At 40.9% G+C, this 72089-nt stretch overlaps 4 protein-coding genes and 1 pseudogene across 8 annotated transcripts; 2 read left to right on the top strand and 3 right to left on the bottom strand.

The window, feature by feature from the left end:
* Nucleotides 1–4348: 4348 nt before the first annotated feature.
* On the top strand, nucleotides 4349–7065 carry LOC122013497 (exopolygalacturonase-like). The gene is made up of 6 exons (XM_042569774.1): nucleotides 4349–4486; nucleotides 4650–4949; nucleotides 5029–5318; nucleotides 5410–5656; nucleotides 5756–5980; nucleotides 6916–7065. The coding sequence occupies exons 1-6, from the start codon at nucleotides 4349–4351 to the stop codon at nucleotides 7063–7065; spliced, it is 1350 nt and encodes a 449-aa protein (XP_042425708.1).
* A 780-nt stretch (nucleotides 7066–7845) lies between these two features.
* Nucleotides 7846–10016, top strand: LOC122014676. Of its 4 annotated transcripts, none has more exons than XM_042571027.1 (9): nucleotides 7846–7998; nucleotides 8113–8233; nucleotides 8303–8389; nucleotides 8467–8594; nucleotides 8673–8769; nucleotides 8857–8934; nucleotides 9163–9388; nucleotides 9466–9689; nucleotides 9756–10016. In XM_042571027.1, the coding sequence occupies exons 1-9, from the start codon at nucleotides 7889–7891 to the stop codon at nucleotides 9795–9797; spliced, it is 1113 nt and encodes a 370-aa protein (XP_042426961.1). In that variant the 5' UTR covers nucleotides 7846–7888; the 3' UTR covers nucleotides 9798–10016. The 4 variants fall into 4 exon arrangements, with proteins under 4 accessions (XP_042426961.1, XP_042426960.1, XP_042426964.1 ...); XM_042571030.1 differs by having other exon boundaries at nucleotides 7876–8006; XM_042571028.1 differs by having other exon boundaries at nucleotides 7918–8048.
* Nucleotides 10017–10232: 216 nt separating this feature from the next.
* Nucleotides 10233–19463, bottom strand: LOC122014674. 2 transcript variants are annotated; one of them, XM_042571024.1, is made up of 3 exons: nucleotides 19293–19463; nucleotides 17335–18228; nucleotides 10233–12390 (listed from the first exon to the last, which is right to left on the bottom strand). In XM_042571024.1, the coding sequence occupies exons 2-3, from the start codon at nucleotides 18226–18228 to the stop codon at nucleotides 10588–10590; spliced, it is 2697 nt and encodes an 898-aa protein (XP_042426958.1). In that variant the 5' UTR covers nucleotides 19293–19463; the 3' UTR covers nucleotides 10233–10587. The 2 variants fall into 2 exon arrangements, with proteins under 2 accessions (XP_042426958.1, XP_042426959.1); XM_042571025.1 differs by having other exon boundaries at nucleotides 17335–18490.
* Nucleotides 19464–21360: 1897 nt separating this feature from the next.
* LOC122017188 (ethylene-responsive transcription factor ERF086-like) lies at nucleotides 21361–22537 on the bottom strand. The gene has a single exon (XM_042574730.1). It carries the CDS (start codon nucleotides 22425–22427, stop codon nucleotides 21531–21533), a length of 897 nt encoding a protein of 298 aa, XP_042430664.1. The 5' UTR covers nucleotides 22428–22537; the 3' UTR covers nucleotides 21361–21530.
* Nucleotides 22538–37240: 14703 nt separating this feature from the next.
* LOC122013498 lies at nucleotides 37241–48770 on the bottom strand (annotated as a pseudogene).
* Between the last annotated feature and the right edge of the window lie 23319 nt (nucleotides 48771–72089).

The following is a 72089-nucleotide window of genomic DNA, read 5'->3' on the forward strand; positions in this document are numbered from 1 at the left end:
TCCACCGGTGTACTCTTCCGCAGCTCTTTTATCCTTCGGACGCACCGAGCCCATCGGCTCCCTTCCTGTGCCGTCCTTCTCGCTAGCTGCGTCTTCCACTCGACTTCCTGCGCTCCTAAGCTCCTGCACACTTAGACACAGAGATCAAAACCAAACGGAACTCAACCTAACTTGGTTAATCACATCAAGACCACCACGGGATCCAACACCTTGAACCCTTCTAGGCACCTCGACCATGGCTATAAATACAACCCTAGTCCTAATGGTTCAGAACAACACTTGTAAATGATTTTAGTTTGTTCTACTATTTATTTGTGAGCCATCAACGCTGTAAGAAGCTTCTTCGCCTGAAGGAGACTGTTTACTGAGTTTTCAACTCCCTTGAATTAACAATTTCCTCATTTGTAACCAAGTAACCACTTCATGTCTCTACTCTTAGTTTACTTCTTTTTCAATCGTTTATTTTGTTTATGGAAGTGTTAGTTTAATTAAGTTGTAAAAGTTCAAGAAAGATTCCTTTTATTTTGCAGCGCTTTCACCACCCTCTAGTCGGTCACCAAGAGTCCTATAATTGGTATCAGAGTGGGTTCATTTCAGGAGGACTAACCGCCGAACTAAGCACATGAGATGATCGAACCAAGCATCTATCCACCGAAATTCGAGGGGAAATTCTCGAGTTGGAAGAGAAAGATGGAGGTATTTTTTAAAATAGATTTTAAATTATTAATAATTATGAAATATTGTTTTACAGCTTCGAAAGATAAAGAAGAATATCAGTGGATGAAGAAGAAACAAGCCAACTTCTTGGCAAAGGCATAGCAGTTTATGTTATGTTTTGTTCACATATACGTCTATGCTATGTTATCTACATGTTTATATTTATATTCATGTTATGTTTATGTTGATGATATGATTATGTTCACGTTAGGTTCATATTTAAGATCTCGCTTATGTTCATATTTATGTTAATGTTTATGTTTAAACTTAAGCTTATGTTTATGTTTATGTTTATGTTTATATTCATGTATGTTTATGCTTATGTCCTACATGTGGTAAGTTAGGAGTCATGACTAGTATGGTTCATTTCTGTGCACACGATTATATGTATCGATTACTTCATCATGGTTTGAATGTGCTGAGTGTTTAGACTCACAGACCTAACTATTTCAGGTGATGAGATGAATGAGATAGGAGACCCTGACAAGTGAGCAAGCTCGAGATGATGATAATACAACCCGAATTGAAGATCTTCCGGTTCATGTTTCTGCATTAGGTAGTTGATATTTCCATACTAGTGTTAGTGATTTCAGTTTCAAGTTATTGCATGGGTAGTTCTGTTTTGGTATAACTATTTTAGTAAGGAAGCTAGGAATATTATTTTAAATAATTTCTGAATATACAGATATTAGAGGTTTTCAAAATGTCCATATTCATAACAAGTAAAGTCAGGAGTTCATTACAGAACTTGATGTAGTTTCTGGCATAACTAACCTAATAGACCTCTATTGTGATAATAACGGGGGCTATTGCATAGGCTAAAAAAATTTAAGTCTCATCAGCGATCCAAACACATACTTTGGCGGTTCCATCTCATTCAAGAGATTATTTATAGAGGAGATGTAAAAATATGCAAAGCACCGATAGATGATAACATTGCGGATCCACTAGCGAAGGTTATGGCATAGAGGAAACATGATGGACGATCACATTACATCACTAGGTATTAGGTACTTCATTAATTGACTCTAGTGCTAGTAGAAGTTTGTCAACTTTAAGAGTCAATCATGAAATGATTGATATGAGACTACTGTATTATATTTACTTTGTATCTGCAAATTTGTCCTAAAGTGGTAGGTTATATTCTATAGTATATTAATTAGTTGAATTGATTATGAGAGACTATAAATATATAGAATGTTATTCTTAATTATTTCTAGTCAAATATTAATACACAAGGGCAATATTAATACATTAAGGCTAGCATATAAGTTAATTGATGATTTAATCTTACAAGTCATGGATATAAGATATCAAATTAACATATGAGTATATATTAGAGAATATATACCAAATTGACCTGTTATGAGAATGTTTCATGAATTGTTATATGAGCGTTATAAATATTTTTATGGTGACTATTAGTATAAACAATTCTTTGACCTCAAGTCATTATGGTTTCTTACCTAAGGAGTTGTGTACCTTAGTAATGATAAACGTCACCTGTAATAAGGTTAATTATGAAGTCATTTACTGGATATGCAATAAGTTATGCAGAGAGATATGAGTGATATAGATGAAATTTGTCTCTTCCATATAACAAAAGAGATATTTGTGAGTCCTTTGATTAAGTAGAACTATTAAAATGTATGACCATACTTAAATAAGTCAGTATAACATATTGAGCTTATTTGGTTAAGTAAGTCTATTAGAGATCAAGAAACACATAAATTGATGAGAGAATAATATGATCTATGCCTCGTAAATCAATCTAGATATCATGAATAAAAGAACTAAGTTATACAATAAAATAGTCATAGACAAGTTAGGTCGAATCTACGACATTCTCATCACTTGGGTAACTAATAGCTATGATGCCTAAGGCTGTAAATGAACCAAACGTTCGTGAACAAACTTAGTATTTGGCTTGATAAGAGATATGTTCATTCAATACACACAATATCAATTAAATAAATAAGCTTGAACAGCTTGTTAAATTAAACAAATAAGCTTAAACACATATGTGTTGAACTCGTTAATGTTCTTGAATATATTTGTGTTAGTGAACCATGTTCATTAATAAAACTCTTATCAACATGTTAAATAAATAAAATAACTTTTAAAATGAACAAACAAGTTTAAATTATCAAGCTCAATAATCAATCAAATAAGCAAAAGTTTTAAATGATCAAACAAGTTTGAAATTGAGAGTTCGATAATATCTAAAGGAACCAAACTCAAGCTAAGTTTGAATTGAGAGCTCGATAATATATAAACGAACCAAGATCAAACCAAGCTTGAACAATAATTTCAAAGACTTGGTTCATTTTAGGCTCAGGTTGGCTTGACTCGATTAATTTATTAATCAGCTTGAACACCCTAAAGCTTGGCTCGGTTTGACTTTTTTACAACTCTTTTAATGTCTTGCTAGATATCACTTATTACTTGTGTCTTTAAAATAAGATGTTAGAGTCACTGACAATGCTATAAGAACCTATTGGATCACACACAGTGAGTAAATCGAATTTGGAGTTTTGTTTTAGTATGACTAAAATAAAGTAGGCTTGAGTTTTAAGTTTGAAATTTATTTTATATCTTAAACTTATTAGATTAATGGATTAATCTAATTGAGTCTTAAACATATTAGATTAATGAGTTAATCTAATATGTCTTTGGTTTTTAAACAAGATCAAACCAAATAAAGTCCATGGTTTTAAATCCACGGTTGTATTTTCATTTGAATTTTGGATATGCATGAAATAAAAATAAAAAAAATATTGTATTAGATAGGACTTGGAGGTTGAATAGTTTTGATACCGTTCTTATCTAATAAGATTATGCATGTCAAGTCTCAATTTTAAATAGTAGCAAGTATTACGGTGTGAGTTATGTGATTCATCAATCGTGCTTGTGAGATAAATGACGATTATGCTCGTGTGGATATCATAAAAGCATGAACATATTGATCGCACTCAAATCGACTAGACGATCTCGACATATGTAAAAGTTTTATCCATCTAGAATTAACATATGTAATGAGAATTCATATGGATTTTTTTTTCCACTGTGTGATTTATTTTCTGCTGTGTTTACTTTTACTACGGAAGACATGGGAAAAAAAACTCATGTACTCGCGAAGTTTGTCGAACGTGCATTTAGATAAAAGGCCGACACTTATTATCCTTATTTGAGTGTCTAATATCTCACATTTTTTTTGTCTGTCTCCTTATCGGGCAAGGAGCCAATACCAAACAAAACATTCCTTCAAAAAGAGTTCTTTGTCTTATTTCTACGTATATAAGCAACATCATTCGAGGCAAAAAGTTCAGCAAATGAAACAAGCTGTTTCAAAAAAAAAAGGAATAAATCTATATTTACATTTTCCTTTATAAATGAGGCATAAAATGACCCACAGTTCAAGTTAGGTTCATACCGCTCTTTTAACTTCTAAATTTAGACTTTAAAACCAAAATAACTTTTACTTTTTTTATCGACAAAGGAATCCATATATAAGTAGAGGACATCATCCTAATTATTATTATTATTATTAAAATTTAAAAAAAAAATAATTTAGTTTATCTCCCTCGGGAGATAACTGGGAAGGGGGAAGGGTCTGAATGCAAACAGGGTGATGGCTTCTGCAATGGCATTGAAATCATTTTATGTTGCTTCGGTTCTTTTATGCTTGTGTAAATCCAGTTTCGAGCAAGCAATCTTTAACCCGTTGGATTATGAGGCAGAGGGAGATGGCAAAACCGATGATAGTCAGGTAAATGAATGAATGAATGAATGAATTAGTATCCATTTTGTTATTCAAATTACTTTTAGATGTTTCATTAGTTTTATTTTTCAAAATCAAAACAAATCAAATCAAATTAAATTGGCCAATTCTTGTCTGATAGAATTAATTAGTAAAAGAATTTTCCATACAGGCGTTAGTGGACGCATGGGACTCGGCATGCGAGCACCATGCGCCGGCGATCTTCCTCATCCCGGCGCACACCACCTTCTTGTCCGGCCCGGCATCCTTCGAAGGCCCCTGCCGCGTCACTCCCAGAGTCCACATCGTCGGCACGTTGAAGGCCGTCGAATCCATCAGCGCCTTCCACTACCCCGCCTGGATCGAGTTCAAGCACCTCGACGACCTCCACATCACCGGCGGCGGCACCCTCGATGGCCAGGGAGCTCGCTCTTGGCCCCACGCCTGCTCGAGCTGCAAAAAGCTCCCCATGGTACTCAAACTAACTCACTGATATATATATAATCCCAATCGTCGTCTCATTTTCTCAAATTTCATGTCTGCGTATGTAGTCGTTGAGGTTGCTGAAGGTGAGCACTATGACCCTGGCCAACTTGACGTTCCTCAACAGCAAGGGGTTTCATATCAGCGTCCAGCAGAGCTCCTTCATCAACATAACACACCTCAACATAACAGCCCCCGGCGACAGCCCCAACACCGACGGCATCCACATAAGCGGAACCACCGACATCAAGATCGCCGACCTCCACATTGGCACAGGCGACGACTGCATATCAATAGGGCAAGGCGCCACCAACGTCAACATAGCGAACGTCAGATGCGGCCCTGGCCATGGAATTAGGTGACTAATTAATATAATCCTTCCTGATCTGATGATCGATCGATCATCCACCGTACCATTGCTACAATATTAATCTTAATGTCGACCGCAGCATTGGAAGTCTTGGGAAGTATCAGGACGAGGCGAACGTTTTCGGTGTGCACGTGAGGAACTGCTCGCTTTCGGAAACCACCAACGGAGTCAGGATCAAGACTTGGCCTGGTTCCCCACCGAGCCAAGCGTCCAACTTCACATTCCAGGATATCGTCATGGACAACGTCTCCAACCCCATCTTCATCGATCAACAATACTGTCCAGATTCTAAATGCACTGGAGCAGTAAGACCTAAACCAAAATTAGTCGACAAAGTCTAATTTGTGCAAACTAACTAACTTGTCCTTCGATTGACGTTTTACCTTTCTGCGCGATATGTATATATGTTCTTGCAGCCATCTCAGGTGAAGATCCGTAACGTACAGTTCAAAAGAATAAGAGGGACTTCAAATGGACCTATGGCAGTGAAGCTACTTTGCAGCCCGAGCGTGCCTTGTGAGAACGTCTTTCTGGAGGAGATCAGCCTGACGATGGCAAACAATGCCAAGTCTAGTACGACCTTGTCGTCTTGCTCCAATGTAAAGGGTTCTGCAGCGGGGACTCAGAAGCCTGATCCCTGTGTCAAAAAGGTCAACCGTTGAAAATTAAGATCTTAATTAATTTATTGTGCTATTTCATGGATGCATTCCATTCAGTAAAGTCCATCAAGTTTGCAAGGAATGAATTGCATCGACAGCATTAAGTACTGCCAAATTAAAGACAAAAGTTTTAACTCAAATAGGCCATGCAAGCCTAGTCCTTTATTGAAGTAAACTAATTCATCAGCTGATTTGGTCTATTTGCTAGACTCTAAAACCACATTCAAGATTTATTATTCTTAATTTTTAAACGAGCGAAGAGGCCTTTAAACAAGACAACTCCATTTCACACACCTTGTTCCTTAGTGATTTAGCAAAAAGTGGCCGTATAAATTAACTTGAATCGACGTTGTTAACACTAGAGTAGCATAAAGATAAACTTCATGAATTAGTTGATGGTATAGACTAGTGAACTATGCAATTTGATTAACCAAGGATGTAAAAGTCAAAGTGAAACTACCTGGACCTCGCTAGGTACGTATAATCACAAGATAAAGTGTTTTTGCGAGCACACTAGAAACTTATCTCCTCATCCTTGTTATTCCCATTGTAAAGGCGTTGATTTTGTGATTTGGAAAGAAATAAAGATTTCAGAGTCTAAATGAAATGTATCAAGCTAATAAAATGAAGGGTTTGAGGAATGGCCTTTAATTTCAAATCCGTATGAAGAAGCTCCAGTTCTTCTTCTAGTTGTATTTTTGCATCTTCTTTGCAACTCATTTCCAGTGAATGAATATAATATTGATTCATTGCATTTGTCTGATTATTCTTAGGCTCATAGTAGTTTTATTTATCATGCAACTGCTGAAAAATATATTAATTAAAATTCTATGAAATTAAACTTGCTGCATTCTTTTAGCTCTATTAAATATTTTAACATCTAAAACAGTTTTTTTTCTAAAATGTTGGATTGTATCTGCATACAGGTACCTGCGAGGGGCTCCGAGAATGCTAGAGAGGCAGTCAAGGACTCAGGCAAGGCGCCTCCAGTTCCACACAGGCAAACCAAGCCTTATGCCCGTTCCCAAGGAAGGAAAATCAACAAGCATAGAGGAGGGAGAAATAGTAAGCCATAAAGGGTTTGATTTATGTCCCTTGTTTCTCTTCTATTTTTTTCATTTAAATGATATTATTATGCGTGAAGATCTCCTGCCAGTGCCAGTGCGTTATGGCATGTTTATTTCTGTTGTGTTATCATTGGAATCGATCAGATTGAGATAGTAAATAAATAGTCGAGACTAAACTTATTTTTTGATGACATTGGGTTTTCTATGGGACTTACATTTCCACTAAAAAGAGCCGCAAAGACTGCAATTTGCATAGTGAGTGTTATCACTATGCATTCCAATAGATAACGTTCTTTCTAAATCCTAAACGATGATTCCATTTTGTACAAAACCTTCAACTCTATCGTTATTGATGGCGGAGGTCGCCCCGGAGCTATCGTACAAAACCTTCAACTCTATCGTTACTGATGACGGAGGTCGCCCCGGAGCTATCGTACAGCGGACGCTAAGTTGTCACGTAGACAGATCTGTGGAGTGCAGGCGAAAAGAAGACCATGCAAACTTCGAGCAAGTTGTCAAGAGCAATTTAATATTGCCTTATTGGGAAGACAAAAATAACAAATAAAAATAGACATGTGTATCAATAAATCTAATTTCAGCAATAAAAATGTGAATCGAGAGAGTTTTTGATATTTTAAAATCTTGTGTTTATCATATGCCTCTAATTTCTTTTTATCCTTTAAATTTTCACAAGTGATGTTAATTTACCGCCTTTAATAGTGTTAAATTTCTAAGAGTATATAAAAAAAACGATCGTAGTAAAAAGGGTGGACCGGTCGCAGAGGGCTGCGGTTCAGATAGATTCGATTCCAGGCCTAGTTGAACCGTAACGATGGAGTCCAAACTACAACTCGTTCTCCATGCGGTGCCCCATCGACCGCCGGCTATTGCGGCGACGGGATTCCTTTCACTTCTCCTCGTGTTCTGCGCCTCCTCCGGCCGGTTAGGCGGTTACTCAGCTCCCCCACTGCCCTCTTTTTCCCGTCTCCTAAGTCGGTTCTTTTCCTTCACCTCCGCGGCTTTCACTTCCGCCCTAATCCGACACCGCTGCTGCAGGCTCGGCGCAACACAACGGCCAATGGAGGGCGGCGGCGATTGGAAGATCCTGAAGCAGGAGTTCACCTTCCCTGCGGGTGCCGCCCCTTTCAACAGCTGCCACGCTTCCACTATCGTTCAGGTGGAGAGAGATGGCCCTCTTTCTCTTCTATCTCTCTCTCTGTGCTTCAATTCAACCTTCGATCTACAGGTCGACAAGGACAGCTTCCTGGTGGCCTACTTTGGTGGATCGTACGAGGGTGCGCCCGATGTGAAGATCTGGCTGCAGAGATACAGTGTCAGTAGTGTTCCGTCTTCTAGTCGTTGAACTCTGCTTCGATTTAAGCGTTGCGCTTGACTCCGTTTCGATTGCAGGAAGGTTGCTGGGAGCCGCCGTTGATAGCGGACGAGCAACCCCAAGTGCCGATGTGGAATCCTGTCTTGTTTCAGCTGCCCTCCCGTGAACTATTGCTCTTCTACAAAATTGGGCAGGAAGTCCAAAAGTGAGACCTTTCTCTTCTCTGCTTGCCTTTTTTCTGAGCTCCTTCAGTTCTTACGCTCATTCATCGGATCACTCGCAGATGGAGCGGCTCCATGAAGCGGTCGGTCGACGGCGGACTAACTTGGTCGAAGCGAGAACAACTCCCACCGGGGATTATCGGCCCATCCAAGAACAAGGTGAATTCCAACACATATCGCCCACTTGTAATAATGATCCAGAGAGGAGTTAATGGCATAACCAAAAGAACCACAATCGCAATGCAGCCAATCTTGCTGGAAGATGGTCGCCTTCTCTGTGGATCATCGGTGGAGAGTTGGAATTCTTGGGGAGCATGGATGGAGGTAATTCTGATGCACCATTATTTTCGCTGTGCGACCTTTACTCATGCTTTACCGTTTTACCATAAACGTTTTTTATTATGATCTGAAAGAACTATTAGAAACAACTTTCATTTACTCGATTCCATATTTCATTAGCATTCTAACCATTTTAATATGCACGAGTTAACCTAAACAATCCGAGAAAGAAAGGATTTAAAACTGATTTGAGCTCATGGTATTGCAATGTAGGTCACAGAAGATGCTGGTAGATCATGGAAGAAGTATGGGCCTATCTATATCGAAGGAGAGACTCTCAGTGTGATTCAACCAGTGCCTTACGAGACTGCCAAAGGCACCCTCCGGCTGCTGCTGAGATCCTTTGAGGGTATTAACATGGTTTGCATGTCGGAGTCTGTCGATGGAGGGCTGACTTGGAGCCACGCTTATCCTACTGATCTGCCTAATCCGAATTCAGGCATGTTGCTTAGCCTCTTGATCACCAATCGTCGTGTCTTGGCTGACCTTACATGGGCTGAACAATGATCTTGATAGGCATTGACGGAGTGAAGCTGAGGGATGGAAGATTTGTTCTAGTATACAACACTGTATCAAGGGGTGTCCTCAAAGTCACCTCATCGACGGATGATGGTGATTCCTGGGATGAGATTCTGACACTGGAGGAAGATTTGGACATGGAGTTTTCCTATCCAGCAGTCATACAGGCAATGGACGGCTTAGTACATGTCACATACACCTACAACAGGACACAGATTAAGGTACCATTTAACTCTCTGAATTGCGCCTGATTGCTTTTGCTGATTAAAACGTGTTTCACTTTGCAGCATATTGTACTCGAACCTGGTGATGTTGTGGGGAGGCCATGAGGGGTCTTAAGTATTTACAGAGTTCCATTGTCAACTGCGAGTTTACTGATTTTACGCTTTGAAACAGGATTACTGGTTGTGTCTGCTATATCAGCCGATCGCACAATCTTCTGCATGTAAATGTAATTTGCTCCTTTTTCTTTTCGTGTTTCTTTTAGGTTCAGATTGTAATTTTGAAGGTTGGTAAATTCAATAATTGGAAGCAGTTGTTCAATAAAACTTAATGTTTTTTCAAGAAAAATCTTTCAGCATTCATCAGAAAACTTTCCCTATTTTATGCAGTCTGCAATAACGTAACGGCGGATGAATCCCTAGTGCAAATTGTTGAGCGTCCACAATTGATGTCTTGTCTAGTTATTCCACAATTATAAATGCTCCAGCAAGAATGCAATTTGTTTTCTCAAATTAACAAGCATGTTTCCGATCACAAAAATGTTCCGAAGTTCCACTAGAGATCATGAAATTAAATCATACACTTGGAGTCATTGAAGTTACTTGACAGTCTTGGATACTGCTTCTCCACTATATATTCCCAGTTACTACAGGGACAATGCAAGTCGACAGTGTTTTAGAGAACTCATGACGCATGTGTAATACCAACATCTGGATACTGCGACATTACAAATACAAGTTTCAGAAGTACATGTAGAAAAGGGCTCTTTTTGACAAATACCTGTTCGTTACAAAATTGGATGCTCCTGTTACAGGAGCAGGTGAAGAATCACGCTGCTTCATTGCCCTTTAAAGTCTTTGAATCTACGCCCAATTCGGTGAGACTGAAGACACTCAGCTATGGAACCCCAAACAGCTCCTCAGTTACAATGTCATCAGGCTGGGAACAGGGCTCACTTAATGTGCTTGTACTATCAGCGTTAAAATTAGCCGGAGCTGATAACATCATTTCAACGCTCTTTAGATGACGAGATCTGTTTGTCAAATTACCAGAGACTAGAGTCCTTGTATCCCTGCCTCTCGGCTTTGTCCCAATAAACCCACATGCAAGAGCTTCTAAAGCCTTGGTGGTTGGAGGTCGGCTCCTGGTGCTTTGCCTTCGAGAAGTAGTGGAAATTTGTTGATCAACAGCAGCTCCAGCAAAGTTTTCCATGGAACCAAAACTATCCTGCTGCTGTCTTGTCTCTGATGACTCTCTAACTCCCTCCATAGTTAACTCCTGCTCAGTGCCACCTATTTCTGACTTACTAGGCACGCCTGTCTCGTATTCTTGTGAAACATTTGGTAGTGCATTTAAATCGATCAAACTTCTTGACTGTAGCATTCCATCAAATGAAGCAGCACTACCACGACATTCTTCCCTAGAAGAGCAATTGTCCATCTCATCTGGACTGATGTTATTTGAAAAATTGGGATAGACTTCTCCGCAACAAGAATTGGGCACTGCCACCATATCATCATCTAGATCTTGTGAACTCATCTTTAGCTGAACTCCTTCCTCTATGGCATGGTTTTTTGAAATAGAGTACGATCGGCGACCAGCTCTTTCATACTTGCAAGCAATTAATCTCCTGCGTTTAGCCATAGGTGCTAAATAAGAATGTTGACCAGACTTAGCCCTGCGGCTGGATTCACTTTTTGAATTTTTTACTGGCAACTTTTCATTAATTTGTTCGACACATTTATCACTTGAGACATGTTCATTATGTGGCACTGTTGTGCTCGTAAAGGTAATCTCACTCTCAGAAGGATCAGAGTGAAGAGCCTGTCTGCTGATTCCCTTGCACTTTAGCTTAGCCATCTTGTTGTCAGATGAGTTTGGATCAGAATTTCCTTGACCATCCAATGAGCTATCATCTGAATCCTCTGAACTATCGCTTGCTATTTCTCCTATATTGGCTAAAGGGTCATAGTTATTGGCAGCGTCAACAGGCAGAGTCCTCAGTTCCCTCAGCTTGAAAGGTTCTTCGCCGAGGGTTAAACTTGTGTCCACAATAGTGAACTTCATATATTCAGAATTAGATGTTGGTACCTTAGGACAGAGATAGGAATGGTTTTTGTGATCAAGATGGCCATTACAGTCAGATTTGGTATTAATGGAACAGTCAATTTCATCCTGAGTTATGCTTGTACCTGTGCCTCCTTCAGTCTCCAATTCAAGTAGTCTGGGGTCTGAAGCCACCTTATTTAGGACATCAGCAACAGAATCAAAGTAGTGATTTCCTTTCACAAGCCTTTTTCTTGAGAATTTCTTGATGCCAGGGATAAGAAACACCAAGGAATGCTTTGCTGTAAGAATATCTTTGGGCTGTTCTGAGTGCCAACCCCTGGCTAGCAGACGAGGCCAAACTGCTTCCCAGAAAATATCATTTGACTTTGCCTTGCTTAACCTGAAATCACCTGTCAGAAACTTGATGATGTCTCCAGAAGAAAGAGAAGAACATGCTTTGCCAACAGGTATCTCAGGGCGAACAGATAATATCTGATTTGATCTAACTGAATCCAAAATGATGCCAGTGAGATCATGCTTTCCCGTACCAATTCCGATGGTTTCAACCAAAACTTGCATACCAACTGTTGTCTTCAAAGTGCAGACAAATTCCTTCAAGGAAATTCTGCCCTCGTTGAATATACTTATGGCCTGGAAAAAATGTGTTGCAATTTTCAGTGGAGAATATCTTCTGCTGAGTAGGAAACTATAATGAAAATAGAATATGACACTTAATCCTGAATAGTCGATCTTAATTCTGAGGTCTATTAATAAATTGGAAATGTTGAAAGGTAGCTCCAGAGTGAAGAAACAGAAACAATAGCACAGAAATTGGTATAGCAGTGACAGCCAAACTGAATACATTTACAAAATGTTAATCTGTTTTTTTTTTTAAATTTACAAATCTTATGTCACAAATTTGTAGTAATTTGTAGAGTTGTTTCTTCAGTTAAGAATGATTCTTGATCATTTCCCTGTAACAAATTTGTATAAGAGGAAATAAAGTTTAATAACACACCTATTACTCCGCTTGATAAAGCAATTTGCATATCCCACAAGTCAATAGATAACCTGTGTAGTTTTTTTTCAAGAAATAGAAGAAACCATTGTTCATTGATTGGACTAGCAAATCAAGTGGTAGTACCACGTATTCATTTTGGCAATATTAAAAATATATGGCATATAATAAATATGAGAAAACAAATATGATATAAATATTATAATATGGATAAGTTGTTCTTCATGAGGAATACATATTTGATGTGCCACATGATTTAGGACTCCGCTCATATTTCGCACTCAATGTATTAGCTTTCTAGCCATATTATTTTGATGAGAACCCCAGTTGTCGGGTGTGGCTGTTGGATGTGATGTCTAAATTATTTAGTTGTTTAGTTTTAGTACCTATGTTAGAGTCGGCATCAGACACGTGGCAGATGCACCACAATTACTATTGATTTATTCCTTTGGCATGGTTGTAGTTTGCTGTGCTCAATGAAGATTTAACAATCTCACATTGAGAATTTGAGACACTAAATTAGTATAAATTATTCAACAACACTAGATTGAATATTATGTTAATATTCAATGTTCAGGTCCCTAACTACATTTGAATTCCATTTTAGTTGAAGAGCAACTTTAGGACCATTGTTGATGGAGTGTTTATTGTGCTCTCTCTCAATCTGTAAAAGTGTATAATATCCTCTCTAGATACACAATAACCTCACTCGATTAAAAGTGAGCAAAAGAAAGATGGGCGAGGCATGAAGTCTCAGGTTAGATGAATGATCCTTGATCTCATGGTGAATGTTGAGTTGTAGAGAGACTAAGCAATTTAAGAGGACGACATCTCTCTTTCTCATGTGAGCCATCTAGGACTGAGCTGGATTAAAGGGAAGGCTAAATCGGATAAGTTTCTTAAAGGGATCTCAATTTGACCAAATTTTTATTTGATTCCATCCATATTCACTTTCAATTTAACAAGATTTCAATGGATTCAGATCAATTTTCAACTATTATCGAATGTATCTCCAGTTCTCTGTATCGATATCAACTTGTTTTGCCAATTGTAGACTCTAGCTCAATAAGGATAATGTAGTTTGACGAGGTTAGATATCTTGCAGATAACATTGTCACTAAGAGGGCAAGACTTTTCTAATTAACTCTAGAAAGTAGACATTGATCTTTTGGCTAGATAGAACTACTACAGCAGGCAAGACTTTTGAAGCCCACAATCAGAGGGAAAGAACAAGCAATTAAAGTCTGATGGTATATCTATAGATATGAGCAAGACATATCACTTTGATAATATGGAGTCCAGTATATGGGCAAAAAAGGTTATACTAAACATGCTTACATGTCACAAATATGAGGCGATATGAGTTATACAGATCTTGCACAAGCAATATGAAGCTTAATGTATGTGGCAAAAAGACTAATATGAGCGGTATAGATGTAAATGCAATACAAATTCAAAGTACCTAATATAACCAATGATCATGCCTATCATGCATGCACGATAAACATAAAATAGAATTGCTAGAAAAATTAATTTGGAAGTGAATCTTAATTGTCCCAAACTAATTATATGTGTAAGCATTAGCTGAATAATGATTTAGAGAAATTATGAATAAGCACATGAATTCTGACCATAAATAAATAAATAAGCAAATGAATTTAAATTCACGTTTCCAAGATTCAAATACTAGTTCCTTTGAAAGTGTAATTTTCATCATCAACAGCATCAACCTACATCAGTCCCGTCTATTTGTGATCAGCTACATTTGGATTGCCCTTCTACTGAATTCTGCAAGGCTATATTACTAGTAATATTCAGTCTTAAAATAATATGTAATTACATTTAAATTTTTTCTTTGGTCTCCTGCTATACCTTTGATTTTCAACGACTCAACCATAATTTTACATTGAGAAATTTTTAAAAAAAAAACTGTTTATCAATATTTAAGGAAGATGAAGAGCTCAGATCATTACGTTACAAAGAGCAAATAAACACGTATATTGGAAACAATTACATACTAAATAAAACTAGTATTATCTTTCATTTATAATATAAATATAGTTTCAACAGGTCAAATTTTAAGATATTTAACATTTCAGACCTTTTTATTGAAACTTGAGTAAGGTTAGAAAATATTATAACAGTGACAATCTAGTCATATGCATGCAGAATATGAAATCATAAAAGTTAATTGTTTTAACCTTATTGGGGCGATTATAGAGTGGCGAATGTATTTTAAGATATTTGAGAGTGGTGGTGGATCAAGTTATTTTCTTGCAAAATTGTAGGGACAACAAGGACAAACTAATGTCAACTGATATTGTGTATCAACACGAGTTGACGCCAATACAATATTGTTCAATGCTAGGATGAAAACCAGTATCAAAAGTGAGGTTTAAACCCTCGCTTGATGAACTTGTTGGAGAAACACTGAGTTGCAATGATAAAAAAGTTCTGAACTTGGTATATAGAGGGCCATCATCATGACATGGTTGCTTAATTCCATATGAATAATAAGTTGAAACTATAGGTTACTAGAAACTGCCAAAGGGATTTGTTAGATGATGTACATGAGTTTCCCAATAGTCCAAGATACCTCAGTCATTTATAAGATTGAAACTAAGACATGAAATACTCAGCAACGTATTCTCTCAATTATTGTTACTACAATTTAATAACCAATCTATGGTAAAAAGATGGATCTACATTGAAACTTAAATTTCATTACACATGAAGATACTCAAGTGATTCTTCAAGAGAAAAAAGATTGCATCTTCAAGTTATTGGCAAATGGATTTCAGTTTGATCAGGCCCTTGTGCAAATTCTTGAAAGGAAAAATTGTCAGCTTTAAATGAAACATTCTCCGTTGTCTAGATATATGATGTCCAAAGCTCAACTTGTGATTCAGACATGTTTTAAACTTGGCAACAGGAGGGCATAAGAGTTGGAATGAAATCTTATGATAGCTCATCAAAATCAACTAGCTGTGAAGAACTTTGGTATACTTTCTGCAAGAAGTCTTATACTAGAGAAATAGACTTTCATTTTCATGAAAAAGGACCTAGTGTTAGACTGAATTGAAAAATACACAAGTTGAGAAAGCAAAGATGACCCTCATGAATCCTCCAATCAAGACAGAGACCCAATGGGTAGGATAGTTAATTCTGGAGTGATGATGCATGGCTCATAAAACAATCCCTTGATGATTGGAAAACCTACAGTGGTTGTTGGTTAAAGTGATATCCATCATGACTCTCACTGAATGCCTAATATTATGACGAACCTTTTTTTCATTCACAATCTTACAAAAAAACTAAATTGCCTTGTGATTTGTCTCTACTAAGTGTGTTCTTCTTCAGGATCAAACTTCTAGGTGGAAGTTGGCTTGCTAGGTAAAGGCACAACCCCTACTGGCTACTACCTTGTGAAGTCTAACAGCTCCAAGAATATATGGTTGGTTCATGCTTGTTCTTCACCTAATTCCTTTAGATGTCCTCCATCCACAAATAAGATATTGTTTGAGCAATAGACTTGAGCGGTATTCTATGCTCCAGACTATGTTCCCTTGTTTTTTTAGGAATATTGATGTTATTGTTTTTCCATAGCTTAGTTTGTGTGGATCCCTTTAAGAGAAGGAGACTCCTAAGAATTAAGTATTGATTTTTTGGAATTTTTCATGAGCCATCTTGTGTGAAAACCCTTAAGATATTAGGTCTCCGAGAAAAAAACAAATGACATCTCCTTATTGTCACTCAATTATTCCTATAGAAGGCATTCTTCTAGTACCTTTGCTAATAAAAGTCTGATCTAGACACTATCTAATCACTTCCCTAGAATTGTGTAATGTAGTCTTCTTATAAAGCACTCGGATGTAATTCCATTATCCACCTTTTAGAAACAACATAAAAATACCTTGGATTCAAGAGGTCACAATTTTAGCTTTCTTAGCTACTCTTAGACAATCCTTTGCCTGACTGAATGCAACAATATATGAATATATTCCCTATTTTTTGTAGTTGAACCCTCATTGTTGGGGGAGAACTTAAAGTGACAAAAGGATTCAATGATCCCTTTTCAGGTTCACTTGAGTTGCCTTTGCATGTTCAGTTCTTCCCAAATATCACCAATTGAACCTTAGCCATCGACCATTGTTTCTCCTTCTTCTACTAAGGCCACATCACAAGAGGAATAAGCAAGAAATCAGCCGATCCTAGACAAACCCATTCCTTATAGGTTCTTTATACTCTACTACAAGGATTTCCCTTGTACTATAAGCACCACAGGCTCCCTTTCGAAAGAGATGATAAATAAGAAACAAAGGAAATGTTGTTCTTGCTTCATATAACATATTGCTTTACGCACAAGTATAAACTAGCAATGACACTTCAAGTCTGGTAGCAATGAGCACATAATTAGCAACGAGTACCAGGAATAATCAGTGATAAAAAAGAAAAAGACAAAATGTATATTTTTCTTACTTAATCAATGCACAAGTTTAAATTGGCAGTGGCATCCTAAAGTCTATTAGCAATTATCACAGAATTAGCAATGTGTATTTGGAATAGTCAAAGAGTACCTCCAACAAAGCATCATGAGCATCCTTTGGCACTTTAGGTAGAACACGTGACAGGAACTCTTGTTGCCTCCATCCAGTAAAAATCCGGTGGCCAAGAATGCACCTTCTACTTTTTAGCTTTCTACACGCTGACCATCTGCGATATGCATCAGATCTGTAGAACTTTCCATAATAGTAGGATAGTATGTCTCCCATCTCTTTGCAATCAATGAACTTCTTCACTTGGACAAGATTCTTTCCAAAGATATACAGGCTGAGGAGAAAACTTTGTGTTTCATTGTAACTCCAAGAGGAAGATATTGTACCAGGCAAGGGACTGTAAGAGATATTGACACTAGGTTGCAACAAAGGAACATCATTGTGTGCCTTATTATCTGACATAGTGCTTCCCTTGATTCTAGATCCATCAGGTTCTTCCATATGAATTCCAAAATCAGTATGTTCTTCTTTACATGCAAGGAGATTTACGCTGTGACAACTTGAATTCTCTGTTGGTACTACAGTTATTGTATAATCAACACACTCATCTTCAACTTTTCCAGTGCTTGAGTGCTTCACTGACCCACCTTCAATGGCACTAATGCTGGAACAAGAAACTCCTTCTTGTTCATCTTTGATAGCATCATCCATGTGGAGAACCCACATAATGGGGATGGCTAAGTCTACTCTGGCATGATAATCAATAGCACCAATGCTATTGATACTAGTAAGGCATGATTGTGACTCTATTGCTAGATTTGGAATGCCTACTTGGTACCCATCTCCTATGCGAGGGGATATCAATGGTTCATCATAAATACCATTTCTGACAAGGGAATCTGATGAAGGTAACTGATCAGAAAACATGTCAGCAATGTGCTCTTCTTCAACACAGTTCGTTTCGCAAGAATCCATCTGTCATCACATTGACTAGAAAAGGTCAAGCGCCTGTGCATTGCCTCAACTTTGCAGAGAAAGGCCCAAATAATAATTAAGTTGTTGATTTACCAACACAACTCAGATTTAAATAAAGATGTGAAATTTATCACAGACATTGTCCAGGGACACTAGATTTCAATAAAGATGTGAAATTTATATGGATGAATTATCCAGGGATAGAACTCATATGCCAACCAGATCTTGAAAAGCTAAATCCAATTTCACCAATTTAATTGATCTGAAATAAATTGATTAAAACATTAACTAGGAAATATCAGGAACTTGTGAATAGCATTCTCATGCATCAAAGAAAAGCCCGAATATGGATGTAAGTCAGAAAAGGGGGTGGATGTCAGATACATATAAGAATATCTATTCTACTCTAGCATTCTTCAAGAGACGCATATATTTGAAATAGCGGGAATTTGAAAACAAAAATCAACGCTGGGAAAGAAAATTACTTTTACTTGTTCTGAAAAAAAACTAATCATTTATAAATTTTTATCACCTGAAACCTAATAGAAGGATATGGTTCAACTCAGTAAAAATGGTAAAACAAGAAAGACTAATCCCACGGACCAATTTTGGGAATGGAGATATACGACCAAGAAACCAAGCCTAACAGGCAGCATGAAGAACATGCCGACGACTCCTGTCAGCAGTCAAAACAACACGCCGATACAATGAAACCCTGATACGATGATATCAGTCGAACAGCAAGCTAATCAATTAGCAATCGACAATAAGATCCTGCAATCATCAAGTATATCATTCTAGTTCCGAGGCGTTATGAACTAAACCATCGGCCACACACACTGCTCGATCCACATTCAAAGAAAGAACACTTTTTGACGAGGATTTCCATGATAATTCAACAAATCGTACAACTCCCTACGTTAGCAGAACATCCGGAATCATGTCGCGAACATAGTCAAGAAAAGCAGACACAAGAAAGCTTACTAACAAGAAAGCACATAAGGTAAAAAAAAAAAAAGAAAACGATAACGAGATTGAAAGCAAAGGTACAGGAAATGGTATACCGATCGCTAGACAGAGGTCGGTCACGACTTATCTTCGCCTTCAACAAACAAACCGATCCACGAGAGAGGAGCAGAGCGAGGGAGAGGGCGAGGAGGAGCGCGACGAGAAGGAGTCGAGGAGGCAAGAAAGAGACTTGGAAAATAATAATAGTGGGGGAGTTCGTTCTCCTCTTCAATAAGTTTGCTGAAATAAATAAGGCCTTTTTACAAAGCTCTTTTATCTTTCATTTAATAAATAAAAAAAATGACTGCGCCAGTGGGTCCCGTCTTTGCATTCAATCATAAGGCAGGTAGCAACCGGTTTTTTGGATGATTAATGTAATGGATAAATCAATAATTATAAAAAGAAAGGAAGTTGACCGGCCCGTAACAAATAAAAATATCTGAGATCAATTCTTAATAAGAGTATTTATTCAGTGTCATTAATTTTAGATTTCTCAAATTTATCTCGTGAAACATTTTTATGGGTCAAATCGATTAGTCATTTCGAAAAATAACTTTTTTCTAATTTTCAATTAATACTTCTCTTAAATTATTAAAAAAAAAGTTTTAAAATATATTTTATAGAGGCTTAATTTTCAAAATCAACACTAAAATGTTTGTAATAGATTTTATGAATGTGAATTTATAATAATAAAAAGTTTGTGATATACTTAAAAAACTATATCAATCACATAGTTTGTTATTTTTTTAAAATAATAGATTTGAAATATTCTTATTTTACTTCTTTTAAACTAAATATTGTAAATAGTTTTTATAGAGTCCTAATTTGCAAAATCAACATTAAATTTGACAATGTTTTACTTTGTATTATAGATTTTGTGTATCCGAATTTATAATAAAAATTTATAGGACCAGTAATTTACTCCTATAAAATATATCAATAATTTGTCTAATAACATCATGTAAGACTAAATTTCATTGAGACAAGATTATACAAGTCATCGTCTGTTTTTGGAAACCCAGCCATAGGCCCATAGATGAATTGGTGTTTGCTGTTTGGATACGAACAGCTGAGAACGCTATTTCATGCTCTTCAATTGTTTTTTTTTTTATTTTTTTAAACCCCACGGGTTAGTTATTCCTCAATCAAATCATCATTTTAGGTAATGATACGAAAATATGACATTGATTCGCAAGAAGCTCAACAAGCTTTTGAAATAGCTGAAGCTAATTTGAGTGGAGTTGAGGGTAAGAGATAAACAATTCAATAGCTATGTTATTTTCTATACTAGTTAAGTCATTAGATCAAAATAAAAAGAATAGACTGATGATATGAAACGCCTGAGATGAGTAATATTATCTTTCTCTAATATCATATTTTTATCAAATTATGTTTTCTCGGGTGGTACGATGGTTGAAACATAGAATATTATCATATGAAATTTTAGGGTCAAAACTTGACGCATCGGAATAGCCTTTTTTACCATATGTTTTTACCAAATTACACCACTTTTTAAACCAAATTCAATTCATTTATTACTAAATCAAATAAATAACCCATAGCTCTACCATAAATTAAACGAACTAATTCCATTAGCTTGTCCTGCGCAACTTAACAGAAAGCCCAACTTGCTAAATGTTCATCAAATTAATTAAAGCGAGACATTCTTTACTACTGCTACATGAGCGCCAAGAGATAATCCATTGGGCCAAACAAGGAAATTAGGATCCGTTACTATTAAAAGTTGACTTGCAGATCAGTTGCAGCTTGGTCGCCAAGAACATGATATACTTCCGGGAAAGTTGGATTCTCTTATGGTTCACTACTTCAGATATAAGATACAGACAATTCTTAGAAAGCAACAAAGGCAGTCTCTGTTCTTATGTCTGACATCTAAGATAAGGCACTCATTGGACTTTCTGCAAGCAGATGACAGTAATAAAATTAATCAGCATTAATGCATCACCAGGGCTCCATTCTCTTCTCCTTTTTAGAGGGGAAAAAAAAGGGGATCGAACTGCAAAAAACAGTGAAGTTTCATGCATAGCTTTCAAAATCAAGTCTTCAGTGTGGCTTCATTCATGTGAGGCTGCTTCAGTACCTTTTTACTTGGTAAGCATAAAATGCTCTGATAAAAAGATTTAACATATTTAAAGTACTTTGCATACTGTTAGCCAACCTGAATACAGACCAACAGCAAGGCATTTCAAGTCTTACTGAAAGCTCAATGACACATCTAGTTTAATATAAATCCCATGCAGAAGTGGACGCTACATTAGTAATCAAAGCATCAGTCAATGAAGAAACAGGTCGTAGGAATCAGAAATCTTTGGCAGGGAGCTGCTGATGTTATCCGTATTGATGCCATTGGAACCAGGGAAACTGAGTTCCCACACAGGTTCATCCATCCAAAACGCTTTGCTCATCTCTGAGATCATCTGATCATCTCCATTAGCGTTGCTGGTCGATGTTTGGTTCTGCAGTTGGGAAGCCACCGGAGCATTTGGCTCAGTCGAGTGTTTGCGGGAGTTGGAAGACCGGCGGCAGCTCTCCTGGACTATGCTGCTCAAGTACCCCGACCTGGTGTCGTCGCAAAAGAGGAAGTTATCAGAAATCTCTACGTCATTGCTCTTAAACTCCGCCGCAGTGCGACGGCTCGGGGCGGAGATGCTATGGCGATGGTTCTGGATTGAGAAGGCGCTGTGGTCGGGGGGTTGAACGACGGGCAGAGCACCACCGGTGAGGTGTCCGTGGCGCGGCGGCTGCGGGATGTTGAAGCTTTGGGAATGGAAATGAGGGAGGACAGAGTACTGGAATGCGGTGATGGGAGTCTCGGAGTAGATGAAGTTGGTCCTCGCTTGACTGCCCTTCATGGCGAGTGCTGCCCTGTCGTAGGCCAGAGCAGCTTCTTGGGCAGTATCGAACGTCCCCAGCCAATGCCTCTCCTTGGTCGTTGGGTCCCTTATCTCCGCAGCGTATCGCCCCCATGGCCGCCTCCTCACCCCGAGGAATCTCCCCGGCTCAGCCGGCTTCCTCCTTCCTCTCCTCTCGCCGGAGGATGGAGAAGACGATGAGGACGACGATGAGAAAGAATTCTTAGCCCGGGAGAAGTCCATCGTGGAAGAACTAGTGTTAACATTGCACCCTTGATCCTTCTCTGTTGCATTGTCGATGGACTTGGAGGAAGACATGGATAGAAAGAAAAAGGAAAAGAGGGAATTGGATATGGTGAGATTGTAGTAGTGGAATGGAGAGGTGAAGAGACAGAGGTTTTAAAGGAGAGATGCTGGAAGGGAGGACACTGTAGATGGACAGGGGATGTTATGGATATCTTCATGCCTCACCTTCAAAATATATATTAATGGAAGCCATGCATTTGGATCTTCTTGTCTTCAAATTGACTAAGATATGATTAACCAACTAATCCACTAGGAATTTCTATGGGCTACAGGTGTGTATATCCGTGTGTTGGGAATGAGAAAGATAACATAGGATCAACATGGGTCCTCTATTCTACAGTAGTCTACCACTTTTATTTTTCCAGGGCTTATAATCGCTGTCGTTTTTAGTGAGAACTAGCAGTTGATAATTACTCAGATTTGACATATGCAAGCATAAACTGTAGCCTCGTGGAGCCTAAACACTTTACGGATCTAAATTATGAGGCATGCAAAGGATCAGCCATGTGCTTCCGCATTTTAAGCGAGACATAAATGGATCAAGTTGCTTTTGTGGCTTTTTTGTCAGCTTCAAGGTTTACTACCGGAGGGAGCACTTAACGTTGCTCTCCGAATTAAACAAACAAACAAACAAAGACATTCTTTTTTTCTCTCTCTCTCCTGTGAGGCAAACCTCGGTCGGTAGTGACTGCCACATGAAACATGAAGGAGGAGGAGAAGCTGCAAGGGCGGGGGTCCCCATGGCCAACTGATGCCATCTTAATTTTATCTGAGTAACATATACATTTGGGCATCGTAGCGAGAGAGCATTCATGTCCCCCCAAAGAGTGAAAATGGAGTCAAAAAGGCGAAGTGCCAATGAATAGAATGCCAAATGAATCAACACAAATTAAGTATGTCATATAATATATACGACCATTGACTTCTCCACTGAGGAATTGTGAACTTTGATGCGTATGATGATGAGGAGATCCTTTTTCATCCTGTCCAAATTATGCATTATTGTTAGACGACGTATGCTGTTGTTAGAAGCAGCAGCAGCATTGTTCTGCCTCATCTTAAAAGGTGTGAGGATTAGATAACAGTGGACATCAAATAGTGAGTACAATACATATGTGTATTTTTTAAGGAAATTAAACAATAATCATGTAGAGAATTAATGGCACGGGAACCAAAAGAGAGAAAGAAAGAGGGCATTGCATATGGCTGTGTGGAGAGGTGAGTAGGAGTAGGTCGCCCGGGATTTGGGGGATGGCTTTATACTAGTTTGACTTGAGGTTTTGATGGAGGTGGCAGAAGGAACAGGGCGGTTTGTCTGGCCGTGGTAGGTCGTACGCGAACGTGAGGGCGTGGCACCGGGGCCGGTGGCTAGGAGTGCGCACGTACCCAAGTGCATGCTCCGCCGTGACGTGCGTGGAGTACTGGAGGGCATGAGGGCAGCACGAACTTGTCGGCGACAAGTTTTCATGGTGGATCTCGATATTGCTCGGTTACATCGATGTAAGGATCGCGATCTCGTGGTTTGCTTTGCGCGCCACCCGATCGGAAGCGAAACTCGCCGGTCTTCGTTACTTGAATCCGCACAAATTATCCGATGCCTTCGAGTGCCCTGCAGATTGTCCTCGTTATTCAATAGATTAGGATATTCTTAAATGAAGTGGTCTGTGAACAGAGTGTATGCAGTGAATATTGACCGGCATGCAATCATGCACAAACTAGTCGATCATGAGATGATCATCTGACGAACAACACTGACAGTGGGCATGCTCAATCCTTCCGCTCTTCTCCATGTATACGTACTCATGTAGGGATCGGATATTCCTACAACCCATTCCTATTGCAATGATCTCTCTGCGTGTTGAATTCTCAACGCCCAAGAAATTATTTAACCATGACGATCGATTTCCTGTGAACAGTTGGGCACATCGCTCCCAATCATCACAATCACTGCTCTACTGTGTCTGTCTTTCTCTTTCGGCGAGACATGTCTCCAAAATATATATATATATACACACGCATGGCAGTGTAGAACACCACTCGCTACTGACTTCTCACCATAACAAGTAACTAATGATATCAATTAGATATGTGGATAATGAATAAATGTCTTGATTAAAAGAATTTTGAAAATATTAGAAAACCAGTCAACAAGTGAAAGCACAATGGACCTATGGAAAGGCTGTGGCATTGAAGTATGGTTCTATAATTTATATATACCCATATTCTAACGAACAACTTAAAAAAGTTATCTAACTTGATCGACATTTTATGAATAATACGGTTTAAAGACGCTGTTGATTTCATCGTTGATTCCCTCCCTAGCTTGACTATATACAAGCCTAGCTAGCTCAAACAGTGCCTGTATCAGTCCACAACCCTCTGGGCACACTTGCTCCCGGGCTCCTTCACCTTGTTTAAGAAAATTCAAGCAACTGTAAAAAAGGGATTGACCCAGAGCACTTTTATTATTTTCACTTTCATTCGACTTGAAAAGAAATTTGCATCGCACCAAATCGATCATGTGTCATTGTGATATATGAATGTTAATTTATTGAATAAAATTTTGTAGATCAGGGATGAAGAAATATCAAAAACTCAAAGCAAGATAGGTTTGACTCTTCTTAAAGCAAAAGTTCACTATACAGAATTCCTAGCAGAGATCTTTGAGCAATTATTTCTTAGCTTAAAATCATTGCTTATAACAACAACTTCAATAAAAAGCCATTTACTCACAACTTTGATGAAGTTTCGGTAAGCAAATGGAACCAAATATCTGAAATTTCCTAAACACACAACTAGAACGCGACCTGATCATGCCTCAACATCATTATTATCTGTTGAGGATAGAATCATAGAACATCAATTATATTTCTTGAGGATAGAATCTTAGGACATGTAAACTTTATATTATATTATATACACACTAAAATAATTCGAAAGCATCAAAGGATCGCATTACTTACCTTTGAGTTATTGCAAATACATATATAAAACTGTCAAATGTCATGTGATAGTGCCAACCACTGATATCTAGCTATAGCCTTCAATTATTTGTATGCGACAATAAAGTCATAATACTGCAACTTCTCTTGTCCATATGTTAAACAAACGATCTTGCAATTTCTCTTGCATCTATGCCACTAAACCTAAATTACATACCATAGTCCCGTGATTAGATAATATAAATTTAATTACACTTTGATTCGATCTGTTACATTTAAAATATATAATGAAACCAAATTAGGCACTGATCCCTAATTCCTTGCGGTGTTTTTTTTTTTTTGAAATAATTATACTCATTGAAAACGTTGTATAAAATTGTATATTGAAATTTTTTACATAATTATATTTGTAATTTTCTCTACTCTTTGGCTATATATATGTCATGCTAACTATATACATTATATTAAAATTTTCTAATGTAATTATTCGGTGCCTTAACAGAGAGACGATCTTTAAGTGAACAAGATCCATGATAACGCATGCAACACAAAAGGTTCCAAGGTATAAACTCTTACCGGCCTTACCAGGCAGGTGATATGAGTACAAACATCACCACCCTAGATATTCGTAAAAGTTGGTAGACATTAAAATATATGATACGGTGTATAGCGAGGGGTCTAAGGTATAATATAGCGTCAATAGTTAAGATAATTTAATAATCAAAAGTCAAGAAGTGGTGATAATTAAGATCAGAAAGTATGTGTTTGAATGGATCATTTTTTCCCGGAACTTGGCTCCCTTCGCCTCAAGGTCACTACTCTTAATTCCCAACCAACCAGCCCCTAGAGTTAGTCAGATCTTCTGAGACATCTCCCTGTGTTTCGTGGTTGCTCCTATGAGTACACTCTCGGTCTACCCCAAGCTAAGCTAGTCGGACCACAAGGTTCAACCCCTCACTTCTCAAGAACAAGGCTCCCAGTCTACTCCCAATTGGCCCCCATGTCGGTCGAACCCCCAGGGCTCAGCCACTCACTTATCAAAGGCACAGCTCCCAGTCTACTCCCGGTCATTCCCATAGCTGGTCGGGCCCCCATGTTGGATCGAAAAGACGCTAGAGGGAGGTGAATAGCGTTCATCGTTTTTTTTTAAAAAAAAATGAGAATATGCAACAGAAAAGAAACACGAAAGTACAAACGCTAACACAAGTAATTTTTATTCGAAGAAGTTTTCGTTCTTCGAACTCCGGAGCAACCTTTCGGTGTCGTAGAAGCCTTTTCGGTGCAGCGCGCAAATATGAAAGTCGTAGCAGATGTTATTCTAAAGCTATTGGTCGAAGGCTTTTATACAGGCTTATTTCGGGGGCTAGGACTGTTGCTAACATGGTGGTCTCTCGTTGAAACTTGATCTGTCAAGTTTATCCACCTCTGGGTGTCTGGACCGTTGACATTGGTTCAATCAATCGTCGTGCTCCAACTCAGTTTTTGGATGACTTTTCTAGTCTGGGTGCTTGGACCAACTCCGGGTGCCCGGGTGCTTAGCTAGGCACCTACCCGGCAAAGCTAGTCCGGACGCCCAGACCAACTCCGGGTGCCTAAATCCCTTCCGGGTGCCGAAATCCCTTCCGGGTGCCTAGATCCCTTCCGGGCGCCCGGACACTCTTTTTCAGTCACTTATTTCTTGCAAAAAAGAGTTAGTCCAGGCATAAAAATTATCTTGCAAAATAGAGTTAGCACAATAAGAATATGATTAAATTATTATAGGTGTAGCGGAGGCCGGTTTGAGGTGGGTGAATTGCTGTAAACAAAAAAAATAAAATATACCCTCCTCGTACTTTCAACTCAATTAGTGCAATAGTGATAAAATAGTAAAGCAATAAAAACTAAATACAGAAAGACAGAGAAGATCGGGATTTAACCTGGTTACAACTAAGACGGTTGTTAATCCAGGGCGATGAAGAGCTCAGTAGAAAAATTCTCCTTCTCTGAAGGCGGAGAAGCCTTTTACATTTTGGAAGCTTAGAACTATTGCTAGGAATGGCTACACAATGATTGCTTGAGTTGTTGTTTCTTTCCTAGCTCCAGGGGCCTTTATATAGGTCCTGGAAATCTTATCCCGAGAGTCCAAGGCGCCTCCAACAAGGTTCAAGGCGCCTCCAGCTCAGTCAGCGGATAAAACTTTATTTGCAGCGCAAACGGTCAAACTGACCTAGCTCAAGGCGCCTTAAACAAGTCTTTCAAGGCGCCTTCAATGTTGAAGGCGCCTTGAATATGTTTAAGGCGCCCTCAATATGTTTAAGGCGCCTTCAATATATTTAAGGCACCTTCATGGTGTTAGGACCAAAAGTAGCTAGAGGGGGGGGTGAATAGCTCGTCGCGTTCGCTCGGTGCGCTTTGTGGCTTGGCGTTGCTTGTTTCTTCAAGGATATGCAGCGGAAAATACAGAAACAAATACAACCACGCTAACACTAGGATTTTACTTGGTATCCACCTCACAAGAGGTGACTAATCCAAGGATCCACACCAACGCACACACCCTCCACTAAATAAACTCTCCTTTATGATAACTACCAAAGGCGGAGAAGCCCTACAACACTCAATACAAGAAGAAAGGGAAAGAGTACAAGAAATAGAAGCTTACAAGCTTACAATGAGTGCAAACCCTAACCCTAGTTTCTTCTTCTTGCAATAGATCCGCCTCTTGACTTGGAAAGCCTCCAAGATCCTTCAAGAACTGGCGATCACGTGCTTGTAGAGAGCTGTGGAGAAGCTGGCGAGGAGCTGAGATGAGATCGTGAAGATATGCCGAAGACCACGCTCGCCTGCGGCTTTAAACACGACGCAACGGTCGGATCCCAATCGATTCAAATGTTCTGAATCGATCGGGGAGGCTTTGGATCGATCCACGGATCGATCCAGAGCGCCTCTGTGCTCTGGAAATAGCGTCTGGATCGATCCACGGATCGATCCAGCGCTTGTCGCGCGAAGCAGCATCGTCCCGATCGATCGGGACCTCTAGATCGATCCACGGATCGATCCAGAAGCTTTCTGTTCGCTGAAGAGTCCGGATCGATCCACCGATCGATCCGAGCTCTGATTCGATCGATCTCCTTGATTTTGCCCAAAACCAAGTCCCAAACCTCCCTAACCAACATCCGGTCAACCTTGACCTGTTGGTACATCATGCCTAGCATCTGGTCACTCCCTTGACCTGCCAGGACTCCCCACCAAGTGTCCGGTCAATCCCTTTGACCCACTTGGACTTTTTCTCGTCGTGCCAAGTATCCGGTCACTCCCTTGACCTACTTGGACTCCCACCAGATGTCTGGTCAACCTTGACCCATCTGGATTTCCTTATGCCAAGTATCCAGTCAATCCTTTGACCTACTTGGACTTCCCAACACCAGATGTCCGATCATCCTTGATCCATCTGGATTTCCCTTGCCTGGCTTCACTCACCAGGACTTTCACCTAGCTTCACTCACTAGGGTTTCCATCTGCCTAGCTTCACTCACTAGGACTTTCACCTGGCTTCACTCACCAGGATTTCCTTCTGCCTAGCTTCACTCACTAGGACTTTCACCTGGCTTCACTCACCAGGATTTCCTTCTGCCTAGCTTCACTCACCAGGACTTTCACCTGGCTTCACTCACCAGGATTTCCTTCTGCCTAGCTTCACTCACTAGGACTTTCACCTGGCTTCACTCACCAGGACTTTCCAGTCAAGTATCCGGTCACTCTTGACCTACTTGACTCTACTTCAATCACTATCTTATTGTCAAACATCTAAACCCAAACCAAGACTCAGCTTGGTTAACCAGGTCAACCTTGACCTAAGGGATGTTGCACCAACAATCTCCCCCTTTTTGATGTTTGACAATACCACAATAACACTTACAATACCACATGTAAGTTAGGCTAATCCCATAGCCTCATTCTTCATGCCACTAGGTAATGAAAGCATAAGTTAAGCTCTTCATTCTCCTCCTAAGAGGGCAAACTCCCTCTAGGTAATGAAAGCCTAACTTACTTCCTTTCACAAGCCCTTTCATTCTCCCCCTATTGGCACACATCAATCCCCTATTGATAAAACACATCAACCCATCTTTGGACACACATCAACCGATGCTCCAATTTTGGGCACACTTCAACAACTCCATTTGTTGAAAACTCTCCCCCTGAAAAGTTGCTCATCGTTGTTCACAACATCACTCGTTGTGATCAACACGATACTGAAGGTCCCATACCCTTCATTATTCTTACCCCTACATTCTCCCCCAATGTAGGCAAATGCCCATCCTTGAGCATTATCCAATGAAATCACTGAACAATGAGGATATACACTCCTCATTCAGGTTCAACCCATGCTCAACCTTGAGCATATTCTTTAAAGAAGGTTAACCACCTTCCAAGGTTCATGAAAAATAATTTTCATGCCTTTAAAGAGTCCCTCCCCCTAAAGACATGGTGGTAACTTCTGTCATTGCACCAACAATGACTTGGAATCCCTAAACCTTTAGGAAACCCAGATTTAGAAGTTTTGAGGTTCAAATGTTCAAAATTTGAAACAAACCTCAACCTAAACTTCAACTTAGCCTTCCTTTACCATTCCATCCTTGTTTTCAACACGAAAACACCCTTTTTATGTATACAAATGTATTTTAAGGGTTTGGAATGAGTACCTAGACTAAAAATAGGTTCAAAGTGCTGAAATCAGGCTTTCCCAGCCAAAATCAGCAACTTGGATCGATTGGAGTTGGGTTCCAATCGATTGAACCTGTCTGAATCGATCCACTGATCGATTCAAACTACCTGGATCGATCGGCTGATCGATCCAGCGAGCTTCTGGTCGCAGGAAATGCCTTCTGAATCGATCCACGGATCGATTCAGACTACCCTGGATCGATCGACTGATCGATCCAGCGAGCTACTGCTCGCGAGAACTGCCTTCTGAATCGATCCATGGATCGATTCAGGCACTCCAATCGATCCATGCATCGATCGGAGCTCTGATAGTTGCTGAAATTCCATTTCAGTCAACTTCAGAAACCCTTAGAAAATTCTACAAAAATCCAAAAATTATGAAATTTCGTGTAGACATTGTTTAGGGCATATATTATCAAGGAAAAATAGTTTTCTATGAAAATACATCATCTTTTCAAAGATTGACACAAACTTGAAAACTTGCAAAAACTTTAGTGTTTTCTTCAAGTTTGTGTCTAACTATTCAATGGTGATTACTATCAAAAGATAGCCTTCACCAAGGTTTTCCAAAATCATTTTGAAAACTTTTTAAAAACCAATATCCCACCATGTTCCTTGGGCATAATGCACATGACTTGTACATTAGCTTTCCCAATGATGGGAAAACACATATCTATGTGTTTTGATGAAACTAAAACTCAAAAGAATGCACTAAATCAACATCTTGAGTTTTGTTCATCATCCTAACATCTCACTTGTATCTAATGTGCACTAAAATACATACAAGTCATCTTATAGGTCTTTGTGAGATGTAGATTTTGGTTTTGCCCTAATCTAGGGATCATGCATATCTATCTAGGCATTTTGGAGATATTAGACACCCACCTAGGATGTCACTTGTTAATAAGTGTTGTTAAATGCCTTTTGTCCTTAATTACAAAGAATTAAACTTAATGCATGATAATGTTATGACATACATCAAAAAGAAATAATTTTCAAAAGAAAATATCCTATAATTACATGATGTATGAATGTCATGACATGGTATTTTTGGATTTTTCATAATAAAACATGAACGCAAAAATAGACATGATGTCATGACATATGATGGGCAAACAATCATGGCAAGATTTAGCATAAATAAAATATACCTAGATTAACTATCTAAGTATCCTTAAAACCTTAGCTAAACTTACAACTTAAACCTAGATTGCCCTAAAGTGCTTCAAGAAAATGTCAAAGCCTAAATTGGCATTTCTAATTCCCTTGATTAATTTATGCCAGTCGAAATTAAGCATATCCTCAAATGTTGGCATATTTCATTTTTCCACAAGAGTAGCACTTCAACATAAGGCTTCAATTTCCTTTAATTTTCTAAGAACATACCAAAATCCCAACTTGGTAGCTCTTATGAATTTCCCAATATGTGCCTTTTAATATTAAAATCAAATTTTCACCACTAGGCACATTTTACTCTTTCAAGGAGTAAATAATAGTTCCATTTCATTTTCAAAGGTTAACAAAAACCTTGAAAATGCTCCTTGAGTGTCAATTTCCTCAAAGTTGGGTTAACTACCCTTCTAATTGGAGTTGACACTCTCTAACCCATTTATGGGATAGAGAAGATGCTCCTAGGAACCCAACACCTATTGGTGCTCCTTGGATGCTCTAGGTACTCACTAGGGATAACTTCCCTAGATACCTTCCTAGTGACCTTGTTGGGCTTCTTAGAAGCCTTGGTCACATTTTCTAGGTCAACCCTAGGGATAGCCTCCCTTGTGACCTTGTTAGTGACTTTCTTAGACTTCTTAGAAGTCTTAGTCACTTTGGTTGCAAAAATACTCTTAGGGATGACTTCCCTAGTATTCTTGACTTGACCATTAAACCTAGGGTTTGTTCCATAACTATATGGAACCCTATGATAACTAGGCACATCCTTCTTAGCCTTTGGTTTGTATCCCAAACCTCTATGGCTATTTGATGGCTTTGACTTTCCTAGCCCTAGGTTTTGCTCATTCTGCCCTTTTAGGATATTTTCCATCCTTTTTAGGGTCTTTTCCATTTTATCAAGTCTTGATCTCAAGACTTGATTTTCTATCATTAAATCCTTAGAATTTGGTTTTTCATTAAGTCCATGAGCATTTTGGTTTCTAGGCTTGTATCTAAAATCCTTAGAGTTATTGCCTAGACTTTTACCTACATTCCTAACCCTAGGAGTGATAGTCTTAGCATGTAGGGCCACATGCTTTTCCTTAAAGCCCTCATGCTTTCTATTCTTATGGTAAATTGCATTAAAATGATAAAAATTTGAACTATCATGCTTTTTACCATTTTGCAAAGGAATAGGCTCAATGAAAGTTACCTTCCTTTTTACCTTGGAGGCTCCCCCTTGACTAGTGCCTCCTTGAGCCTTGACCTTCTTCTTCCCCTTGGGGCATTGACTACGATAATGCCCCTTTTGATTGCAAGAGAAACATATAATATGCTCCTTGCTCTTCTTTGTGTTGGGGATGGTCTCCTTGGGCTTCACCTTGCCCTTTTGTGCCACTTGGCCCTTCTTCTTGGCTAATTTAGGGCACTTGCTCTTGTAGTGCCCATGTTCCCTACATTCAAAGCATATAATATGATTTTTATTATTAATTGAAACATTTATACCTTTGCTTGTAGGGGTGGCATCTTTTTCTTTGGATCCGGAGGTAGAAGCTTCCTCTTGATCGGACCTTGATTCTCCTCCATTTGATTTTTCTTGACTTGTGGAGGTAGAAGTTTCTTCCTCCTCTTCTTCTCTTGACCCGGATGTAGAAGCTTCTCCTTCTTCTTGATCCGGTGTCACCAAGGATTGCTCCCCCTCAATCCTAGAGGTGGAGGCTTCATCATCTTGAATATGAAACAAGGAGTATGCTCCCTCCTTGTTCCCTTCGTTGCATTCCCTTGAGGATGAAGCTTCTTGGATTTCCTCTTCTTCGGAGGTTGAGCATCTCCCAACCTCGGAGTCCTCCTCTTGGTCTTGCTCCAAAGAGTCACCCTCTTTAGATACTTCTTGATTCGGTACAGTGGAGGGGATCTCTTCATGAAGCTTGGCCAATTTGCTCCATAAATCCTTTGCATCTTCAAATTCTCCAATTTTGCAAAGGATGGTGCTTGGCAATAGATTGACCAAAAGCTTGGTCACTTTGTTATTGGCCTCGCACCTTTGGACTAGCTCCGGGCTCCATTTGCTTTTCTTTAGAACTTTGCCCTTGGAATTTGTTGGAGCTTCGAAGCCTTCCGTAAGAGCAAACCATTGCTCTATCTCCATCATAAGAAAGTTTTCGATTCTTGATTTCCAAGAATCGAAGCTCGTGGAGGTGTATGGTGGAGCCACCCTTGTGTCAAATCCAAGTCCATCTTGGAATTGCATCTTGAAGTTGAGCTTGATAAAGTCTTGAACTTGAAGAATTTGCTCCAACTTCTTCACCCTCTAGCTTTTCTTGATATGCTTGACCCTTCCGGCGATGATTCCGGTGAAGAGCAACCTTGCTCTGATACCACTTGTTAGGACCAAAAGTAGCTAGAGGGGGGGGTGAATAGCTCGTCGCGTTCGCTCGGTGCGCTTCGTGGCTTGGCGTTGCTTGTTTCTTCAAGGATATGCAGCGGAAAATACAGAAACAAATACAACCACGCTAACACTAGGATTTTACTTGGTATCCACCTCACAAGAGGTGACTAATCCAAGGATCCACACCAACGCACACACCCTCCACTAAATAAACTCTCCTTTATGATAACTACCAAAGGCGGAGAAGCCCTACAACACTCAATACAAGAAAAAAGGGAAAGAGTACAAGAAATAGAAGCTTACAAGCTTACAATGAGTGCAAACCCTAACCCTAGTTTCTTCTTCTTGCAATAGATCCGCCTCTTGACTTGGAAAGCCTCCAAGATCCTTCAAGAACTGGCGATCACGTGCTTGTAGAAAGCTGTGGAGAAGCTGGCGAGGAGCTGAGATGAGATCGTGAAGATATGCCGAAGACCACGCTCGCCTGCGGCTTTAAACACGACGCAACGGTCGGATCCCAATCGATTCAAATGTTCTGAATCGATCGGGGAGGCTTTGGATCGATCCACGGATCGATCCAGAGCGCCTCTGTGCTCTGGAAATAGCGTCTGGATCGATCCACGGATCGATCCAGCGCTTGTCGCGCGAAGCAGCATCGTCCCGATCGATCGGCAGATCGATCGGGACCTCTGGATCGATCCACGGATCGATCCAGAAGCTTTCTGTTCGCTGGGAAGAGTCTGGATCGATCCACTGATCGATCCAGAGCCTGGATCGATCCACGGATCGATCCAGCACTTGATTTTTGCCCAAAACCAAGTCCCAAACCTCCCTAACCAACATCCGGTCAACCTTGACCTGTTGGTACATCATGCCTAGCATCTGGTCACTCCCTTGACCTGCCAGGACTCCCCACCAAGTGTCCGGTCAATCCCTTTGACCCACTTGGACTTTTTCTCGTCGTGCCAAGTATCCGGTCACTCCCTTGACCTACTTGGACTCCCACCAGATGTCTGGTCAACCTTGACCCATCTGGATTTCCTTATGCCAAGTATCCAGTCAATCCTTTGACCTACTTGGACTTCCCAACACCAGATGTCCGATCATCCTTGATCCATCTGGATTTCCCTTGCCTGGCTTCACTCACCAGGACTTTCACCTAGCTTCACTCACTAGGGTTTCCATCTGCCTAGCTTCACTCACTAGGACTTTCACCTGGCTTCACTCACCAGGATTTCCTTCTGCCTAGCTTCACTCACTAGGACTTTCACCTGGCTTCACTCACCAGGATTTCCTTCTGCCTAGCTTCACTCACCAGGACTTTCACCTGGCTTCACTCACCAGGATTTCCTTCTGCCTAGCTTCACTCACTAGGACTTTCACCTGGCTTCACTCACCAGGACTTTCCAGTCAAGTATCCGGTCACTCTTGACCTACTTGACTCTACTTCAATCACTATCTTATTGTCAAACATCTAAACCCAAACCAAGACTCAGCTTGGTTAACCAGGTCAACCTTGACCTAAGGGATGTTGCACCAACACAAGGTTCCTGCTACAGTAATTTCAGCCTCTTTTGTCTCCTTTTCTTCTTCGCTTTGGCTTCCGAAACTCCGTTCTTTTGGATGATTGCGGCCAACCGAAATAGGACTCACCCGAAGCCAATTCCCGGCCTTCTCCTCGAGCAGCCTTCCGTCCTAGCTTAACGTCCCTCGAACGCCGCGCACGCTCTTCACGTCCACCGGAGTACTCTTCCGCAGCTCTCTCGTCCTTCGGACGCACCGAGCCCGTCGGCTCCCTTCCCGTGCCGTCTTTCTCGCTAGCTACGTCTTCCGCTCAACTTCCTGTGCTCCTAAGCTCCTGCACACTCAAACACAGGGATCAAACACAAAGCAGGACCTAACCAACTTGGTTGATCACATCAAAACACCACGGGGTCCAACAATTATGACTTAGATCTTATCCTCCAAACCAGGATTTAGTAAGGGTCTTAATTTATGTTTCTGAAATAGACCTAAATTGAACTAACGCTTACTGTCCCCTCAACCGGGACGCGCCCTTACTTAGTCACTATCTTCCAGTGACTTACCTCTACTTACCTATCAAATATCTGGTCATTTAGAACTGTTTGGACTTTCTCTGACCTTGCTTAGTATCTGACCAAGCTGATCTACTAAGACTTGCCTACAACACTGAGTTAGCACAATATATAAAAAATGATAAAAAAAAAATAGTATTAGCATTATTAATAATTCATTGATCTGGTCGACTGAGCGCGGTCGACCAGAAACTAGTTGGTCACTTATTACTTAGGGTTACCTCCCTCTAGGGTTGCCTAATTTTACTCAGTAGGACTTTCATTGTCTGGCTTTACTCATCAGGACTTTCACCACCTCACCTAATTTCACTCACCAGGACTTCCACTACCTAGCTTCACCCACAAAGGCTCGGGTTCACTCACCAGAACTTCAACTACCTACCTTCATTCACTAGGGCTCGACTTCACTCACCAGGACTACTACCTAGCTCCACTCACTAAGGCTGGACTTTACTCATAAGGACTTCCACTATCTAGCTTCACTCACTAGGGTCTGACTTCACTCACCACGACTTTCTCTTGCCTAACCTCCAATTAAGACTAGTCACTCAATAGACTTCTCACCTGCATATCCTTCGATTAGGACTTACCCTTGCTAGTCATCTAGTCCTGACTATACTTCTCTCTTCCAAACATCAAGTCTTGTTTGAATCAACCATTAGTCAAACTGACCAAACTTAGGTATATTATCAAAATCAAAATCTTAGAAGTCGATTGCACCAACACCCCAGGGCTCATCCCTTTACTTCTCAAGGGCACAACCCCCAGTCTACTCCCAGTTAGCCCCTGTGCTGACCGGACCCCCAAGGCTCAGCCCCTCACTTCTCAGGGACACAGCTCCCAATCTACTCCTAATCGGTCCCCACGTTGGTCGAACCCCCAGGAAATATTTTGATACTCTTCCACATGCATGTCACGGAGCCTGCCTCTACCTAATGAAAATCCATCATACATCCTCCATCACCCAATATAATTTGACACCGGATATTCTTTGATGCCTCATTATTACGAAAGTTATGAGAGACAATATAAAAAAAAAGTTCTTTCTATTGGTCAAATACGCGCAGACACACACATCTATTACTGTTCTACTTTCCGCACTTTTCGCTTTGCTTCAGTCCTGACATGAGCGTCAGAATGCCTACGCCAAGGATCCCCTCCCTGATTCTTCCACTAACACTCCTATGTGCTTTCTTTGTGGCGTGCGCATAATCATGAGTACCTTATCTTCCGATCCACCTGCTCTCCTTGCAACTAACGAAAGTTTGAGGTTTTCAACTCATCATCGGGTCCCCGCCTCAAGTCGTTGCTCCATCGACGTTACCTGCCATTCCTATTCTCGTCCCTCCATTCGATCTAACTTCCGGACATGATCAATATATAAAGTATACCTTAAAAAAGATTCATAAAAGTTTCTAGAGTTCAAAACGTGACACTGGTTCTTTTAGTAGTCCATGAACTGCGCTGTACATTGCCATGCCCGGAAAGATAATAACCCATTTATAAAATGAATACATCTTAAAGGAGCCAAATCTACAGCATTTGCAATTACCTCTTCAGCCTTTTCGATTCAGCCTACATAAATAGAGACGCAATTAGATCATTTTTACACATTTTCTAGAACTACACGTACGTACTATTTCAGATTGTCTTGGAATCACTGAGTATCTTGGTCATGCTATATAAACTAGCTAAATGCCAGCTTACAACTCAGAGGAGTATGGAAAGAAAAAAAATATATATACATCCAACTATGCAGATCAGCGATGAAAAACTTGCATCTATGATTACTTCAATAAGAAATGCAGGGGCGTTGCCACATGGATGAGAGGGGGTGCGACTATCCCTCTCTCATATTTTATTAAAATATTAATATTATATATTTGAAATTCTTCATCATCATGCATTTTGATGGGCTGATTCATCATCGTTCATTTTCAGAAATTGAAATTGATCACATATTTGAAAAGACCACGACCTAAGTTATCCATCGGTACTGCTTTTATTAGAAAATATCACAACTTGAAAAATATTAAGTATTGAATTTTAAAAATAAAATATATAATAATAAATAGATGAACTAAATCGTAGGACACGAAGTGAAAGTGCTAAATTAAAATTGAATCAAGTTTGAACTAACTCTAATAGATAGGTGCGAGATAAGGATTACGTTAGTTCAAAAAAGAATTGATTTGGTTAAGTTATAACCGAACCAACTTTAAGATTTAAATGAGTTTGATCGATTTAAAATAAATTAGGATATTTTTTTTGTAAACTTTTTATTTCATTTTTTTTCTCATCCTTTTCTCTGTAAGCATATTGCAACCCCGACTCATTGTACTTATGTCACCCTTTCGTCTATCTCTTTCTTTTATTTTTCTCTTCCTCTCCTTCCTCATTTGTCTCCTCCAATAGTAGTAAACTTACCACTTTTTCCTCTCCCCTTCTCGAGCACAAGAGTTATCTTTTCTTCTCCTTTCTCTTCTCCGGTAAGCAAGAAATGTAGCATCAACTGCTACCCTCTTTCAGCAACAGAAGTAGCATTCAGCGCTCGCATCTTCTTTCTCTTCTCGTGTTTTTTAGGATTTTATTGTCACCGCAAGAATAGTCATATCTTGTCTTATTTTGCTCTTTTTTTGTCATTGCCAAACTCATCGAAACTACTCAAGGTTATTAATAAATAAGGTATTTGCTTATTCCTCCCTATTTCCTCTTCTCTATTCTTCTCAAAAACAATAATGATATTCCAAGAGGAGTAAATTATTTTGTTCTTCTTTTAATATTTCATTTAATGAAGAAGAGCGGTAAAGTATAAATATTATTTTATTAGGTTGTTAATTAGGATGATTAGTTAGATCGTAATGAAAACCACATATGTAGGAATGCTAAATATTATAAGAAATTTTTTACCTGTGAATCATAAATAAGTTTTGGAGATCGATAGCTCATTATTTCAACTAGAACCAAGGGCTATGGTCGAAATTTTCGAATTTAAATTCATTTCATCTCCTTAAATTTAAAATTTAGGCCTTTAGATGGTGAAAATCGCTCCTCCTGATTGAAAATTCTAATTACGTCACTGAAGAAATGTACATTGATGGTGTAGGATATATAGTGTCTATATCACCTTTGTCTCAGAAACTGGGGAAGCTGCAAAACCGTTCATAGATCTTCTAGCTTCACTTTCAGAGTCACAGTCCGAGCACAGAAAACAATCCAACTTTTTTGCCTGCTCAATTGCGATGCCCATGCAAGATGGATGAAACCTGTCCAAATAATCAGCTTCTAAAGAGTCAGCCACACAAATGAACAAGTTTTGATTAAAAGGGTAAGGCGATAAAAGTGAATAAAAAATAAAGTAAAGAAGCAAACAAAGATTCAATTTGCAGCTATTTGAAAGAAATGTTATATTTTGATTAATCCATCGGTCGATACCAATTAAGAATAGTAAAAAGAAAAAAGAAAAAAGAAAAAAGAAAAAAGAAAAAGAAACTTATGTTACTGGTAAAAAAAACCATTTGTGAAGATTGTGCACTATAATTAACCTGCTAAAGAGGCAAAAGGGTGCACATGAACATATTGCATCAATATACGTAGATCATCATAAATCAGTACTCTAGGATAGCACATGATGTGTTATCATCATAACGTTTGAGGTTTAAATCTTAATAAAATCAAGATAAATACCTCTCTTATGCGTTAGTCATTATTCCAAAGGTTAATAACCGTCCGTGATTTACCTCCTCCGTGTTGGCCCTGAGACGGATTGACGGGAGCGCTGGAGGCGAACGTATTCGTCTTTTGCCATCTTGATTCTATATCATAGGAACCTCACAGGATTATCCGAGATGATAAGTGGTAGTTACTTTTGCGGCTGAGAATGCGGGGTCGAACCACAGGGATGTCGTGGCGTAAATCTCCGGACTCTATGTACCTCACCCCACCCACCACTTATCCTCTCGGTTACCGTGATTTACCTCCCTCGTGATGACCTTGGGTTGGGTGTGACGGGGGCACTAAAGGCGAGCGATTTCATCTTTTGCAGTTGATTCTAGATCATAGGAATCCCACGGGATTATCCGAGATGGTAAGTGATAGTTACGTTTACAGTTGAGAACGCGGGATCAAACCATAGGATGTCGAAGCGTAAATCTACAGACCCTGTGTACCTCAACTCACCCACCACTTGCCCTCTCAGCTACCGTGATTTATCTCTCTCATGATGGCCTTGGATTGAGCGCGGTGGGGGTGTTGAGGCGAGCAATTTAGCCTTTCACAGTTGATTATAAATCATAGGATCGAGCGTAATTATCTTGAACCAACTTAATTTTAGCCTAGGTCATAAGCGTAAGTAATTGGTATCTAAATGATAGACTTACATCAATTGATTCTAGGCCATAGTAAGAAAAGGAACAGATCCCATCACAAAATTTGATGCAGGAAGCTAAAATCATCCAAGTGAGCAATTTTGCAATAATATGCAGAAACACACCATTAGTCAAATTAGTCAACTTGTGTCAGTACTGATCTAAGCCATCACCAGATTAAAGGTATGCCGATACAACACAAACCACAATGATAAACAAGAATCTACGTTAGAGTTCACATATCCAAGAATGGCATATTGACTAGGTAGCGATGTGGAGAGTTTATAAAGATCCTTTACAAAAGAAGAATTTTGATATTTTTTGTTATTTAAGTTGAAACTTGATTAATAAACTAGTTGATAATAATCACATGCTTGATGGCATATTAGTTAAACAGTAACAGTAGTACATATGTGGCCGCATGTCTGATGCAAATATGATCACAATGTTATTGGAGTAAATATTGAAATTGATTCCATTACCATATATTATGACCTTGCATACACTATGCAATGTAGTCACTTAATGGAAAGTCCATACACCTATGTGATCGCATGCTAAATATGAATAAAATACCTGGAAGCATAGGACTTGAGCATATATTGAACTTAATTCCATGAAAATATAAACAAAAGGAGAAAGTTCGAACTCCTGAAATCAGGTAAAAATATTTGATGTAACCTACTAACAGTGAATTTTTAACAAATTTATATATATAAAAAAAAGGAAAAATAATGATCAGCCTATACCAAAAAAGATAATTATTATGTTGATATTGTTGGAATCCCAAATTATTTTTGATGTAATCAACTAAGTTAGGTCAGGTCCTGTTTTGGTTTAATCTCTGTGTCTAAGTGTGCAGGAGGTTAATTAGGAGCACAAGAAGTCGAGCGGAAGATGCGGCTAGCGAGAATGACGGTACAGGAGAGAGCCGATGGACTCGGTGCGTCCAAGGGACGAGGTGTCGCAGAAGAGTACACCGGTGGACGAAAAGAACGGACGCAACGTTCGAGGGACAAGAAGCCGGAAAGGAAGACTGCTCGAGGAGAAAATCGGAAATTAGGTTCAGGTGAGCTCTATTTCGATTGGCCGCAATCACCTAGGCGATCAGAGCAGCAGGAGAACGAAAGGAGCTGGAGGCGCCCTCAACAAGATGTTGAAAGCGACTCCGAAGCGAACCAGCGCCTCCGTAGCCTTCAGGCAGAGGGCGCCCTCCATAAGCATGGAGGGCGCCCTCCATAGCATTGAGGGCGCCCTCCATAGCATTGAGGGCGCCCTCCATAGCATTGAGGGCTATGGAGGGCACCCTCCATGCCTATTGAGAGTGCCCTCGATCTGGTCAAAGTGGTTGTTCACAGTGGATAAAATTTTATCCGTACCGCCTCGCTGGAGGCACCCTCTATACTCTTGGGAGGCGCCCTCAAGTTATAGATAGAATTTTCAGGAGCTATAAAAAGATCTCTGGAGTTAGGAAATAATCAATCAACTCAAGCATTCAATTCCTGGCAATAGTCTGAGCGTTCAAAGATTGTAAGAGACTTCTCCGCCTACACGAAGGAGTTTTTCTAGTGATGTCATTGTCTTAGATTAACAACCACCCTAGTTGTAACCAAATAAAATTCTGAGTCTCTTCTTTCAGTTCTTTTGTTGTTTATTTTTATGTTGTTGCTACTAATCTGAGTCCAAAGTTCGAGAAAGGTCTTGATTTATTTTTCAGGCTATTCAACCCCCCTTCTAGTCGGTTTACCCAGACCTACAAGTGGTATCAGAGCAAAGGACGTTTCAGGAGGACTAACCGCCGAACGAAGCACACGAGATGACTGAATCAAGCATTCATCCACTAAAGTTCGAGGGGGACTTCGCCAACTGGAAAAAGAAGATGGAGGTATTTTTCAAGACTGATTTTGATTTATTTTTTATAATGGAGGTTGGTTTTGCAACACCTGAAGGTAAAGATAAATTCCATTGGATGAAGAAGGAACAAGCCGACTTCGTGGCAAACGGCAAAGCAGAATTTCATCTGCTGAGTGTCCTACCGCCACAAGAAGTCAACCGGATCAGAGCTTACGAGTCTGCCAAGGAACTCTGGAAAAAATTTCTGAAACTTCATGAAGGAACCTTGGAGGCAAAACTTACGAAACGGGACTTACTTCGCAACTAAATCAGAAACCTCCGATTAGAAGAAGACGAGATTGTAGCACATCTTCACTCGAGAATCAATGAGCTAATTACCGGACTTTCGAATCTCGGAGAAAAGGTAAGCAACCGAGATTCGCTAAGGTATGCACTTAATGTTTTCCCTAGAAATAAAGAATAGGCATCATTAGTGGATGCCTATTATATCTCTAAGGACCTAGAATCTGTTACTTTAGATGAATTATTCTCTACTTTTGAAGTTCATGAAACAAGATGTGCAGATTCAAAGGAGTCAAAGCACAATATTGCTCTTAAAGCAAAAATGGACGAACAAGATTCAAAATCTTCCTTCGATGATGATGAAACAACGCTAATGGTACGTAAGTTTAAAAAATTATTTAAATCTAAGCAATTTAATCAAGTGTAGGGTTGAAGAAGAAGAAAAATAAAATGCTACCACTGTGATAAAGAAGGGCACGTAAAAGACAACTGTCATAAGTTGAAGAAGAAGAACAAAGGCAAAGATAAGAAGCATGTCCAAACGAACAAACATAGGACCCTAAAGGCAACGTGGGATGATACATCATTCGAGTTAGAAGTCGAAGTTTTCTCCAGACTTGCATTGATGGCAAGTCACCAAGAAGTCGAACATGAAGCAAGCTCGCCTGAAATGAATATCGAGAGCATCGATGAAGGGAGAGCGCCAACAGAAGAAAGTAGTAGTTCAGGGGGAGCAATAGACAACGAGATCGATAATGTAAGTAAGGTACGATCTCTCCCACCTGACAAATTGTTTAAATTTGTGAAGTTATTAACTAAAGAATGTTGTAAGTTAGGAAAAGAAAACATAGATCTGAAAATACAATTGTCCAAAGCATGTCCACTAGATTTATATGATAATTTGCAAATAGAAAATGATAAATTAAAAACAGAGATAGAAAATCTGAAAAATCATGCATGTTCATACACTGAAAATATTAGGAAATATAGAAATCTGAACTGGTATCTTAGATTTCATAAAGGTCAAATTAGGAAAATTCTTAAGAGTTATGTACCCCGTAAATTTCTAATTAATCTGATAGGAAGGAACCTATATTATGTTCCTAAAGAATATTTGAATTAAGATTTTCGTTAGGCTTTCAGATAGTAGATTAAATGTTTAAATTCATTAAGCGGCTTTGTCTAGAAGTGGTTGATTATCCAATAACAAAGAAGGTCTAGTGCCTCGCCACAGTCTCGAAGTTAATTTTTGAATTGAATATTTAATTGACAAATTGATAAGCATAAAATAATTAATTAAATTAAATGCTTTCAATTTTTGTCAATCATTTTTTTTTACTTAACTAGTAAACTTCACATAGATTTTTTTAAAAATAAGTTTTTACTGTTAAATTTTATTTACCCTTAGATTTTATTGAGAACCCCCTTAGATTTTTTTTTTGAGCAAATGGGGAGAAAGAAAGAGTAAGTCTATGGGGAGGTATTTCAAAATTTAAATTTTAAAAATCTTTGCACCTTATTACATAATTACAGCTTTATTTATTTAGTATTGCAATTTTACCTTATGATTGTTCTATCCTAACTTAACTTGGGTTACTCATATAAAAAAAGGGGAGATTATTGGAATCCCAGTATGATAGATCCTGTTTTAGTTTGATCTTTGTGTCTAAGTGTGCAGAAGCTTAGGAGTATAGGAAGTCGAGCGGAAGACGCGGCTAGCAAGAAAGACGGCATAGGAGAGAGCCGACGGGCTCGGTGCGTCCGAGGGACGAGGTGCTACGGAAGAGTACACCGGTGGACGAGAAGAACGGATACGACGTTCAAGGGACGAGAAGCTGAGGAGGAAGGCTGCTCGAGGAGAATGTTGGAAATTGGGTTCGAGTGAGTCCTATTTCGATTGGTCGCAATCACCCAGGCGATCGGAGCAGCAGGAGACCGAAAGGAGCTGGAGAACACTGCTGGAGGCACCCTCAACAAAGTGTTGAAGGCGCCTCCGAACTAAACCAGCACCTCCGCAGCCTTCAGGCGGAGGGTGCCCTCCATAAGCATGGAGGGCGCCCTCCATAGCATTGAGGGCGCCCTCCATAGCATTGAGGGCATCTTCCATAGTATTGAGGGCGCCCTCGACCTAGCCAAAGTGATCATTCGCAGCGGATAAAGTTTTATCCGTGCAACCTCGCTGGAGGCACCCTCCATACCCTTGGGAGGCGCCCTCAAGCTATAGATAGAATTTTCAGGAGCTATAAAAAGGCCTCTGGAGGTAGGAAATAATCAATCAACTCAAGCATTTAATTCCTAGCAATAGTCTAAGGGTTCAAAGATTGTAAGAGGCTTCTCCGTCTACACGAAAGAGTTTTTCTAGTGTTGTCATTGTCTTGGATTAACAACCACCCCGGTTGTAACCAAGTAAAATTCTGAGTCTTTTCTTTCAGTTCTTTTATTATTTATTTTTATGCTATTGTTACTAATCTGAGTCCAAAGTTTGAGAAAGGTCTTAATTTATCAAACTATTTAACCCTCTTTTAATCGGCCTATCCGTACCTACAGTACAACAAATTTATCCTCTAGAACATGCATATAGTAACAAACAACAAAGAAGCACCATTGTTTCTTAAGTCATGAAACAGACAAATTGACGATAATCACACGACTCTTGTAGCAACATAATGGCTATTAATACTATCATAGTGGTTGATCCTGTCCTGAAGCTGAGTAGATGGCCACCAGGGAACAACGCTGAGGTGGTTCTTCGTCTACACTGATGCTCCCTCGCTCCTGCAACCACAAGTCGTTAGTGTCAAGCGGGAGGGGATTTCCGACGACGGCCCTCCGATGCTCAAGTCACACACCGGCAAGTGAAGAGAATAGAGGAAGCAAAGAAGAAGTAAATGGTGGTTCTAGAGGACGTATCCGCGTACCTCCGCGGATGGCTGCTTCCCTCCTTATATAGAGCTTCGACGGGCTGACTACACGCTTCCCGGGCGGATGCGCATCCCCAAACTTTCCCCAAAAGCTAACATTGAGAAAGGATTCCTGACATCTTACCATAACGGGGCGAACACATCTCTGCTAAGGCAGCGGAATCTTCTTCCGTACGATTTTCTGTCCATCCGCGCCGTCAGCCGGCGGCATTGACTCCCAAAAGGATGTTGGCACGTATCCCCCATCTTATTTGTCGGCTGTTAGTCTGATTGGACTTCCCTTGATCGATTCGGCCGACCAACTCTTTGACCTCCTACGAGTATATCTAGACCGATCGACGTGAGTGCCCCTGGTCTCGATGCGTTGTAGGCTCAGCCAACCCTCTTTGAACTCTTCCGGCCGATCGGGTTGTAGGCTTGACCCACCTTCTCCAAACTCTTCTAGCCGATCGAGTTGTAGGCTTGGCCCACCTTCTCCTAACTCTTCCGGCCGATCGGCATGTAGGGACTTCGGCTCGGCTAGTCTCTTAGCTGACCACCTCTTGACTTTGACGACCACCCAAGCGTTGAACTCCCTTGGAGGTGGGACCTCCTGAATTATCACCGGATCAATGGTCTAGGTAGATAACAATCTGGTTGGTCCCATTTAACTTCCAGGAAATTAATTAGCATGATCATCCATTATGGCCGTTGAATTGAACAATAATCAATTCCAACAACTCATCTTTTCATGATTTATGGTATATTGGTGATTCTGTCTAAAAATGATGAAGACGACTAGTAGGAGATGTGACTTCTCGATTGATCATGTGAAGACTCTTCTTTGTTCTACAATGCAAAAAATATCAGTGTCGGACCAAGGAATGAGATCCTGACATTGGCCCTCCGGTACTCAAGTCAGTCACCGGAATAGGAATAATAGAAAGATGACGAAGAAATGTAGCAACAACGAGAGCTTAAGCACAAATAGCACATACATCTACATGCATGGACCCCTTTTATATAGTGCTCCAGTAGCAGACGTGCACTCTTCTCAAGGCGAGTGCACATTTTCCCAACTGTCCTATAAAAAGACATGTTAGTAAAGTGTCTCTGACATCATTCCTTAAGAGACATGCAAATCTCTGACATGATAGTAGAAGCTTCCGACGTACAATTTGCCTGTTGACCATGCCCTTTTGTCAGCGACACTAATTCCGAGAAGGATATGACTAGATATGGAAAGGCTCCAACTATTTGGCCAAGCGGGGAAGTCGCTCGGCTGGTATTCCCCACCTGGTAGCTCAAGGCTGTTCTTCTCCGTAGTCCCTCCGCTCAGTATGCTATCTCTTGCCCGACTGAATAGGTAGTCCGATCGGACTAGCATTCACTTGGTCACAATTGTGAACATCTAATGTCCTCTATATAGTCATCCCGACCAGATGAGGGATCTGCTCAGATGAGCCTTCGGGCCGAATGGATCCTTCATGCCTGCTCGGCACGTTACAACCCGTTCGGCCGACTTTGGTCAGCCAACGATTTCTTTCCTTTGATCGTCTTAACTTTAACTTTCACGTCGATTGTTGGTTCCCACCTTTAATTCATATACTTGGTGGGCTACCTTGATAGCTGCATCAATTGGTATGCAATCAACTAATAAATACTTGATAATGTTTGTAACAAGAAAAATCCTAATATGAATTCTGAGCAGTCAAAAAATCTACTAGCATCATCTGATCAGATATCCAAAGTATGGTGGCTAATCCATGCTACTTCGCATGATTGAAAATTCCAAATGGACTCATGATTGTTATAAATTGACGATTTAAAATATTAGATTTTCATATCAAGTAATAGATTGCTACACTCTTCCGAAAACGTATTATGGATTTAAATTTTAATGAAAAAACAGGAGAAAAAGTAATGGCATCATTAGACAAAGAAATAAAATAAAATAAAATAAAATTGATAGAGAATGCAAAGAGAAAGAAAGAAGGGGAGAAAATTGGATCCCCTGTAATGAATTCCTTCTCTGGAATGTTAATCTCTACGTTCTCATCAAACAATAAAACAACTATTTGTCTGTTTGTCACTTTTTTTTTTTTCTTTTTTTGACTTTGGGGAAGACAAATATTCACTGCTTTGACAAATAAGACTTATAATATAAGGTTGATAAAAAAGATGAACAAGAAATATGTAGTTCATACTTTTATCTTCAAAAAACGTTGCTTCTTTTTATAACAACGCACATGCCTATGGTATGAAGAGCTCTCCGTGACCAAAAGAAATCTCAAAGGCTAAGCTTAGTTTTGCCTTAAAAGTGTGATATACAAATATCCATGCTAAAGAAATAGAGATAAGAAGAAAAGACAAGTTATAGAATCCATGGTATTATTGTATGGCATCAGCATGAGAATAAGTCAATGCATGCATTGTGCATAGCGGGAACATTTGATCCTTTTATATTATTATCTAAAAGTGATGTAAATATTAAGGCATAAGAAATTGGAGCATATACATCTGAGTTTCCTGCCGGGATTAACACACTGTCCATATACCGTGCTTATTTTATGTAAGGAGACAGTTTTGGAATGGTTCCAGTGCTAAAAGAAAGATGACGCAGATTATGACGCCTTTCTTGACATGAGTATACAACCTTGGCATAGCCATTACATGGTAAGGAAACTGAGTGGCAACATTCTGTGATCAAAACAAAATCGTGCAATCCATGAGCAAACTAAATGATGGAATTGAATAAAACAGGCGTTCTGAGGACTAACATAACCAGACATGAGATCATGCAAACTCGCATAAACTTGGTTGAGTCGAGGAAAGCAATAAAGAGGAAGAAAGAGTAGCTGTCTTTTAGCAGTCCTTGAACCCCTCACACTGAACCATTAGATCGTCCGGGTTGTAAGGCATTTCACACTTGCAATACCTGGAAAAGAGCTAATGAATAAATGCCGTACACGGCGACTCGGTCAGGGGTGAAGAACCCGGTGGCAGCTTTGTAATCGAAGCGGCAGAAGCAGTCCTCGCTGTCGACATTATCTAGCTTGATGTAGTTCTTGAAGGTGTGGACGACGCACTTGCCCTGAATCGTGTGCGCACTCTGCACGTCATAGTGTTAGAGAGAAACAACTCCTTGGCACGGCCGCCATTGGATTCCTCAGGGCGGTAATACCACCATACACACACCCGCACTTTGTTCCGGTGGTCCGCCTCGATCTTCTATTCTTCCCCACCCGCGCGACGTAGGGAGGCGTATCTGATTCCGTTGGCCGCATCAGCACGCAGTACGCCAGTACCCAACTGGAGCAAATGTTGAATAGGTGCAAATAGAAAAGAGGTGGGATTTTAATCTCAGGTTGGGAGTTTAAATGTATATTGATTAATTTATATTGATTCACATATATTATTAACAAATGCGCATTCCTCTCCTCCTCTGTCTTACAATATTTACTCAGTAGAGTGTCTATGATAGTAATCGGGTATCACGTAGTTCGCACTGACCACCGGTGTTTGGTGGGGATCACGGTCAACTGTTGTATCCTGCAAAACAAACGATCCAAGTAAGCCTTGAAGCATAGCCGGAGGTGGGCGTCAATCGCAGGCCTCGATACGTTGCTCAAAGCCCGACTGGCCACTTGCCCGGTCAGCCTCTCCGCTTGACATCTTTGCTCGGTCTGCACTGTTCACCCGACCGGCACCATCTCAGCCTGCTTGTCTGTTCGCCCAACCGGCCTAGCTCGATTTGCCTACTCACCCGGTCGGTTCTCTGTCTAGTCGGTCCGCTCAACCAGCCACTCGCTCGGTCTACTCTGAAAGCTACTGCTCGACTGATTTGCTTACTCGGCGACTCAGCCCGCTCTGTTGCTTGGCAGATCTGCCCGCTTGGCAACACAGATCTGTTACTTGGTTGATCTGCCCGCTTGGCAACACAGACCTGCGGCTCAGCCGATCTTCCCGCTCGACGATTCTTCCGCTCATAGCAGAAACCAGCCCCTGCTGGTAGCCTGAGATTATCCGCTCAAGTCATCTCGACTGTAAGTTAAATTTAATTCAGTGTAGTTTAAATTCAGCTAATAACCTGTAAATTTCCGACAACATATTATTTATTCCAACAATCTTGAAACAGACTCGATCACTATTGTGAAAGTCAATGTGGTCGAGCACGCTCAAAACTCAAAATGGAAGAATCCCAAGTCTTCCAAGATGGGACACAGAAATGGAAGAATCCCAAGTATTTCAAAATGGGACCCAGAGGAGGCATCAGTAAGAAGAAGTTCTCTGGGAAGTATTTCAACTGTGACAAGTGGGTCATAAATCTTCGGAATGCAGGAGGCCAACCTAAATGAGGGACTAGAAATGGACGACCTCTACGCAGCGGTCACTTGGTCGATTCAAACCAACGACAATGGTGGATCGATACTGGAGCCACCAGACATGTGTGCTGCAACAAGGAGTTGCTCCACAACTTCGAAGAAGTCACTGGAGATAAAATGTTCATGGGGAACTCAGCAACCTCAGACATCATGGGCCAAGGAAAGGTGGTGCTAAAGATGACATCAGGGAAGGACCTTACTCTAAACAATGTGTTGTATGTTCTAGAGATTCGGAAGAATCTAGTGTCCGGATCACTGTTAAGCAAGCATGACTTTCGCATTGCTTTTGAGTCGGACAAAGTTGTATTGTCCAAGAATGAAATGTTTGTAGGAAGAAACTATGTATCTGATGGGCTATTCAAGGTTAATGTAATCGTCAGTAGGTCCAAGATAAATAAAAATGAAAGCTCTTCCACTTATATGCTTGAGTCTTCGTGTTTGTGGCATGGTAGACTATGATATGTTTGTTGGAACCCCGTGGTAGTTTTGATATGATCAACCAAGTTAAGTTAGGTCATGTTATATTTTGATCCTTGTGTCTAAGTGTGCAGGAGCTTAGGAACACAAGAAGTCGAGCGGAAGATGCAGCTAGCGAGAAGGATGACACGAGAAGAGAGTTGACGTGCTTGGTGCATCCGAGGGACGAATTGTTGCGAAAGAGTACGTCAGTGGACGAGAAGGGCGTGCGCGATGTTCCGAGGGATGAGAAACCGTAGCGGAAGCCTGCTCGAGGAGAAGGTCAGAAATTGGATTCGGGTGAGCCCTATTTTGGTTAGCCGACATCACCCAGGCTATCACAGCAGTAGGAGAGCAAAATGTCAGGACCGATGATCGCGGCTAGAGAGGGGGGTGTGAATAGACGCCCCAAATTCTTCGCTTCTTCCTACGATTAGGGTTAGCGCAGCGGAAATAAAAAGAATAGAAACGAAAAAGGAGAAGCAAACCTCAACACGAAGATGTAACGAGGTTCGGAGATGATACTCCTACTCCTCGGCGTGTCCGTAAGGTGGACGAGCCCTATCAATCCGTCGGTGGATGAGTCCCCGGAGAACCGGCTAATAAATACTCCTTGTGGGTGGAGAAACCTCGCCACAATATCTTTGCAACAGCAATAAGGAGTACAACAAAAGAGAAAGCAAACTAGAACAATCGAAATGTAAAATGCTTTCCTTGCCTTCTCGTTGTCGACTGGAATCCTGAAGCGACAACTTCTCGGATCCAAGCTCAGCTAGAAAACCAACAGGAAGCTCACGCGAAGCTTCAAGAACAAGGAGCTCAACAAAGCTCAGGCAGTAGGAACCAGAAGTAGAAGAAGAAGAAGAAGAGCTCCCAACCCTTTTTAACGCGAAGAAGACACAGAAACTAGTCGTTGCTACGCGGTTAGATGTGGACCGATCAGCTTCATCCCGATCGGTTCATATGGGTCCCGACGGACCGATCAGGCCCCGATCGGTCATGGTGACCGATCAGGTCCTTCCCCGATCGGTCCCATGACCGATCGTGGCCTTTCTCCTTCCGATCATCTCCTTCGATCGCTTCCGATCGGTCCGCAAACCGATCGTGAACTTCACCGTATGCTCGATCGATCACCGATCGGTCTCCATCCGATCGAGATAACACACGAAGCTCATCAGGTCACCGATCGGTCACCGCACCGATCCAGATACTCAGTATCACCGATCGATCCATCGATCGATCCAGCTTGGTTTCGCCCAAACCAAGTCCCAAGCCTTCCAAACCAACATCCGATCAACCTTGACTGTTGGTACATCATGCTTAGCATCCGGTCCACCCTTGACCTGCTAAGACTCCCCACCAAGTGTCCAACAATCCTTTGACCCACTTGGACTTTTCTCTTCGTGTCAAGCATCCGATCACCCCTTGACCTACTTGACCTTCTCAACACCGATGTCCGATCACCCTTGATCCATCCGGATTTTCCCGGCTTCACTCACGGGACTTTCACCTAGCTTCACTCACTAGAGTTTTCACCGGCTTCACTCGATTTTCCAACTGCCCGCTTCACTCACCGGGACTTTCCCACCGCCTCTGGCTTCACTCACCAGACTTTCCAACCGCCTGCTTCACTCACCAGTCTTGTCCTGGCTTCACTCACTGGACTTTCCACATCCGGTCCAGAGAACGAGCCCCGAGCCCTCTCTGAGTCCCGAGAACGAGCCACCGAGCCCTCTCCGATTTCCATCCGGCCGAGAACGAGCTCCCGAGCCCTCTCGAACGTCCCGAGAACGAGCTACCGAGCCCTCTCCGACTTCCCATGTGCCAGGCTTCCATACTTAGACTTCTCCGTGCCAAGTCTCCATACTTGGACTTTTCCCGTGTCAAGCTCCCTGCTTGGACTTTTCACCATGCCAAACTCCCTGCTTGGACTTTTCCCATGCCAAGCTCCCTGCTTGGACTTTTCCCGTGCCAAGCTCCCTGCTTGGACTTTTCCGAGTCAGGTCAACTCACCTCGGGTCAACCAGGTCAACCTTGACCACGGGTTGCACCCACAATCTCCCAAGCTTGTTCTCGTCAAACATCAAAATACAACTCGAGTCAAGTCAACTCGAGTCTGGTCAACCAGGTCAACCTTGACCTAAGGTTGCACCAACAATCTCCCATCATGTTCTCGTCAAACATCAAAATACAACTCGAGTCAGGTCAACTCGAGTCTGGTCAACTAGGTCAACCTTGACCTAAGGTTGCACCAACAATCTCCCCCTTTTTGATGTTTGACAAAACCCATAATCAAACTCATAATCAAGTTAGGTTAACCCGATAACCTAACTTAGGTTTTCTAATGTTCTTCCCTGAACATTCTCTATTCTCCTCAAACCTACACTCTCCCCCTTTTTGACACACATCAAAAAGAGTGAATCAAGGTCAAGAGTTTCTTTCTAATGAAAGTCTCATACCTTTCATTGAAACTCTTAATTTCCCCCTTGATACTAAGGTCAACAATTAACTTAGTGATAATCCCATATCACTCAAGTCTTTAGAGTAAAAACTCCCCCTAAAAGTCAACTCCCCCTAAAGGTCAACTCCCCCTTGACCATTGCACCAATAATGTCTTGGAGAGTTTCAACCCTTTAGAAATCCAAGACACCACTTCCATAGCTGCAATTTCAGACAAACAGTCAAAATTCACTGGATCGGTCCAGTGACCGATCCAGCATCCCCTGGATCGGTCCTAGTGACCGATCCACTCTTTCCTGGACCGATCAGAATCCTCTCTGATCGGTCCACAAGTCTGATATCAGAATTTCTGATTTTCCTCCCGAAATTCCCCCTTGACTTGTGCTCCTCTTCTTTTCCCATTTCTTCAAGTGCGCCAATTTCTTGAGCTCTCCTCTCCTTGGGCACTTTGTGTGGTAGTGACCCCACTCACCACATGTAAAGCACCTAATGTGCTTCTTCTCCTTCTTCTTCCTACAACTCACATTAGTTTCTAAATTAACTTTAGTGAGTTTAGGGTTACCTCCTTTACCTTCTTGAGCGAAGGACACCTACTCTTGTAGTGCCCCATCTTACCACACTCAAAGCATTTGATGTGGTCCTTTTTGCTCTTCTTGGTAGTTGAGGTGGAGGGTTGAGCTTCCAAGATCTCCTCTTCCTTGGATTGGTCTTCTTCCTCTTCATTTGAAGATGTGGATGGTTCCACTTCTTCCTCCCTTGAAGATGTGGATGATACCTCCTCATCTTCCTTCTCCTCCTCGGATGTTGAGCTCGTGTCAACATTCGATTGGTCCTTCTCTTCTTGGACCAATGAGTCCTTCTCCTTGGGTTCCTCCTCTTCTTGGATTTGTGTAGGACTCTCATGAAGCGCAATTACCTTTTTCCAAAGGTCACTTGCATTCTCGTATTCACCTACATTCAATATCGCATTAGGAGGTAATAAATTAATTAAAATTCTAGTTACCTCCTTGTCCGTCTCCGATTGCTCCCTTTGCTCATCGGTCCAATATCGACGTCGGAGACGCTTTCCCTTCTTGTCCGTTGGAGCTTCAAACGGTTCGTCCAACACAATCCATTGGTTCCAATCCATTTGGAACCAAGTCTCCAACCGCTTCCTCCAATACTCGAAATCATCTCGATCGTATGGAGGTGGGATTCGAATATCCCATCCTAGAGGTCCCTCCGACTCCATCTTCTTCCTCTAGCCGCTCTCTTGGCGATTAGTCCAACAAGAGCTCACCTAGTTCTAATACCACTTGTTGGGACCTTGACGTCCGCTAGAGGGGGGGTGAATAGCGTCTCACCCAAAACTTTACTTCCTATAATGGTAGTGCACAGCGGAATACAAAAGCAAACTAACAAATACGAAAGTTAACCTAAAACAAGAAGGAAGAAGACAACAAACCAAACACAAACCCTAACACAAGGCGTGTACGTGGTTCGGAGATAACTTGCTCCTACTCCACGGCGTGTCCGTAAGGTGGACGATCCCTCAATCCATCGGTGGATTAGTCCCCGGCAAACTCCGGCTAGCTCAACCTCCTTGTGGGTGGAGAAACCTCACCACAACTCCAACCAAGACCTCTTGGCACACAAAGATCTCTTGAGCACTTTGGTGACTACTAATTAGGCTTTAACCAAGTCTAATTTCGTCACCTTGGCCGGCCATCCCAAGCTCCTTCTTATAGAGCTTGGAGCAAATCAGAAAGCTGATTTACCCGTTACCAGTCGACTGGTCAATGCACCAGTCGACTGGTCAATGCACCAGTCGACTGGTGCCAATGGCTATCTCAACGGCTCTCTGCTACAGTGCATCAGTCGACTGCTACAATAGCGCTACAGTACTGCTACAGTAACGCTACAGTAAACCCTAATTTTAGGATTTTACCTCGAGTACATTCATTCATCACTCGTTCTCTCCCGACCAACCTAGACCTAGCCTTCTAGCCTCCTCCATCAGCCTCGCGTCCCTCGGATGTCTCCCCATCCTTCACGTCTTGCCTTCTGGAGCTTCCTTCGGCCTTGTCCATATTGTCGGGTCTTCCTTTGCCAAGAGGCTCCTCACCTCCGGGGCTTCATCCATTGCCAAGTCACACTTGGACTTACGTTGCCAAGACTACATGCTTGGACTTACACCGCCAAGACTCATTCTTGGACTTTCCTCCTTTGCCAAGATCACACTTGGACTTTTCTTGTTGTACTTGTATCCTGCACACTCACAATGCATATCAAATACAACAATAAACCTAACTTAAACCTTTGCCCAAACATCAAAACCTAAGGCACCTAGATTGCTCCAACAGAAAATTCCTAAGGCGCCACCTTTTGCCATGATTAGGTTAACTACCTATTCAAGTAATGTTGGCACACCCTAACTCATCTAGCGTGATGAGATCACGCTCCTAGGAACCCAATACCTATTGGAGCTCATTGGGTTCACTAAATATTCACTAGGGATGACTTCCCTAGCAACCCTTCTAATGACCCTCCTAGGCTTTGAAGCCTTGGTCATTTGGGACTCATCAAGATCAACTCTAGGGATGACTCCCCTTGTGACCTTGGTGATGGTCTTCCTAGCCCTAGATTTTGTTCCATAATCGAATGGAACATTGTGATAAGTGGGCTTGACCATTTGGGACTTAGGTTTGTGACCCAAACCTTTCTTGTCCTTGGACATTGGTTTTTGACCCTTAAACCCTAGAGATGACTTCTCCAAGTTCTTAAGAGCCTTTTCCAAAGTATCAAGTCTTGACCTCAAGACTTGATTCTCCTTTTCTAATACCTCAAGTTTTAATTTGTCATTGTTCCTTGAGGTACTCCTAGGCATATGTTGAGTAGTTTTGGGATTTCTACCTAGGTTTCCCTTAACCTTAGATGAGTTAATCCTAGGGTTGACATTTCTAGAGTTATCCTTATCTAGGTTAACATGTTTGGCTCCTAAGCATGTGTATCGATTTCTATAATTATCATGCTTATCATTATTGTCAATTGCAATCAAACTACTAGCATGCATCTTACTAGTATTGCAATAATGTGCCTTAGAGATTACCTTAGGGTTTGTCTTAGCTCCCCCTATCGATGTGCTCGGTCTCTTGTCCTTGTGAGATTGCCTCCCCCTCGGACATTGGCTCCGATAGTGTCCCTTTCGCTTGCATTGGAAGCACACCACGTGCTCCTTGCTCTTGCGTATCGGGACTCCGGCTTCCTTGACCTTTGGCGCCGGTGGAGTCTTTAAATCCTCTTTGGACACTTACTCTTGTAGTGTCCATACTCCCTACACTCAAAGCACATTATGTGTAATTTATTTGAAATTGAAATGCTTGAGTTACCTAGGGTTCAGGATGGATGAAGACTTTCTTCTTCATCCCTTCCGGAGGTAGAAGCTTCTTCCTCTTGCTCCATTCTTGAAGAAGAACTCTCCTCCTCTTCTTCTTTAGATGTTGAGTGGCCCTCAACTTCTAAATCCATTCCTCCATGAAGTGAACTCCTTGGCTCACTTGACTCCTCTTCATGGCTTGAAGTGGAGTTCCCCTCATGGAACTTAGCCAAGTTGTTCCACAACTCCTTGGCATTGTTATATCCACCTATCCTACACAAAACATCATTAGGTAAAGAAAATTCAAAAATTTTCAATACCTCATCGTTGACTAGGGATTGGTGGACTTGTTCCTTGGTCCACTCCTTCTTCTCTAGGGTTTCTCCTTTCTTGTCCATCGGAGGCTTGAAACCTAATTGAACACAACTCCAATTTTCAAGGTTAGTCATAAGAAAGTACTTCATTCTTACCTTCCAAAACGCGAAGTCGTCGCGATTGTAGAAGGGGTGGAATCGTGATGTCCTCCCCAAGCCGATCCATCTCTAGCTTGTGCTCCCTCGGGTGTTAATCCGGCAAAGAGCGACCTCACTCTGATACCACTTGTCAGGACCGATGATCGCGGCTAGAGAGGGGGGTGTGAATAGATGCACCAAATTCTTCGCTTCTTCCTACGATTAGGGTTAGCGCAGCGGAAATAAAAAGAATAGAAACGAAAAAGGAGAAGCAAACCTCAACACGAAGATGTAACGAGGTTCGGAGATGATACTCCTACTCCTCGGCGTGTCCGTAAGGTGGACGAGCCCTATCAATCCTTCGGTGGATGAGTCCCCGGAGAACCGGCTAATAAATACTCCTTGTGGGTGGAGAAACCTCGCCACAATATCTTTGCAACAGCAATAAGGAGTACAACAAAAGAGAAAGCAAACTAGAACAATCGAAATGTAAAATCCTTTCCTTGCCTTCTCGTTGTCGACTGGAATCCTGATGAAGCAGCAACTTCTCGGATCCAAGCTCAGCTAGAAAACCAGCAGGGAAGCTCACGCGAAGCTTCAAGAACAAGGAGCTCAGCAAAGCTCAGTAAGTACAGAAGGAACCAGGAAGTAGAAGAAGAAGAAGTAAGAACAGTAGCTTCTCAACCCTTTTATAACCTGCGAAAAAGACACAACAGAAACTAGCCGTTGCTACGCAACGGCTAGAACGTGGGATCATCATCGATAGGGAAAGGTCCTGATCGGTCACGGGACCGATCAGATCTTCCCTGATCGGTCATGGTGACCGATCAGGTCCTTCTGATCGGTCCCATGACCGATCGGGCCTTTCCCTCCCGATGGTCTCCTTCGATCGCTTCCCGATCGGTCCGCAAACCGATCAGAACTTCACCGTATGCTCTTGATCATCACCGATCGGTCTCCATCCGATCGATAACACATGAAGCTCATGTAGGTCACCGATCGGTCACCGACCGATCCGATACCGATGTATCGGATCGATCCATCGATCGATCCGGAGCTTTTCGCCAAACCAAGTCCCAAGCCTTCCAAACCAACATCCGATCAACCTTGACTGTTGGTACATCATTCTTAGCATCCGGTCACCCTTGAACTGCTAAGACTCCCCACCAAGTGTCCGTCAATCCTTTGACCCACTTGGACTTTTCTCTTCGTGTCAAGCATCCGATCACTCCTTGACCTACTTGACCTTCTCAACACCAGATGTCCGATCACCCTTGATCCATCTGGATTTTCCTTGCCCGGCTTCACTCACCGGGACTTTCACCTAGCTTCACTCACTAGGGTTTTGCCCGGCTTCACTCACCGGGACTTTCCCACTGCCTGGCTTCACTCACCAAGACTTTCCAATTGCCTGGCTTCACTCACCAGGACTTTTCTGTCTGCCTGGCTTCACTCACCAGGACTTTCCACATCCGGTCCAGAGAACGAGCTCCCGAGCCCTCTCTGACTACAGTCCGGAGAACGAGCTACCGAGCCCTCTCTGATTTCCATCCGGTCCAGAGAACGAGCTCCCGAGCCCTGTCTGACCACAGTCCGGAGAACGAGCTACCGAGCCCTCTCCGACTTCCCATGTGCCAGGCTTCCATACTTAGACTTCTCCGTGCCAAGTCTCCATACTTGGACTTTTCCCGTGCCAAGCTCCCTGCTTGGACTTTTCACCATGCCAAACTCCCTGCTTGGACTTTTCCCATGCCAAGCTCCCTGCTTGGACTTTTCCCGTGCCAAGCTCCCTGCTTGGACTTTTCCGAGTCAGGTCAACTCACCTCGGGTCAACCAGGTCAACCTTGACCACGGGTTGCACCCACAATCTCCCAAGCTTGTTCTCGTCAAACATCAAAATATAACTCGAGTCAAGTCAACTCAAGTCTGGTCAACCAGGTCAACCTTGACCTAAGGTTGCACCAACAATCTCCCATCATGTCTCGTCAAACATCAAAATACAACTCGAGTCTGGTCAACCAGGTCAACCTTGACCTAAGGTTGCACCAACACAAAAGACGGCTGACGATACTGCTGGAGGCGCCTTCAAAAGGAATTGAAGGTGCATTGAAGGCGCCTCCGCGCCTCGCTGTGGAAGGTGCCTTCCATGGCTGGAAGGCGCCTTTGTACTGTTCATAGAAGGTGCCTTCCAGCCCTATGGAAGGCGCCTTAGATTAGGCTGATGTTACCGTTGCCAAGGGATAAAGTTTTATCCCTTGGCACCTTGCTGGAGGCGCCTTCCACCTTATTGAAGGTGCCTTCCAACTTCGGAAAGTTTTCCTGGGGGCTATAAAAAGACCCCTGAACCTCGAAAATAAAAATCAACTCTTGTATTCTTTTCCTAGCAATTGTCTGAGCATTTAACGATTGTAAGAGACTTCTCCGCCTACATGAATGAGCCTCATTTTTTTGTTGTTAATTTAAGTTATTATTATTGTTGCTTTTAATTTGAGTTGAAAGAACGGGAAAGGTGTTATTTTTATTTTTCAGGCAATTTACCTCCTCTTGTCGGCCTCATTACGCCAACAAGTGGTATCAAAGTCCAACCGCCTCAGAAGGACTAACCGTCGACTGAAGCACCAAATCGGTGGTCGGACCGACAATCTACCCACCAAAGTTCAAGGGAGAATTTGCATCTTGGAAGAAATGCATGGAGGTATTTTTTAAAATCGACTTTGAATTACTATTAATATTAAAATATGTATTTGTAACACTGAAAGACAAAGAGGAGTATTAGTGAACCAAAAAGGAGTAAGCAGATTTCATGGCAAATGGACGAGCCGAATTCCATCTACTCAGTGTGCTACCTCTGTAAGAAGTCAACAGAATTGGCACCTATGAATCAACAAAGGAACTTTGGAAGAAGTTCCTGAAACTACACGAAGGTACATCCGAAGCCAAACTCGTAAAATGGATCTACTCCGGAACCAAATCAGCAATCTCCGAATAGAAGAAGGCGAATCAGTTGCTCAACTACATGAAAGAATCAAGGAGTTAAGCACCAGCCTAACAAACCTCGGAGAAACAATAATCAATCGGGGCACGCTAAGGTATAGATTAAATATGTTCCTGAGAACACCGGAATGGACATCTATAATAGACTCCTACTATGTCTCCAAAGATCTCGAGGTGAGTACTTTAGAAAATCTTTTCTCCATTTTTGAATTACACGAATCTCAGTGTACAGGACAAAGAAAAGGACCAAGTCAGAACATTGCCCTAAAGGCAATAACGGACGATCTAAACTCCGAAGAGTCAATTGATGGAGACGAAGCGACTCTATTGGTGAGAAAATTTAGTAAATACATTAAATCTAATAAATTTAATAAGTCACTAGAAAAGAAGCACTCTCGAAGTAAAAGAAATGTCCGATATTACAATTGTCAAGGGGAAGGGCACATCAAAGATGAATGCCCTAAACTAAAGTAGAAGGAGAAAGTCAAGGGCAACAAATCAAAGCACAAGAACTTGAAGGTCATGTGGGATGAATCTGTTGGAGTGTATACTGAAAGCCTAAGCTTTGTAAACATTCATTATGAATAAAGAATCACATTTGGTCTAATTTGTTAGGACCAAAAGTAGCTAGAGGGGGGGGTGAATAGCTCGTCGCGTTCGCTCGGTGCGCTTCGTTGCTTGGCGTTGCTTGGCGTTGCTTGTTTCTTCTTGGATGTGCAGCGGAAAATACAGAAACAAACACAAAACGCTAACACTAGGATTTTACTTGGTATCCACCTCACAAGAGGTGACTAATCCAAGGATTCACACCAACGCACACACCCTCCACTATGAATAACACTCCTTTATGGTAACTACCAAAGGCGGAGAAGCCCTACAACACTCTCAATACAAGAAGAAGAAAGGGAAATACAAGTTAAGCAAAAGCTTACAAGATGTGCAGTAAAAACCCTAACCCTAACTTCTTCCTCTTGCAATAGATCCGCCTCTTGACTTGGAAAGCCTCCAAGAACCTTCAAGAACTGGCGATCACGTGCTTGTAGAGAGCTGTGGAGGAGCTGGCGAGGAGCTGAGATGAGATCCTGAAGAGATGCCGAAGACCACGCTCGCCTGCGGCTTTAAACACGACGCAACGGTCGGATCCCGATCGATTCAAATGTTCTGAATCGATCGGGGAGGCTTTGGATCGATCCACGGATCGATCCAGAGCGCCTCTGTGCTCTGGAAATAGCGTCTGGATCGATCCACGGATCGATCCAGCGCTTGTCGCGCGAAGCAGCATCGTCCCGATCGATCGGCAGATCGATCGGGACCTCTGGATCGATCCACGGATCGATCCAGAAGCTTTCTGTTCGCTGGGAAGAGTCTGGATCGATCCACTGATCGATCCAGAGCCTGGATCGATCCACGGATCGATCCAGCACTTGATTTTTGCCCAAAACCAAGTCCCAAACCTCCCTAACCAACATCCGGTCAACCTTGACCTGTTGGTACATCATGCCTAGCATCTGGTCACTCCCTTGACCTGCCAGGACTCCCCACCAAGTGTCCGGTCAATCCCTTTGACCCACTTGGACTTTTTCTCGTCGTGCCAAGTATCCGGTCACTCCCTTGACCTACTTGGACTCCCACCAGATGTCTGGTCAACCTTGACCCATCTGGATTTCCTTATGCCAAGTATCCAGTCAATCCTTTGACCTACTTGGACTTCCCAACACCAGATGTCCGATCATCCTTGATCCATCTGGATTTCCCTTGCCTGGCTTCACTCACCAGGACTTTCACCTAGCTTCACTCACTAGGGTTTCCATCTGCCTAGCTTCACTCACTAGGACTTTCACCTGGCTTCACTCACCAGGATTTCCTTCTGCCTAGCTTCACTCACTAGGACTTTCACCTGGCTTCACTCACCAGGATTTCCTTCTGCCTAGCTTCACTCACCAGGACTTTCACCTGGCTTCACTCACCAGGATTTCCTTCTGCCTAGCTTCACTCACTAGGACTTTCACCTGGCTTCACTCACCAGGACTTTCCAGTCAAGTATCCGGTCACTCTTGACCTACTTGACTCTACTTCAATCACTATCTTATTGTCAAACATCTAAACCCAAACCAAGACTCAGCTTGGTTAACCAGGTCAACCTTGACCTAAGGGATGTTGCACCAACAATCTCCCCCTTTTTGATGTTTGACAATACCACAATAACACTTACAATACCACATGTAAGTTAGGCTAATCCCATAGCCTCATTCTTCATGCCACTAGGTAATGAAAGCATAAGTTAAGCTCTTCATTCTCCTCCTCCCTCTAGGTAATGAAAGCCTAACTTACTTCCTTTCACAAGCCCTTTCATTCTCCCCCTATTGGCACACATCAATCCCCTATTGATAAAAACACATCAACCCATCTTTGGACACACATCAACCGATGCTCCAATTTTGGGCACACTTCAACAACTCCATTTGTTGAAAACTCTCCCCCTGAAAAGTTGCTCATCGTTGTTCACAACATCACTCGTTGTGATCAACACGATACTGAAGGTCCCATACCCTTCATTATTCTTACCCCTACATTCTCCCCCAATGTAGGCAAATGCCCATCCTTGAGCATTATCCAATGAAATCACTGAACAATGAGGATATACACTCCTCATTCAGGTTCAACCCATGCTCAACCTTGAGCATATTCTTTAAAGAAGGTTAACCACCTTCCAAGGTTCATGAAAAATAATTTTCATGCCTTTAAAGAGTCCCTCCCCCTAAAGACATGGTGGTAACTTCTGTCATTGCACCAACAATGACTTGGAATCCCTAAACCTTTAGGAAACCCAATTGTAGAAGTTTTGAGGTTCAAATATTCAAAATTTGAAACAAACCTCAACCTAAACTTCAACTTAGCCTTCCTTAACCAATCCATCCTTGTTTTCACATGAAAACACCCTCCTTATGTATACAAATGTATATTTAGGGGTTTGGAAAGGTTACATTGACTAAAATAGGTTCAAAGTGCTGAAATCAGGCTTTCCCAGCCAAAATCAGCAACTTGGATCGATTGGAGTTGGGTTCCAATCGATTGAACCTTTCTGAATCGATCCACTGATCGATTCAGACTACCTGGATCGATCGGCTGATCGATCCAGCGAGCTACTGCTCGCGAGATTTGCCTTCTGAATCGATCCATGGATCGATTCAGGAACTCCAATCGATCCATGGATCGATCGGAGCTCTGATAGTTGCTGAAATTCCATTTCAGTCAACTTCAGAAACCCCTAGAAAATTCTACAAAAATCCAAAAATTATGAAATTTCGTGTAGACATTGTTTAGGGCATATATTATCAAGGAAAAATAGTTTTCTATGAAAATACATCATCTTTTCAAAGATTGACACAAACTTGAAAACTTGCAAAAACTTTAGTGTTTTCTTCAAGTTTGTGTCTAACTATTCAATGGTGATTACTATCAAAAGATAGCCTTCACCAAGGTTTTCCAAAATCATTTTGAAAACTTTGTCAAACCCAATATCCCACCATGTTCCTTGGGCATAATGCACATGACTTGTACATTAGCTTTCCCAATGATGGGAAAACACATATCTATGTGTTTTGATGAAACTAAAACTCAAAAGAATGCACTAAATCAACATCTTGAGTTTTGTTCATCATCCTAACATCTCACTTGTATCTAATGTGCACTAAAATACATACAAGTCATCTTATAGGTCTTTGTGAGATGTAGATTTTGGTTTTGCCCTAATCTAGGGATCATGCATATCTATCTAGGCATTTTGGAGATATTAGACACCCACCTAGGATGTCACTTGTTAATAAGTGTTGTTAAATGCCTTTTGTCCTTAATTACAAGGAATTAAACTTAATGCATGATAATGTTATGACATACATCAAAAAGAAATAATTTTCAAAAGAAAATATCCTATAATTACATGATGTATGAATGTCATGACATGGTATTTTTGGATTTTTCATAATAAAACATGAACGCAAAAATAGACATGATGTCATGACATATGATGGGCAAACAATCATGGCAAGATTTAGCATAAATAAAATATACCTAGATTAACTATCTAAGTATCCTTAAAACCTTAGCTAAACTTACAACTTAAACCTAGATTGCCCTAAAGTGCTTCAAGAAAATGTCAAAGCCTAAATTGGCATTTCTAATTCCCTTGATTAATTTATGCCAATTGAAATTAAGCATATCCTCAAATGTTGGCATATTTCATTTTTCCACAAGAGTAGCACTTCAACATAAGGCTTCAATTTCCTTTAATTTTCTAAGAACATACCAAAATCCCAACTTGGTAGCTCTTATGAATTTCCCAATATGTGCCTTTTAATATTAAAATCAAATTTTCACCACTAGGCACATTTTACTCTTTCAAGGAGTAAATAATAGTTCCATTTCATTTTCAAAGGTTAACAAAAACCTTGAAAATGCTCCTTGAGTGTCAATTTCCTCAAAGTTGGGTTAACTACCCTTCTAATTGGAGTTGACACTCTCTAACCCATTTATGGGATAGAGAAGATGCTCCTAGGAACCCAACACCTATTGGTGCTCCTTGGATGCTCTAGGTACTCACTAGGGATAACTTCCCTAGATACCTTCCTAGTGACCTTGTTGGGCTTCTTAGAAGCCTTGGTCACATTTTCTAGGTCAACCCTAGGGATAGCCTCCCTTGTGACCTTGTTAGTGACTTTCTTAGACTTCTTAGAAGTCTTAGTCACTTTGGTTGCAAAAATACTCTTAGGGATGACTTCCCTAGTATTCTTGACTTGACCATTAAACCTAGGGTTTGTTCCATAACTATATGGAACCCTATGATAACTAGGCACATCCTTCTTAGCCTTTGGTTTGTATCCCAAACCTCTATGGCTATTTGATGGCTTTGACTTTCCTAGCCCTAGGTTTTGCTCATTCTGCCCTTTTAGGATATTTTCCATCCTTTTTAGGGTCTTTTCCATTTTATCAAGTCTTGATCTCAAGACTTGATTTTCTATCATTAAATCCTTAGAATTTGGTTTTTCATTAAGTCCATGAGCATTTTGGTTTCTAGGCTTGTATCTAAAATCCTTAGAGTTATTGCCTAGACTTTTACCTACATTCCTAACCCTAGGAGTGATAGTCTTAGCATGTAGGGCCACATGCTTTTCCTTAAAGCCCTCATGCTTTCTATTCTTATGGTAAATTGCATTAAAATGATAAAATTTGAACTATCATGCTTTTTACCATTTTGCAAAGGAATAGGCTCAATGAAAGTTACCTTCCTTTTTACCTTGGAGGCTCCCCCTTGACTAGTGCCTCCTTGAGCCTTGACCTTCTTCTTCCCCTTGGGGCATTGACTACGATAATGCCCCTTTTGATTGCAAGAGAAGCATATAATATGCTCCTTGCTCTTCTTTGTGTTGGGGATGGTCTCCTTGGGCTTCACCTTGCCCTTTTGTGCCACTTGGCCCTTCTTCTTGGCTAATTTAGGGCACTTGCTCTTGTAGTGCCCATGTTCCCTACATTCAAAGCATATAATATGATTTTTATTATTAATTGAAACATTTATACCTTTGCTTGTAGGGGTGGCATCTTTTTCTTTGGATCCGGAGGTAGAAGCTTCCTCTTGATCGGACCTTGATTCTCCTCCATTTGATTTTTCTTGACTTGTGGAGGTAGAAGCTTCTTCCTCCTCTTCTTCTCTTGACCCGGATGTAGAAGCTTCTCCTTCTTCTTGATCCGGTGTCACCAAGGATTGCTCCCCCTCAATCCTAGAGGTGGAGGCTTCATCATCTTGAATATGAAACAAGGAGTATGCTCCCTCCTTGTTCCCTTCGTTGCATTCCCTTGAGGATGAAGCTTCTTGGATTTCCTCTTCTTCGGAGGTTGAGCATCTCCCAACCTCGGAGTCCTCCTCTTGGTCTTGCTCCAAAGAGTCACCCTCTTTAGATACTTCTTGATTCGGTACAGTGGAGGGGATCTCTTCATGAAGCTTGGCCAATTTGCTCCATAAATCCTTTGCATCTTCAAATTCTCCAATTTTGCAAAGGATGGTGCTTGGCAATAGATTGACCAAAAGCTTGGTCACTTTGTTATTTGCCTCGCACCTTTGGACTAGCTCCGGGCTCCATTTGCTTTTCTTTAGAACTTTGCCCTTGGAATTTGTTGGAGCTTCGAAGCCTTCCGTAAGAGCAAACCATTGCTCTATCTCCATCATAAGAAAGTTTTCGATTCTTGATTTCCAAGAATCGAAACTTGTAGAAGTGTATGGTGGAGCCACCCTTGTGTCAAATCCAAGTCCATCTTGGAATTGCATCTTGAAGTTGAGCTTGATAAAATCTTGAACTTGAAGAATTTGCTCCAACTTCTTCACCCTCTAGCTTTTCTTGATATGCTTGACCCTTCCGGCGATGATTCCGGTGAAGAGCGGCCTTGCTCTGATACCACTTGTTAGGACCAAAAGTAGCTAGAGGGGGGGTGAATAGCTCGTCGCGTTCGCTCGGTGCGCTTCGTTGCTTGGCGTTGCTTGTTTCTTCTTGGATGTGCAGCGGAAAATACAGAAACAAACACAAAACGCTAACACTAGGATTTTACTTGGTATCCACCTCACAAGAGGTGACTAATCCAAGGATCCACACCAACGCACACACCCTCCACTATGAATAACACTCCTTTATGGTAACTACCAAAGGCGGAGAAGCCCTACAACACTCTCAATACAAGAAGAAGAAAGGGAAATACAAGTTAAGCAAAAGCTTACAAGATGTGCAATAAAAACCCTAACCCTAACTTCTTCCTCTTGCAATAGATCCGCCTCTTGACTTGGAAAGCCTCCAAGAACCTTCAAGAACTGGCGATCACGTGCTTGTAGAGAGTCGTGGAGGAGTGGCGAGGAGCCGAGATGAGATCCTCAAGAGATGCAAGACCACGCTGCGGCTTTAAACACGACGGTCGGGATCCCGATCGATTCAAATGTTCGAATCGATCGGGAGGCTGGATCGATCCACGGATCGATCCGAGCCTCTGCTCAAATAGCGTGCGGATCGATCCACGGATCGATCCGGCGCTTGTCGCGCGGCATCGTCCCGATCGATCGGCCGATCGATCGGGACCTGGATCGATCCACGGATCGATCCGAGCTTCTGATTTCGGGAAGAGTCGGATCGATCCAAGAGCTGGATCGATCCACGGATCGATCCAGACTTGATTTTGCCCAAACCAAGTCCCAAACCTCCCTAACCAACATCCGGTCAACCTTGACCTGTTGGTACATCATGCCTAGCATCTGGTCACTCCCTTGACCTGCCAGGACTCCCCACCAAGTGTCCGGTCAATCCCTTTGACCCACTTGGACTTTTTCTCGTCGTGCCAAGTATCCGGTCACTCCCTTGACCTACTTGGACTCCCACCAGATATCTGGTCAACCTTGACCCATCTGGATTTCCTTATGCCAAGTATCCAGTCAATCCTTTGACCTACTTGGACTTCCCAACACCAGATGTCCGATCATCCTTGATCCATCTGGATTTCCCTTGCCTGGCTTCACTCACCAGGACTTTCACCTAGCTTCACTCACTAGGGTTTCCATCTGCCTAGCTTCACTCACTAGGACTTTCACCTGGCTTCACTCACCAGGATTTCCTTCTGCCTAGTGGTATCAATTTATATTGTAGATAACATAGTATGTGGTGTCACATACAGAAGATGATGTTATCAGTACCTTATAAATTATAAATAGTAGCTCACGACCATAATGGAAAGGAACAAACCATTAGAAAGTTGTAGTGTAATTAGATATTAGTTTATCTTGACTATATAATTACACTAGTACACTCAGAGTGTATTGAGTAGGACCATTTGAAGTCGTTCCTTTTATACTGACTTTATAAAGGAATAAAGACCTCAGTTATTATGGAAGTGTGTGCTCTTAATCCTAATATAATAACAAGCATATATGTTTGATATTTATTTCTTTAATTTATCAATGGGTGAGATTTAGTTCGATGAATCAATAAACCCGATAAATTGGGAAATGGTATCACTCATAGTGTGTGTTGTTGATTATAGAAGGAAACTGTGTCCTAGTGATACTAGGTTGATAATGTCCTCAAGAGGAGCTCATAAAGATTGTCATGTTAAACCCTGCAGGTGGACTTAGTCCGACATGATAATAAGGTTGAGTGGTACTACTCTTGAACTTAGATATTAATTAAATGAGTTGTCAGTAACTCACTTAATTAGTGGACATTCGATATCTTAAACACAGGGAGACTAACACACTCATAATAAGAAGGAGCCCAAAAATGTAATTTGGGATTGGTGCGGTAGTTCAATGATAGTTCTCTAGTGGAATGAATTATCATTGATAAAATTAAGTTGTGTGTTCGGGGCGAACACGGGATGCTTAATTTTATCGGGAGACCAAAATCAATTCCTCCTCTCGGTCCCTATCGTAGCCTCTTATTTATAGAGTACTATACCCACATATACCCACCTTCTATACCCACCTAAAGGGGGCCGGCCAAGCTAGCTTGGGAACCAAGCTAGGGCCGGCCTAAGCTTGGGTTTAAGGTGGCCGGCCTAGCTTGAACCCAGTAGGGCCGGCCATAATTAATTAAAAAGAAAATTTAATTTTAATGTTTATTATTATGTGAAAGATTTAATTTAAAAGAGAATTAAAATTTAAATATCTCTCTTGTAAAAATTTACAAAAGATTAAAGAAAGAGATTATATTTCTTTCCTTATTTGTAGATTGGAGAGTTGTTTTATTTTCTCTTTAAAATTATTCACATGTTAATAAAATTAAAATTATAGATATTTCCTTTTATTAACCATGAAGAGATTTTAAAGAGAAATTTTATTTTTTAAAATTTCCGGAAACAAATAAGGAAAGTTTTAATTGTTGATTGAAACTTGTCCAATTTGCTTCCTATTGTTTTGGCCGGCCATCATTGTTTAATTGGGGAAATATTATTTTATTTTTCTCAATTAAATCATGTCAAGGAAATTAAGGAAAAATTATTGTAATTAAATTTCCTAATTTACCTAGGCCAAGGAATATAAAAGAAGGGGTGAGGGTGCCTTCATGAGATACAAGATCTATTATTCCTCTCCCTCTTTTGTTTCTTGGTGTGGCCGGCCATCATCTCCATCTCTTCCTCTTGTGGTGGCCGAACCTCTCCCTCTCCCTTGGAGTTCTTGTGGTGGCCGGATACTACTCGGAGAAGAAGAAGAAGAAGGAGAGGAAGCTAGCATCTCTTGGAGCTTGGTTAGTATTTTGATTTTCTTCTTTGGTAAAGTTCTTCCTTTGTGGCCGAACCTTGCTTGGAGAAGAAGAAGGTGGTTGGTGGTTTCTCATCTTGGTAGATCGTTGCCCACACAACGTCCGAGGTTAGAAGAGGAATACGGTAGAAGATCAAGAGGTTTTTCTACAAGGTATAACTAGTAATTTCTTTTTCCGCATCATGCTAGTTATTTATGGAAATAATACCAAATACAAGAGGCTTACGTTCTAGTATTTCGAATATGTTTTTTCGAAGTTGTGTTCTTTTGTTTCTTTCTTTTCCTTGTGATTTGATTGTTCTCTTTGGTTAACCTAAAGTTATTTTAGGAAATTAAATATTAGCTTTCTATTAAAGGTTTTGTCTAGTCGGTGGTGGTTGCTCCCATATCCAAGAAGGCCATGTGCCTCGCCACGTCAGTACTGGGAACCTTTTATGGAAATTAATATTTAATGGAATTAATAACTTAAGGAGACTTGGGTCGAACGTGTTAAGTTCCGCAGGAGATCCAAGTCAAAACCTAAAAGAACAAATAGATTAAGTTTTGGATCAAACGTGTTAAGTTCCGCAGGAGATCCAAAATTTAATTTAAAAGAACACATGGTAGCTAGGAAAAGGTTCAGATCTTTGTACAAAATTTTTGTACAGTGGAACCTATAGGCTTTCCGAGTAGCAACCAACAGAATCATCATCCTCTGAATCCGAGGTCGAGGCATTCTCCAGACTAGCCTTACTAGCCGGCCACCAAGAAGAAGAAGAAAGCAGCTTAAAAATGAGCATCGATGAAGAGGGAGAATCATCAGAAGAAAGCTACGATGAAGGAGGAGCATCAGAACATAAGTTAAGTGAGGTACGTGCATTATCTCCCTAGCAGTCATTTAAATTCATTAAGATTCTTTCCAAGGATTTGCTAAAACTAGAAAAAGAAAATGATGATTTGAAAAAATAATTAGCAAAAGCATGCCCATTAGTGTTGTTTGATAAGTTAAAATTAGAAAATGATAAGTTAAAAATTCAAATCAAAAGTTTGAATAATGACCATGCATGTTTAAATTTGAATAATTATCAAAAATCAAAAATTAGAAAGTATGGTAAGCTAAACTGAAATATTAGATGATCCTGTCTGAGAAGATTGACAAAATGGAAAGCTGGGAAGAGAACTTACTGTTGATGAAGAAGAATACCCGAGAACTCCCGATCCGAGAAAACCAAAGCGGATCCGGAAGAATAAAGTCACCGAACACCCTCCTTATACGAAGACTCAAGGACGAAAGGAGGGATCCACTGAAAAACACCAAGATCTGGAGCTTCCCCGGCTTCCTGCGCATAAGAGACCAACCAACACTATTGTCAGTGACCTAAGACTGGGGTGGGAATCCCTGGCTATGCCCTCCGACACTCAAGTCAGTGATCTCTCTTGGTGTGGAAGGAAGAAAGAAGATGAACAGTGATTGAAATTAGGGTTTGTAATGGATAGTTGTGAGTGTGGTGAGAGTAAGTATACCTGGCCAACGGAGATGATTTTCCTTTTTATACCACTTCATATAACCTCCGTAGTCTTGAAGTAGACCCCGGTTTGTTAGAATTTGTTATGAGATGACGTAAGTCATGTACTCGCAGAAAATAGTTTTTAAGGAATCTTTTTTGTACCCCAGATGTACCTTCTTTGTCGCCTAGTGCCTGTAGAAGAGTCTAGAAACATTCTTCCCGCTAAATCAACAAACTTGTTATACAATCACATACTACAGATATCTTCATTAAGCTATTTATGAATATTCTTGAAATATTTGTTCTCACCCTGTCTTATAAGCTATATGGAGACATATTTATCGTCCATACTTGCTTACCTTATTTTTATTATGTTACAGACAGTCTGATCTTATACTATGATTTGTATCAAACGGAATTGAACCTAAGTTATGTCCGGGCGAGTTACTATTATTGTTCAACATACGTCCTAATCGTCCGATAAAATACTATAGATCTTGTAAGGCCTTGTATCTTTTCACATCCAGGCGATCATATAAGTCCGCCCAATGCTAATATACATCTAGATGTGCTAATTCAAGCAATCTTTGTTTATCTATCTTAAATGTATAAACCCGGTCGATACTTGACCCATCTTTCTTAAGGTCTTATACTGGCCGATATTGACCTATTTTCCTTAAGCATATTATCCCGGTCGATATTGACCTATTTTCCTTAAGCATATTATCTCGGCCGATATTGACCTATTTTCCGTAAGCATATTATCCCAGTCGATATTCATGTTTGCTTAATTTTGCTATCTCCTTTCCCCTTTTCACCGGGGACCTACTAAACCTAACCCATATCATTAGACATCACCAGGGACAAATTAGGAATGTTTCTAAAAATTATATACCTCCAAAATTTTTGATTAATCTAGTAGGTAAGAACTTATATTGGATTTCAAGATCATACTTTGACTAAAATTCTCTCAATGTTAGAAACGAAATTGAATATTAATTTCTTTAAAGCTTTGTCTAAGAAAGTAGTTGTTGCTCCAATATTCAAGAAGACCTAGTGTCTTGCCACAGCATGGAAGTCTATTATTGAAATGAATATTTAATTGTCTAACTGTTAAAATGATTTATTTTAACAAGTTGAATTTTTTTTAGTTAAATTTTTACAATTGAAAAAATATTTTTATTAACTCTTTTATTTGTCAAAATATAAAGTATGAATTTATGAAAATTTTTAATAATTGTTAAACATTATGTTTACTATTTTTTTAAGTACCCCTCAAAATATTCTAATTTCCCCCCTATTTTTTTATGTGATCAAAGGGAGAGGAAAGGCAAGTTTAGGGGGAGTTAGGACGTTTAAAATTTGAAATTTGAATTTTGCTCACTCAATTGCAATATTATAATGTTATTTTAACTTCTTTTATAATATTATTCGCGCAATTTCATTACAACTTGCAATTTGGTTTGTTTATTTTTCACTAACTTGAACTTGGATTGATGCACATCAAAAAAGGAGAGATTGTTGGAACCCCATGGTGGTTTTGATATAATCAAGCAAATTAAGTTAGGTCCTGTTATGTTTTGATCCTTGTGTCTAAGTGTGTAGGAGCTTAGGAACACAAGAAGTCGATCGGAAGATGCAGCTAGCGAGAATGATGATACGGGAAGAGAGTCGACGGGCTCGGTGTATCCGAGGGACAAGGTGCTACAGAAGAGTACACCAGTGGACGAGAAGGACGTGCGCAACGTTCTAAGGGATGAGAAGCCAGAGCGAAAGTCTGCTCGAGGAGATAGCCGGAAATTGGGTTCGAATGAGCCCTATTTCAGTTAGCCGATATCACCTAGGCGATCGGAGCAATAGGAGAGCAAAAGATGATTGAAGATGCTGCTTGAGGCGCCTTCAATTTCTAGTTGGAGAGTAAAAGACGATTGAAGATGTTGCTGGAGGCGCCTTCAAAGGAAATTGAAGGCGCCTCTGTGGCACCTTTGCGCCTCGCTATGGAAGGCACCTTCTAGCCTTATGGAAGGTGCCTTCGACCAGGCTGATGTTACCGTTGCCAAGGGATAAAGCTTTATCCCTTGGCGCCTCGCTGAAGGCGCCTTCCACCTTATTGAAGGCG

Source organism: Zingiber officinale, chromosome 8B (assembly GCF_018446385.1).
Source record: "Zingiber officinale cultivar Zhangliang chromosome 8B, Zo_v1.1, whole genome shotgun sequence".
Taxonomy (NCBI): domain Eukaryota; kingdom Viridiplantae; phylum Streptophyta; class Magnoliopsida; order Zingiberales; family Zingiberaceae; genus Zingiber; species Zingiber officinale.

Bases quoted from the DNA above. Each gene is read 5' to 3' on its own strand.
- LOC122013497 (XM_042569774.1), top strand. From the start codon at position 4,349: ATGGCTTCTGCAATGGCATTGAAATCATTTTATGTTGCTTCGGTTCTT. The intron at 4,487-4,649 runs GTAAATGAATGA...TTTTCCATACAG, and splicing joins GCAAAACCGATGATAGTCAG to GCGTTAGTGGACGCATGGGA. The intron at 5,657-5,755 runs GTCGACAAAGTC...CAGCCATCTCAG, and splicing joins TAAGACCTAAACCAAAATTA to GTGAAGATCCGTAACGTACA.
- LOC122014676 (XM_042571026.1), top strand. From the start codon at position 7,889: ATGGAGTCCAAACTACAACTCGTTCTCCATGCGGTGCCCCATCGACCG. The intron at 8,770-8,856 runs GTGAATTCCAAC...ATCGCAATGCAG, and splicing joins TCGGCCCATCCAAGAACAAG to CCAATCTTGCTGGAAGATGG. The intron at 8,935-9,162 runs GTAATTCTGATG...ATTGCAATGTAG, and splicing joins CTTGGGGAGCATGGATGGAG to GTCACAGAAGATGCTGGTAG.
- LOC122014674 (XM_042571024.1), bottom strand. From the start codon at position 18,228: ATGGATTCTTGCGAAACGAACTGTGTTGAAGAAGAGCACATTGCTGAC. The intron at 12,391-17,334 runs GTACTCTTTGAC...CATTTTTTCCAG, and splicing joins CTCATGATGCTTTGTTGGAG to GCCATAAGTATATTCAACGA.
- LOC122017188 (XM_042574730.1), bottom strand. From the start codon at position 22,427: ATGTCTTCCTCCAAGTCCATCGACAATGCAACAGAGAAGGATCAAGGG.